We start from the raw sequence: 67471 nt of genomic DNA on the forward strand, positions 1-67471 counted from the left end.
CTCCCTCCCACCCCCCATCAACCCTCAGTTTGTTCTCAGTTTTTAACAGTCTCTTATGCTTTGGCTCTCTCCCACTCTAACCTCTTTTTTTTTTTCCTTCCCCTCCCCCATGGGTTCCTGTTAAGTTTCTCAGGATCCACATAAGAGTGAAACCATATGGTATCTGTCTTTCTCTGTATGGCTTATTTCACTTAGCATTACACTCTCCAGTTCCATCCACGTTGTTACAAAAGGCCATATTTCATTTTTTCTCATTGCCACATAGTATTCCATTGTGTATATATACCACAATTTCTTTATCCATTCATCAGTTGATGGACATTTAGGCTCTTTCCATAATTTGGCTATTGTTGAGTATAGATGCTGGAGAGGATGTGGAGAAACGGGAACCCTCTTGCACTGTTGGTGGGAATGCAAATTGGTGCAGCCGCTCTGGAAAGCAGTGTGGAGGTTCCTCAGAAAATTAAAAATAGACCTACCCTATGACCCAGCAATAGCACTGCTTGGAGAACTTCTTCTGACCCATTCCCTTGTCGACACTTGCTGTACTTGGTGGAAAACCGCTGTCTCGAGCCATCAAGCAGAAACAGCCTGCTTTGAGCTGTCTTCCTCACTTTCCTCCTGTTCATTTGCCCTCTCTCTGGCAAACGCATTTATCTCTAAGCAGGTTACATGAGGATTTTTGTGCATGATTTGGAGAGGGCTGCCAATAATCAAGGAAACAGCATTTTTCCTAATACAGGTTTTATATTTTACAAACTCAAGAGTGAGACTGGTAAACTGGGCCCCTCCTGGCCTGAGGGTCTAACCTCAAGGTGAAGAGCATAGAATAATGATTTCAAATCAGAATCTGGAGGGGCATCTGGCTGTCTCCGTTTGATCTCAGGGTAGTCAGCTCAAGCCCCACACTTGGGTATGGAGATTACTAAAAATAAATAAATAAACTTGAAGTAAGAATCTTTAGTAAATGTCCCATAGCTTTTACTAGAATATTCCAGATGTCCCCATATTGCAAGGCATTTCAGCATTCAACTTATTTTTAATAACTATTTTTTCTACAGGCAATGAGTTCTTAATATGCACCAGATACACTGAGCTTGCCTGCCTGCCCGGTCTCCTTTTCCACAGATGCCTCCTTTTGGAGCCAGAGAAGATGCCCACCTGTCATTACAGTTCTGGCATCAACTCTCAGATTCTCTGTGACAGCGACCTGATATCCAACAATTCAATTCAATTCAGTTCTGACAGTAAGTACCCAGAGTTAGTGGCAGAACCCCACAGGTTTAAGGATTTAGTTCCACATGACTACCCCCACTGCAGGTGCCAATTGCAAGTCCCGGAGGGGCCACCCATACTTCTGATGGAGCAGCTACAGATCAGGGGTCGTGTGACTCCCCTCTTCAGGTTCCATGCTTGGCTAGAATGACTTGTGGAACTCAGGAAAACACTTTACTTCTGTTTACTAGTTTATGGTAAAGGATACAATTCAGGAACAGGCAAATGGAAGAGATGTATACAAGGCAGGAATAGCCAGAAGGTATTTGGAGCTACTACAGAGCAACCTATCCTCTCCAGGCACACCTCCCCCCAGAACCTCACTGTGTTCATCCATCGGGAAGCTCTCTGAACCTGCCGCTTAGAGATTTTTGTAGGATTGTCATCACAAGGGCATGACTCATTAAATCACTGGCCATTGGTGATCAAATCCAATCTCCAGCCCCTCTCCCGCTCCCCACAGGTCAGGAGCTCTAAGCTCCGACCATCTAATTCTATGGCTGTTTCGGTACCCAGGATGCATCCTGAAGCCATCTAGGGACCCACCAAGGCCACCTTATTAGCATAAACTCAGATCTGGTTGAGAGAGGTTTATTACGAACAAAAGCGCTCTCGTAACTCTTATGTCCTACGATATACTACGGGCTTTAGGAGCTCTGAGCCAGAACGGGGGATGAAGATCAAATATATATTTATTACACCAAATGGTAATTAAGAGTTGCTAGTGTGTTTTTATTTGTTTTTTTTAAGTTTATTTATTTTGAAATACAAAGAGAGAGAGAGCACACGCACGAGTTTGAGCAAGGGAGGGGCAGAGAGAGAGGGAAAGAGAGAGAATTCCAAACAGGCTCCAGGATGTCAGCACAGAGATCAATGCGGGGGTCGACACGGGGCTCAATCCCATGAACTGTGAGATCATGACTTGAGCCGAAATCAAGAGTCGAATGCTCAACCGACTGAGCCACCCAGGTATTTTCCATTTTGATTTTCCACAGGGAAGGTTATCATGTTTCAGTAGAGTTTTCCACACCTCGCTCAGTCCTTGCTCACACTCTGTCTCTCTCTGTCTCTCAACAATAAACAAATGTTAAAAAAAAAATTTTTTTTAATGGTGACAATGAACCATTTTGTTATGTGTTTTTTGCCACAATTTTCATTTTTTAATTTTCTAAGATTTTGTTTTATTTTATTTTACTTTGTTTTATTCATTTTTAATTGTTTTTCAATGTTTATTTATTTTTGAGAGAGGGAGACAGAGCATGAGCAGGGGAGGGGCAGAAAGAGAGGGAGACACAGAATCCGAAGCAGGCTCCAGGCTCCAAGCTGTCTGCACAGAGCCCGACCCAGGACTTGAATTCACAAACCGCAAGATCATAACCTGAGCTGCAGTCAGATGCTCAACTGACTGAGCCAACCAGGTGCCCCTGAAACCAGTATATTGTTATTAAACAGAAATTAAAGTTAAAAAATCAAGTACCATTTTTATCACCTAAAAAAAAAAAACCTTTTCATTGAGTGAATTAATGAATTAACAAACAAGTACACGCTGAGGCCTATCTTCAGTCCTCTCCTTTGTCTCCGTTCAGGCTGCTGTAACAGAACCCCACAGACAGGGTCTTCAACAATAGATACTGATTTCTCACAGCTCTGGAGGCTGGGAGTCCAAGATCAAGGCACCAACAGATTCGCTGGTAAGGGTCTGTTCTTGGTTAATAAACACCCATCCTCTGGGGCACCTGGGTGGCTCAGTCAGTTAAGTGACTGATTTCAGCTCAGGTCATGATCTTGAGGTCTACGGGTTCAAGCCCCACATCAGGCTCTGTGTTGGCAGCTCAGAGCCTGGAGCCTGCTTCATATTCTCTCTCTCTCTCTCTCTCTCTCTCTCTCTCTCTGCCCCTCCCCTGCTCATGCTCTGTCTCTCTCAAAAATAAACATTAAAAAAAAATTTTTTTTGAATAAACACCTGTCTTCTGGCTGTGTCCTCACATGGTAGAAGGGGTGAGGGAGCCCTATGGGGTCCCTTTTATATGGACACTAATCCCATTTGTGGGGGCTCCACCCTCATGTCATAATCACTTCCATAAATATCACCTCCACAAAGGCCCCACTCCCAATACCATCACACATACGAATTTTGGTCTCAACATATGAATTTTGGGGGACACAAACATTCGATCTATGGTACGTCTATGGCAATAAAGGAATTCATGTAGTCTTTTTTTAAAACACTTCCTTAACAATTATTCAAAAGGCATTTAGTTAGGATATCTTGGGGTCATTTCCTTCCTTCTGCCAAGGTTACTGAAATATCTCACAAAAAGTGTCACTTCATAATGAGAATTTGGCAGAAATTTTCTGCTAGAGTAGTTGAAGTCTATGGGCCTTAATTATAAAGTTGGCTAATATAGCTCATTATAATACAGTAGTTTTAATGTAGGGGCCAGTACTAAGTTTCACATGGATAAAAGGGATTGACTTTCAGCCCAGGTGATTGGTGGGTTCCTTATGTTTTATTCTAGCCCCATCCCTCAATGTCTCACTCTTCTTGTTAAGAGCCTGGACCAGATCAGGTGACCTGTCACATGAGGGCACAATGGCCAACCCCTCAGATAGAAAGGAACAACAGCCAGGCTCCTGGAGCCTGCTACTTCTTTGCTATCTGTGGATGGAAATGCTGAGCTGGTAAAGAAGAATCAGTTTCCTTGAAGCTGCTAAAATAATATTCATGTCGCTTCATCAGTGAACTCTGTTTGGACTGTGAGAAACTATAACCTCTCTTAGGCTGGGGTACCCCCCCCTGCCCCCGCCATCACACACACTTCTTTCCCTCACTGGTTTCTAGCAACGGGAGGAAACATTACACATTGCTGTCTGTTACTTGTATTTTGTAAGCTTTCTCTTTATTTAAAAAAAGTTTTTTTAATGTTTATTTATTTTTGAAACAGAGACAGAGGGTGAGTGGGGGAGGGGCAGAGAGAGAGGGAGACACAGTATCCAAAGCAGACTCCAGAGCTGTCAGCACAGAGCCTGACGCAGGGCTCCACCTCACGAACCATGAGATCATGACCTGAGTCAAAGTCAGATGCTTAACCAACCGTGAGATCATGACCTGAGTCAAAGTCAGAAACCTAACCGACTGAGCCACCCAGGCGCCCCATGAGCATTCTCTTTAGAGGAAAAAGAAACTAATTCTGGCTCCACTCCTGGAGCTAAAAAGTTCCTCCTTGGGGCGCCTGAGTGGCTCAGTCAGTTGAGCGTCCAGCTTTGGCTCAGGTCATGATCTCGAGGTTTGTGAGTTCAAGCCCCACGTTGGGCTCTGTGCTGACAGCTCAGAGCCTGGAGCCTGCTTCAGATTCTGTGTCTCCCTTTCTCTCTGTCCCTCCCCCACTCATGCTCCGTCTCTGTCTCTCAAAAGTAATAAATAAACATTAAAAAAAAATTTTAAGTTACTTCTTAATGAGATTGTCACAAAAGTGGGTCAGAAAAACGGGTAGCTGCTTGCACAAAAATCTTCTGACTTACTGAGGGATCTTCCATTTTTGTTGACATGGAAGACGGGGCTCAGGTAACACAGGAGAATGTTTCTCTAATCTACTTATTCAGAGTAGAGGCATCTTGTCCACTGTTACTTGAATTGTCCCAGGGACTCTATAGTTTGTTCCTTTAATAGAAGATACAATTTATCACATGAGTCTGGGGTAGTTTTACCTGCAGGCATGGACTCTTTCAGAGGCTCAAACAATATAATCAGCGTGGTTCCTTTCCAGCTGCTCCAGGTCATGTGCTGCATAGTAGTAAGACACCCAGGGGCAGAGCCTGGAGAAAGGCATCCTGTGGCTCACGCCCAGCCCCTGTCTTTGGCCTGAGTTGTGTCACATGGTCATGCTTGAGCCATGTGCTAGGACAAGAAGGATGAGATGTTAGGCCTGAGTTCCATCCTGTCCATGCAGTGGAGAGTGAAGTCGAGCTGCCCTAAGTGCAGGCTGGGGAGGGGCAGAGCTGTGCCCCTGGGGGACCTCACATCACATCCTGCTCCTTGAGCTCCATCCAGGTGGGTGCATTTATCAGTAGTTTGTTCATTTTTACTACCAAGTAGTACTTCATGGTATGGACCTATCACAATTTATTTCCCCCACTGAAGGACATCTGGGCTGTCTATAGTTTTAGGCTGGCATGAATAAACAGGCTGTGGGCAATTGTGTCAGAGTTTTTGTGAAGACACAAATTTTCGTTTCTCTAGGAGAAATGTCCAGTGGTGTAGCCAGGCCATAGGGTTAGGAAACTGCCAAACTATTTCCAAAGTGGTTGTACCAGGTTACATTCCCAGCAGCGAAGTACAAGGCATCCAGTTCTCCCCACATCCTTGCCAGCATTTTGTATTACCGCTGCTTCTTACTTCAGTTGTCCTGGTAGATGTGTAAGAGCGTCTCAGTGTGGTCTTTACTTGCCTTAACGTAATGGCAAGTGATATTGAGCATCTTTTCACATGCCTGTTTTCCTTCCATCTATCCTTTCCAGTGAAATGTTTATTCATGCATTTTGCCCACTTTCTTTCTTTGTTAATTTTTTTTAATGTTTATTTCTGAGAGAGACAGAGCACAAGCAGGGGAGGGGCAGAGAGAGAGGGAGATGCAGAATCCGATGCAGGCTCCAGGCTCCAAGCTGTCAGCACAGAGCCTGATGAAGGGCTCAAACTCACGAACTGTGAGATCATGACCGGAGTTGAAGTCGGACGATCAACTGACCGAGCCACCCAGGCGCCCCACCATTTTCTAATTGGATTGAGAGTTCCTTATATTTCTAAAAATGAGTTCTTTACCAGATATGTGGTCTGCAAGTGTTTTCTCCCAATCTGTAGCTTGTGCTATTATTACCCTCTTAAGAGGGCATTTCACAGAGACAAAGGTTTCATGAAATCCAATTGATTGATATTTTTCTTTTATGGATAGTGTTTTTTGGTGTCATATCCACAACTTCACCAAGCCCCAGGTCCTGAGTGTTTTCTGCTGTTTTCTTCTAAACGTTTAATAGTTTTACACTTTATTTTTTTAAAAATTTTTTTCAACGTTTTTTATTTATTTTTGGGACAGAGAGAGACAGAGCATGAACGGGGGAGGGGCAGAGAGAGAGGGAGACACAGAATCGGAAACAGGCTCCAGGCTCCGAGCCATCAGCCCAGAGCCCGACGCGGGGCTCGAACTCACGGACCGCGAGATCGTGACCTGGCTGAAGTCGGACGCTTAACCGACTGCACCACCCAGGCGCCCCTACACTTTACTTTAAAACCCACGATCTTGGGCACCTGGATGGCTCAGTCTGTTAAGTGCCCAACTCTTGATTTTGTCTCAGGTCATGATCTCACAGTTCATGAGATCGAGCCCTGCATCGGGCTCTGGGCTGACAGGGTGGAGCCTGCTTAGGATTCTCTCTCTCCCTCTCTCTCTGCCCCTCCTCCAGTGCACACATGCATGCACACCCACTCTCTCTCTCAAAATAAAATAAAATAAAATAATTTATGATCCATTTTGGGGTGCCTGGGTGGCTTGGTCAGTTGAGTGTCCGAGTCTTAATTTCAGCTCAGATCATGATCCCAGGGTCCTGGGATCAAGCCCTGTGTCAGACTTTGCACTAAGTGTGGAATCTGCTTAATATTCTCTCTCTCTCCTTTTGCCCCTCTCCCCTGCTCACTCTCTCTAAAATAAAATAATAAAATAAAATTTAACTTAATTTAATTTAAAAATCTATGATCCATTTGAGCCAATTTTTGTGAAAGGTGTGGAGTTAAGCCTGGTTTTTGGGTTTTTCCCATGGATGTCTAATTACTCCAATGCCATTTGTTGAAAAGACTCTCTTTTCATTCACTGAACTGCTTTTTTATCTTTGTCAGAAGCCAGTTGGTTAGACTTGTGTTGACTATCACTTGGTTCTCTGTTCTGTGATCTATGCGTTTATCCCTCAGCCAATATTGCAGTCATGATTACTGTAGCTATATAAGGAAGCCATAATATCAGGTAGAGTGAGTCTTCCTACTTTTATTTTTTTCAAAATTCTTTGAGATATTCTAGTTCTTGTTTTTTCTATATGAATTTCAGAATAAACTTTTCTATGTCTACCCAATCCTTGGTAGAATTTTGATAGGAATTGCATTAGATGTGTAGATAGATCAATTTGTATAGAACCTTTATTATGTTCAGTCTTCCAATTCATGAACGCAGTATGTCCCTTCATTTTTTTTAGATATTTTTGTATTTCTTTCATTAGTAGTTTTCATTATACAACCCCTTACATATTTTGTTGGGTTTACACCTAAGTGTTTGGGGTTTTTTGAGCAATTGCAACTGGTATACACCTTTAATTTGAGCCTTCACATGTTTATTGCTAGGATATAGACATACAATAGATTTTTGTGTTTTAATCTTGTGTTCCATGGCTTTGCTAAGCTCACTTGTTAGTTCTAGGAGTTTTTTTTTTTTTGTAATTTTCTTGGGATATCCTATATAGACAATCATGTCATCTGCAAATGGGAACAGTTTTATTACTTTCCAATCTGTACTCCTTTGATTTATTTTTTCTTGCTGTGTTGCATTGGCTAGAACTTCTAGCATCATGTTGACTACATACTTCACTTTTATTTATTTATGTTTTTATGTTTATTTTTGAGAGGGAAAGAGAGCAAGCTTGAGCAGGGGAGGGGCGGGGGGTGTGGACAGAGGATCTGAAGTGGGCTCTGCGTTGACAGCAGCGAGCCTGATGCAGGGCTGAAACTCACGAACTGTGAGATCATGACCTGAACCAAAGTCGGACCCTCAACCAACTGAGCCACCCAGATGCCCCCATACTTCATTTTTATAAAGAGAATTTTAAAAATACTTAAAAAATTTTTTGCAAGTAATAAATTTTTTCTCCTAAATCATCTTCAGCATGTTTTTTAAGAAATTATCTGTAAACACTTATTGAGCATGTATTCCTAATAGAACATTAAGGGGGAAAAGGATGGTAGTCTTCAATTGCTTTCATGTTTCTATATCTGAGAGACTTAAAGTCATTATATCAAGAAAGTCCTTGTAACATTTGTAAGGTACTGACTCTTGGAATGTGTCCCACTGACCTCAGATAGGGCTAAGAAGAGAAAGTGTACCCGACCTTAGGCTCTTTCCTTCCCTTGGTGTATATCCAATTGCTGTACCTTTAGGAGTTAGACGTTTAGGAGCCCTAAGGTGCTAGACAATTCAAGGAGGGTGACAGCTTTCAGCATTCTTGGAAGAAGTTCCAGAGCTTCTAAGGTTTCAACCAGGACCCAAAAGAGTTGCAACTGGCATATTCTCGGGGCGGCGGGGGGTGGGGGGGGCAATCTTCTTGTTTTGGTGAAACCTTGACGTGACATCTGCAATGGTAGTTACCTATTGTTGCTCAGGACAAGCCTACCCTCTCAATTCCACTCTGAGATGCTGGGTCTGGGTGTCAGCAAACCACATTTCCCAGAACCCCTTGCCACCTGATTTCCTTTTAGGCTCTGCCTATGGGGGGCACTGGTGAAAAACTGGAAGGTGGGAGGAGATAAGAAGGGCATCTCTTCCTGTTTTCAGCTACTGTGGGACTCCTCCAGTAACTGCAGTTAGTTTCATCTCCCTGCTACTCTGGTTCTCAAAGCCCTCAGTTCAAGGGCACCCCTCAGAGGCCCGAGGCCCAGCTGCACAGTACCGTCTTAGAGGTCCCAGCACCAGAGAAGTTCTACAATGGTCTCTCAATCAAGCCAGCCTATCCTTCCAGTTCCTCCATTCTGGTAATGCTAAATCTTCCCTTGTGTTCTCTCACCCCTAGAGATGGTAGCTACTTCTTACAGTTGCTAATTTTGGGGTTACCTCAACATCAACTTTATTCTTTTAGACTTCTAGCATCTGTATAACCAATTCCTTGTATTAAGACCCTTTTGTCTGAAATGCCTAGTGTGGTTTATATTTCTTGGACCTTAGTCAATATGGTACTTGGTACCAGGATTATTTCCCACCTCCTGGAACACATGTGACTTTCTAATGCATCACAAGTACTTGCCATCTCTTCATCACGTCCATTCAGCAAAATGTCACCAATGTAATGGATCGGTGTGATGTCCTGTGGAATGTCAGGAAGACTAAGTTCTATTCAGGCAAGATTACGGCAGAGAGAAGGATAGGTGACATAACCCAAGGCTAGACAAGTGAGGATGTATTGCTATCTCTCAAATACCTCTTTCCTAACTGGATTCTGATGGATACAATAGCCACTTATAACCACTGCAATTCAAGGATGAACCACACTGAGGTTGCAAAAAACATGAGATCTTGTAGAAAGTCTTAAATTCCTAGACTCAGAGAAGGGAACAAGATTTTAAAAATAATAATAATGCTGGATAGACAAATTGTGACATATTCATTCAATATGTATTGAATGGCCCAACAGTCTATGCAGCAAAGAAAAAGAATGAACATACCTGCACCTAACCAGAGAGATGAATTTCTGTGACATAATGTTGAACAAAAAAACCCAGGCAAAAATGAATACATACTGTATGGGTCCATTTCTATGACATTCAAGAACAAACAAAACTATTTCTGGTGATATAAGTCAAAATAATGGTTGTCTTCTGAAGGGGGATTAGCACCTAAGTGAGGGCACATGGGAGATTTCTGGACTGCTGGATATTTCTACATCTTAATTTAGATGGTGATTACATGGATATATATTAATGTAAGAATCAGCCAATTTATACACTTAAGGTTTGTGCATTCTATATGTGCATGTTACATCTCAGTAAAAAAGTAATATAAAAGTTTCAGTACAGACTAGACATTAAGAGTATTTATAGAATAAATGGATATGTGACTTGAGCTTTCCAACTTGGTTTCATTTATTTCCACCAGTAATAACTAGTAGAAGTTTAGAAACTTTTTGAATTGTGTACCAAGTGACATCCAGTTTAAAAATACAATTTCTCAGAATAATATGGTTTAACTCTACCACAAACAAAATACTGTGGGTCTTGTCAGTTTATTTAAACTATTTTGTATTTCTAATACTCAACCCACATAGACATTTGTATACAAAGGTAAAGATTTTATTTTAATCAGATTAGTATTCACCACCCTTTTAAAGTGCCCAACTGGACTTATCCTGTGGAGGATACACAAGAGACAGGCACTATCTCCGAAGGAGTTACAGTCTCTCTGTGCCTGCCTTTTCTGGAGACCAGAGCACAGATTCAGACTCTGTATTTCCTACTAAGACCAGACCCATGTCAATCTGGAAAGTGGGACAGATAAAATCTGTGCAACCCATCAAGATCTCTTGTGAAAGCTTATTTCCTGACTACTGGTTGACAAATGCCTTTAGTGCACCGAAGCTGAGAGAATGTGTATGTCTGTTGTACAGGCCAATTTCATGTTTATCACTGCACCCTAATACTAATAAGGTTCACAGTTATTGATCATCTGTGACCTGCTAGTCCTATAATAGCTTCATATGTGTAAACTTATGTAAATCTCACAATAACCTCGAGTTACATAATGCTGCAATCCCCATTTTACAGATGATAGAACCAAGTCATTGACATTAACTTACTCTAGGTTCAAACGTATTCAGTGTCAGGGCTGGAATTTGAACACAGGCTGATTCCAGAATGCACTCTCTTAATCATTACCATGTACAATTTTTAAATTGAGATATAACTGTCATATAACATTGGGTAAGTTTAAATTGTACAATCTGTTAATTTGATACATTTATATGTTGCAATATGATTGCCACTACAGAGTTACATAACACCTCTACCATATCACATAATTATTTCTTGTTTGTGGTGGGAACAATTAAGGTCTAGTCTCTTATGTTACCATATATTTTTAGCCATCCAAGGTAAGAAATGATGGAAAGCTGTGCATCTGGAAGCAGGTGATTTGAGCTATTTTAATAGAGCAGTGCAGTTATATCACAGCAGACTAGGATGACATTTCAGGATCATGCAGAGAGCTTGAGCTACAGTTCCCTTTCCCAACTATATTACATTCCTGCTGCTTGCTGGATTGTTTCTTCACTTATTTAGGTTACAAATAATTAGTGCATGCCTCTTATGTACCAGGTTTTTGTATTTTGTGTGGGAAAAGAGAAAACAACTAAGACAGCCTCTTCCCTATTTCTGGCATATATTGCCCTCAGCTTCTTCTTCCTAGTCATAATTTCATTCTGCTTATCTTTGCATCAGTTTAAACTGTTGCTTACCGATGGGAAGTGACCCCAAAGTGACTTTTTAAGAGTCCTGACCTTTTGCCTTTTGGCATCCATTAACAATGGCCACATCCGAGTCCTAGCTCTCAGTAAAATGCCTTTTTTGACAGCTCAGTGCAAGGTTTGTTTTTGTTTTAATTTGGGAGTGCTTCAAATCCGACTTAGTTCCATCATTTACCTCCTGACAGCTTGATAACGAGGGAGCAATAACTCCCTTATCTGTGGGCTGTTTAATGACGATATAGTAGCGCCCTGGGAGCAATAGACTAAGGCCCTTTCCAGATGCCGTATTTTAAGACTTTCAGCTGGAAAAACCTTCACTATGTGAAATTTATTCGGATTATTTTAAGTCAGGATTTTGTCTTCTTATTTAGAAACAACAACAAAAAAATTGACCGCTGGCTTGCTGCCTCCTAGATTTCTGGCTGGGGGCCATATGATCATCTAATTTGTAGTTTCAGGCAGACAGAGGTTAGAAACAGGCAAAAGTGGCCTCAACAGCAGATAAATGTGTCAAGACTGTGACAGGAATTGTGAAGACTGCTATAGAAATGGCTTTTTTAAAGTCACCCCCTGTTCTACAAAGCATAGCTGTCTGTTCCTTTCCCCGTTGTCCTTCGCCAGGTTCCCTTCGACAGTTAGGTCCAAGAGACTGATACTCAGTTTCCTCGGTTTTTGTTGCCGACAGGTAATTATGCTAAAAGTCTGTAGTAGTAGATCTTATTATGCTTGAGTACATTATGCATTCTAGAGCAGAAGGTTTTTGCTGGAAAGCTTCACTGTCAGATATGATTTGCATTTTTTACTAGATGCTTTCTTTGCTCCTTGAGGACAAACATGTTAAGGATTCCTTTGTGCATAAACAGAATAGCAAAACACCAAACAGTCTATCTGTGGGCTCGAGTCTGTGTTCTTAACAAGACTGGCATTGCTTCAAAAGAGGGCATGCCTTTGCTGCAGGACCTAGATGCAGTTTGTGTTTGGAATGGTGAGGGTGAGGGAGCAGGACAGAAACTTCGTGCAACTCCATCTTAACTGAAAACAAAAATGCCAAGTCCTCAAATCAAACCAAATAGCAAGTATTGGAAACTAAAATCACTTACTTCTAATATTTTCTAAAAATGTTTTCTATTGGTCTTTTTGAGCCCCTTGCCCTGGTAAGTGCTGAGGAATATGCTTTTACTGTGCCTACGGAATAATCCTGTCCTGTGGGCAATTGCACTGAAGTCATCTCCAGCCTGGGAATTCAGGGATTCAAGACAGAGAGACGGACTCCTGACACCAAACGCTGGGTGTCGTTTGCCCTTCTCCGTCCATGAGGAGGCTGGCACCGAACCTGGAACATCTCCCGCGGCCCTGGCCTTGGTCAGGGGGTAGTCTTGATTTACGCTGCCCTGAGCTCCCCCTTCTTGGTTGCTTTTGAAGGCTGTGGCCGAATCGACTTGGGCGCTTGGGAAGAAAGGCTGTGGGAAGCTGGGTGTCTGTCCGCCTCTAACTCGGGCGAGGGTCGGGCACCTCAGGAAGGCCTCTGAGCGGACAATGCTGCCCGCCCGGGCCCGCACGAAATCTCCCGGCGCACTCCGCGTCCGCTCTGAGGCCCGGGCGGCCCGGCGTGCACTGCGCCGGCCGACTGTGCGGGTCTCCGAGCGGGCAGAGCGTGACGCCCGGTTACGAGGCCGGCCGGCGCCTTTGGATCCGCTCCGCGTCCTCTTTTTATTGCCAATTCCCTGGGACTCGGCCCCACGAATGGAAAGCAGCCCTGTAAATTCAACCCCGTAGAGTAGGCGCCAGCCAATAAACTGCGCAGACCCGGGCCACGTGACAGTAGCGGGGCGGTGCTCTGGCGGCTCCCTGATCTCTATGGTTTTCGCGGCTCGCTAGAGGGCGTGTGGTCCACTGGAGGACTCCCTACATTCTTCCTCCATTACCTCACTGCCTCCGGTGGCTGCTGGGATACTGGAGGACTCGGGTCCCGGCTCGACTCAGTCCTCCAGCTGCCCGGGGAATACCTCTAGCAGTTCTTCCCTGCCGCCACCGCCGCCCCGCCGCTTCCTCCTCCGCCCGCCCGCCGGCCTTCTTCGCCCCGCCCCGTCCGCGCCGCGCGTCCGGCCCGCCCGCGGGCCCGCTTCTCTCGGGAGCCCCCACCCAGGCGCATGGCTCCATGAAGCAGGAGGAGAAGGTAGAGCGCGAGAGGTCCCGTCCACCCCGGCTGCGTCTGGGCCAGGAGAAAAGGTGGGAAACTCGGGCTGCGCCGCGCCCTCCTCCTCCTCCTTCCCCGCTGGGCCCGGCCTCCCTCGGGCCTCAGCCGCCCTGCCCGCCGGGCCGCCTTACCCGGAGGCGAGTGGAGGGGCCCGGGACGGGGTCCCCGGGGTCAGGGGCCAGGGTCCCGGGGCAGCGTGGGGGAGGGGCTCCCTGGCGGCGGGGTAAGTGGGCGGGCAGGCGGGGCCTGCGGGCCTCGTGTCCGGGCCGGGGGCAGGGGGGTCGGGAGGCAATGCTGGTGAGGGGTGGGCGGCCGCCCCTGCCCTGGGCCGCGAGGTGAGGCGAGGCGAGGCGAGACTCCAGCTCCTTTCTGCACTCCCTCCAGGAAACAGTCTCGGGTCTGTGTAAAGTTTGGTGGTCTCCGGCGCCGCCTGGCGGCCCCCACCCACTGTCCCGCCGCCCCCTCCCCCGCCCGGCGTCTGGATTCCACCCCCGCGGCTCGGCCCTCGCTGTCCTACCCGTCGCCCCGGCATCTCCCCAACAACCCCCAGCGCCCCGTACTCTCCCTCCCCACCCCCTTTTTTTCTTACCTTTCACCTTTCTTTCTGCCTGCTGTGCCCCTCCCCGCTCCGGCCTCTCCTTTCTCCACTCTTTCTCGTCCTTTTCTTGCCTAACTCTTTTCACGCGCACGCTCTCTCCTGTTCCTCTTCTCCCTCTTCTCTTTTTTCCCAGCCCCACCCTCACTCCCTGCTTCCTTATCCATCCGTAGCCCCCATTTCCATTATCCCTCCACCTTACAATCTTTGGGTTTTAAGCTTCTCTCTCCTTCCCAAGCTGTGGATTTTGCCCTTCATTCCTTGTCCTCCTCCCTCCCCTGTCCTGATCTGAACTCCTCACTTTGCCACACTCCCTTACCCTTATCCCTCTGGGCCTATCCTCTTTCACTGCCCTCTCCTTGGATAGTGTGGGTGGGGCTTGGAGTCTCCTGTTTACATCTTTGGGAATAGCTTAATTTTGTACTGGGGGGGGGGGTGGGGGGGTGGGGAGAGTTGTTAAAGGATTGTGAAGAGATTTGTGCAAGACTAATAGTAAGGATGGATGACTCTTACCAACAATTATCATCTCCACCTGGGATGACAAGATGGCCTGTCCTCAGGACCTTGGCATGCTGTCCAGTAATTCTTCAACACCATCTTTGCAGAGAATTTGGGACTATGCTTGTATTCTGAAACCAGTGGAGAGCCTTGAAATGGTATATCTTGGCCTGAGAGCAAGTTTTGATCTAAATAAGTGGTGGAGGAAGTTTTAATGTGTGTCTCATGTTCAGGTTCAATAAAACCTTTGATCCCACTGTCCTCCCTTCTTGGTGATGACGCCAAGGATGAGGTGATTCAGTGCATGGGACTGCCATTGCTGCCTTATATTTAGATTTTGAAATGTTTTGAAGTAGGGAGAGCCTGTTCCCTAGCTGTTGTTTTCTTTTTTTGTTTTTGTTTTCTAGAAATTGCTCTAGGAGTTGTAATTTTTCACAAGCCTTATCTCACCTCTGGACTGACTTGATTTTGTTCATTCACTACCCCTGAATTTCTGTCTTAGGTACAGGAAGAAGGAATGGAATCGGAAGGAAGAAAATTCATTTCAGAGACAAAATAGCTCCCCTCCTCTGTTATAGCTGTACCCCTGGCAATAGAAACTGTCTGCTTTCAGTGAGTATTACCTTGGACATACTTAGAATATTTAGAATTTGTTGCTGTTAATTGGTTTTAGCCCTGTGCTAGGACATTAGGATGTAGACTTTTTCACTTGTATTTTTCTGCTTCCTTGAGGGGGTCCTAATGTTGATGGAGTTCCTTCCACTTGTCCTCTTAAAATAAATGTGTAAAGATGAACTTGTTTTCCATAATCCCATTAGAGTGACCTAGATGGTGGTATAGTAGTAGTACACTTATCCTTTATGTTTTTAGTACGTAAGTCTAGCTCCCACCCCTTCCCAAATTACTCATTTTTTTAAAACCACCAAACATCAACACTTAGAGGTTAATGCAGTTCCTGATCAAGGTCAATTATTGGGTCTCTTCTATACAGTTATAATCTTCAGAGAGTTTTGGAACATTTTGCCCTAAATCTGCTATGGTGATACTGTTTTCTGGAAAAATTTTTATTACTGCTGTGTCCCCTTGAGTGTATTAATTGTGATATGCATACACTTGTAAGATAGCGTTTTTCACAGTTCTTCACATCTTATTGGAGCCTCGTAATCCCTCCGTAAAGGAGGCAAAGGACAAATATTTTCATTTTATAAGTGAAAGAACCAAGGCCCAGAAAGATGTGGCACTTTGCCACAGATCACATAGTAAAGGAAGGGGAACTAAAAACAAAACTTTTGACCCCTGTGGGGTTTTTTTTAAGCTACGTTGAAATGAAAATCTATAGCCCTGTGCATTTTTGTAAATCTGTAAATTTTAAAATTTTAAATTTAAATTTTATGGGTAGATCTGTATTTTGCATGGAAAATTTTCACACAGCAAGTGTTTGGATATGTGTACGTGTGTATGTTGAGGTTTCAAAAATATAGAAGTGATTATTTGAAATGATTACCAGAATGTTTGTGGGTTTTTCATCTGACTGTTTCTTGGAATAGTTACATAAGTAGGCCAGAATTACAGTTCAGGTGCCATTTCCCTACTCAAACCACATAATTATTAAATTGAATTTCAGTTCAACTCTCTGTGTCACAAAGGAAACAACACCCATTCCTTTCTGTATAAAGCTTGATTTGAACAGACATTGGGACACTACATAATAACAACAACAAAAAGCAGGCACTCCTTTTTTCTTTGCCTCTTTCCTATCTCCCAGATCTGCTTTCTTTGTTATAAGGTCATGCTCCCCAGTAAGCTGTTTTGAGGCTTGTCTTCAAAAGGTGAATTCAGATTTTTTTTTTCCCCAGGCTTTTTTAGATATTTTAACTTGGTTTTTGTTCAAAATCTAACTACTTTGATGCAGTATTTCCATTAGTACTCAATATATATCAAGACTTTTACAATAATAGCATATTTAGCAAGTTTCATCTCCTTGCAGTGTATATCTGTAAGCTTAAAAGAGGACTCTCGTGGAATAGAACTATGTACAACTCTCAAACAGCCCAATATTCATACTTTATATTTTTTGGCACCTCACTGTGAACAGAACAGTGGATGATTTATTGGAAGCCATTGCTCTCCAAAGAGGAAGAGCATCAAGGTCATTAAAGTAATAATTTCATGTTAATAATAAGATCTTTTTTGACTACAAGGTAGTTCTTAATAGAATTTTATTATGAGGGCATTTATTTTCCTAGAAATTGTAAGAATTCTAAGCTATGTTATTTTTATAAGATACCCTACTTACATTAGGTAGTGGTAGTATTAATCATAGCAGACACTTGAATAAATAATAGTTAATGTGCCAAAGAATGTTAGATGCTTTTTCACGTGTTAGTTATTGAATGGTCACAAATAACCTTCTGTGGTATCAGGAACCTAAGTCCACAGACCTGTGACAACCTCCCTGAGTTTGCATAGCCAGTACGTGATAAGTCTGAGTTAGAATTTGAACCTAGACTGTAATCCCAAAGCCTAGGCTCTGCCCTCTGATGTTTGGAGCTGCTCTGTGAAGATGTCAGTGAACTTAAGGAGCCTTGGAAGGGGGGAGGGCTATTCTGTCCGCCAGCCAGATCAGTCAGGGTATCTTCACATCTTCCTCTCCATAGTGGTCTCTACACCTTTATAAACATCAGAAGTTTGGGGCATCTGGGTGGCTCAGTCAGTTGAGCATACAACTCTTGATTTTGGCTTTGGTCTTGATCCCAGGGTTGTGGGATCCAGCCCCACATTGGGCTCTGTGCTGAGTGGGGAGCCTGCTTGAGATGATTCTTTCTCTCTTTCTCTGTCTCAATCAATCAGTCCATCCTCTGCCCTTCTCCCCCTGCTTGTGCTTTGTCTAAAATAAGTAAAATGCAAAAATATATAAATAAATAGACATCAGCAGTTTATGAGACATCATTTGTATTTACTCCTGAAATGATAAATTGTTTCTCAAGCAAATAATGTTCCAGTGGGTAGCTCTTAAAGCACCCCGTCATTTAAAAACAAAAAAAAAAATTTCTCAGGTACAGTTTAGAAGCTAGGTATGGCCTGTTAAAGGAAAGCCTTGAATCATCTTAAAACTAAATACCTCCCAAGGCTAAGTCCAGGACTAACCAGTGACTGTTGTGTTTTAGCAAAGAAAACCGCTACAAGCATAAATCAAACCAAGAAGTTAATTTAAGAGATATTTGATCTAATTTGTGGAATGAATTGGACACATTGGCTATCCATTTAGCTGTGAATTAAACCATTCCTTGGTTTGGGCTGAATAGAGTTGACATTGTTGATAAGATTTGTAATTCAGCTGCCTTCAGCTTCTGACGCACTCCACAGTCAACACCTCACAGTGGAACCAAGGATCTAAAGATTAGTTTGTGCCATAAGCATTCTTTTTATAAAAAAGACAAACTTTGGGTGGCTCATTCAGTTGAGCATTTGACTCTTGATATCAGCTCAGGTCTTGATCTCAGGGTTGTGAGCCCTGTGTTGGGCTCCGCACTGGGCGTGAAGCCTGCTTAAAAAGAAAAGATGAACTTCAGTGAAATTACCAGATTTGTAGGTAAGACTGTTGGTGTGTATACTATATGCAGGGACTGTGTTAGGTGCCGTGAAAGAAAACACAAATGCCGCAGCCTCTGAGATGGAAGGCGATGACGAGCTCAGTGCTGGCTGGGACAGAAGCGTAAGCTCGCCAGCCCAGAGCAGCAAAGCACTGCTCCGCTTCCCCAGAGGGAGGAAGAGCTACCATCCAGCTTTTATTGTGGAACCTAATGACAGCAGATCCTTTGAGGGTTGTGTGTCAGGGAGGGCGTGGTGACTTTTTCAGCAACGAACATACTTCAGTGTATTTGATGCTTGTTAGGTTAGGAGATCTTGAAAGAAGAGGTAAAACCATGATTCTTGTTCACTTTTCCAGCTTTTTGTGGAAGTATAGTTATTGTCTCCATCTGGTGGAAATCCAGTTTTAACTTGTTCATTCTCGTTGACTGTTCTAAAATGGACAGGCAGTAGGAAAATGAGATCGGCGCTGCTGGCTTTTTAAGTGGCCCTTCAGGGGCACCTGGGTGGCTCAGTGGGTTGAGCATCCAACTCTTGATTACAGCTCAGGTCGTGATCTTACAGTTTCATGAGTTCTCGCTGGCCTCATGGAGCCTGCTTGGGGTTCTCTGTCTCCCTCTCTCTGTGCCCTCCCCTGCTAACACTGTCCTCTCTCAAAATAAAAAAAATTTTTTTAATTAAGTGGCCGGCCCTTCAGTTTAGCTTTGAAAGAGTAACCAGCTGAAGGCGTGGAACCGTCTCTGTGATGTATGTGTATACAAAGGTGGTTGATGAGCCCAGTGCTGACTGGATTTTGGGAGCATTGTAAGCCACCCAGCCCAGAGCAACTTTTTACACTCAATTCCAGTTATTTCAAATGAACCAACTTCATAGTATCCATTCAGGAATGTTTCTGCTCAAAGTACCATCATTGGTAGTTTTCATGAGATTTGGGAAAGGTTAAGAACAAATGCACACGCGGTTTTAGAAAAGATAGAGTATGCCATTAGGGGTATTTGGTTTTAGCTGGTTAGTCTGTTGTATTGAAATGCTGTTCTGAGATCTCTTAGGCTGTACTCTACAAAGCCAAACTATTGGGGAAATGAGTGACTCTTTGGTCATTGGAGGACAGTCCTGGGAGTGGAGTCTGAGACTGCTTAGTTGTGGTGAGATGGCCCACTTTATTGGAGTAGGATTAAAAGCATCTCAAAGAGGGGCGCCTGGGTGGCTCAATTGGTTGGTCGTCAGACTTCGGTTCAGGTCATGATCTCACGGTTTGTGGGTTTGAGCCCTGCTTCAGGCTCTGTGCTGGCAGCTCAACCTGGAGCCTGCTTCAGATTGTGTGTCTCTGTCTCTCTGCCCTCCGCCGCTTGTGTGCTATCTCTCTCTCTCTCTCTCTCTCTCACAAAATTAAATCTTAAAAAAAAAAAAGTCTCATAGAAAAAGTTTTGATGAGGGGTGCCTGGATGCTGGATGGCTCAGTCTGTTGGGCATCCAACTTCGGCTCAGGTCGTGATCTTGCGGTTTGTGAGTTCAAGCCCCGCGTCGGGCTCTTTGCTGATGGCTCAGAGCCTGGAGACTGCTTCAGATTCTGTGTCTCCCTCTCTCTGCCCCTACCCCACTTGTGCACTGTCTCTCTCTGTCTCTCAAAAATGAATAAATGTAAAAAAAAAAAAAAGAAAAAGTTTTGATGAAATTGATAAATAGGGTTGATGTTGTAAATATGTATTCACTCCCAGCACTTTGGTTTACTTTACATTCTTTACCTGTAATTCACTTGTTATTTGCCTTATGCTGACAGAATATGTAAAATATTGGCCCCCTTAAAAACATGTCTTTGTAATGATTCAGTAGGAGGGGAGATAGAGTGAGTAGGTAGACTATAGATGAAATAAGATTAGCCATATGTTAAAAATTACTAAAGCTGGTTATTTGGTTCATTACACTATCCTACTTTATGTTTGAAATTTTTTATAGATTGAAATTTATAGAACAAATTTTTGAAGAAATACCTTCTCATGTATTTTTGATGCAAAAAATCTAACTCCGCCTTTGGTCACTAATTGAGAATATCGATTGAATTGTTTCCTTAGTGGCCTCCAGAGAAATGCTTGGGCCTAAGGAGCCACAAGATTTGGGTTGGTTCTATTGATTTCAAATCGTAGTTTAGGTGTGGGGAGTTGTTGAATGTAATCACTTGGTATCGGTTGTGATCATGCTCCATGACAGAGCAGTGCTTGTACATGGTGGCACAGAGGCAGAATCTTCCTAGGCTTGAGTTCACCTGCCTGGTTTGAAAATCCTTTCTGTCGCTCCATTGTGGGGTGTTTCACCAGTCAGGTAGCAGATGACACCTGCTAAGGAACACCTGAGTTGCCACCATGTCATGACATTTCACTCTTTCTTCAGGTGTGCTTTGAGAATGAGGAAACGTACCTTTTTTTGACTTTTGTGTTTCATCCCTTCTCTTTGCCGCTTTGAACTTTGGGGCTTTCCGGACACCCTGTTAGAGCTCCAGCTCTTTAGAGGTAGTTCTGCTGCTTTATTCAACATGTATCTTAGCCCCCAGCCCACAGTGATACACAAGATAGAAAGGCAAGAGGCCAGTGACATCCACTGTGGAATCAAATGACAGTGACAGGGGCACTGGTAATTTTCAGGGTCATGGCTTGAGATCTTGGCTTTCGGCTTAGGTCAGTTTTTTTCCTGCTCCATTTTTATTTTTATTTCACTGAGTTTTATTTATTTATTTTTAGTAATTTCTGTTCCCAATGTGGGGCTTGGACCCATAGCCCTGAGATCGAGTCGCATGCACTTCCAACCGAGCCAGCCCGGTGCCTCTCCTGTTCCATTTTTGTTGGCAAGATCCTGTGAAGTATTAGGTTTGTTTTTAGTATACCCTTGAATGTAACTTGTTTTTTTTAATCATACCCTTAAGAAATGACTGAATCCAGTGGATATTATTGGCAGGCGTCATTCTTCTTTGTGGCTGGTGGAAGGACCCAGGCCTTGGAGTCTGACAGATAGACTGTGGTCCAAATCCTAACTCTGCCACTTAGCAGCATGCTATCTGGCTTTGGGCAGGTTATCTTGCTTATTAAGCCTGAGGTTCCTCATCTGTAAAATGATGGTTACGTTGCCTACCTTGCTGAGGATTTGAGGTTTTGAGTATTTAATGAAATCCTGTTTAAAGAGCACCTGTTCAGAGTAAGCACTCCTCTAAGTGCTGAGTGCCTAGCAGTCCTGGCCCTCTGGGAATTTCCATCCTAATGGGGCAGTTGAACAAAAACCCAAAGTGATAAGAGCAGCTAAATGTATTATCACCTAGTACATGGCAGGCACTGTTTCAAGTACTTTATTCGTATTAAGCTCATTTAATTCTCGTAAAACCCCATGAGGCAAGTATTATTGTTGTTCCCATACTGAAGAAACTGAGTCATGGGGACGTTGATCCTGGAGGAATCTGAATTTGAACCCAGGCCATTTGGCTCTGGAGGCACTATTTTTAAGAAAAATGTTCTCTTTTTGTTTTTAAATTTTTTTAATGTTTATTTATTTTGAGACAGGGACCAGGATCAGGGGAGGGTCATAGAGAGAAGGAGAATCCCAAGCAGGCTCCCTCTTAGGGCAGAGCCTGACATGAGGCTTGAACTCATGAACCATGAGATCATGACCTGAGCCGAAATCAAAAGTCAGATGCTTAACTGACTGAGTCACCCAGGTGCCCCTGTTTTTTGTTTTTTGTTTTTAATTAGAGAGTGTGCATGCATAAGTTGGGGAGAGGGGCAGTGGGAGAGACAGAATCCCAAGCAGCCTCCACGCTCAGTGCAGACCCTCACGTAGGGCTTGAACCCACGACCCTGGCATCATGACCTGAGCTGAAATTGAGGGTTGGACGCTCAACTGACTGAGCCACCCAGGCACCCCTCCCTCTTGTAACAGTCTAAACAAGACAGTGACATCCACGTTCAGAAACAAACTTGTCATTGGGGCTTTTATTGTATCAAGTACCTAAGGCTTTCTCAAAAAGAAGCTGTTTTCAAGTGAGACATTGAAGTGTACAAGCTATTATCCTCAGCTACAGACAACTTTCATCACACTAAGAATTGCCCTAAATACAAAAATCTGTATTTTGCTATGGATTAGCATATATCAAGAACATAAATAATACTTGTGAAATTTTTGTGTCTCAGCCTAAAGTGACGACTTGTTTGTGTAAAAATAATGGCATTGCAAATGGGCATGTAAATATCTAATTTGATTTAAAAGGTTGTAGAATTTACAACCAAAATACCGTATTATATAGAGCATTGCCTAAAAAGGCATATATCCAAATCACAGGAAAATTTAAGTATGCTTTTCTCAAGGCAGCAGAATTTTACAAACTTTGATATCATCACTATTGAAATAACTAGGATTAGGGCACCTGGGTCACTCAGTTGGTTAAGCGTACAACTCTTGATTTTGGCTCAAGTCATGATCTCACAGTTTGTGGGATCAAGCCCCATGTCAGGCTTTGTACTGGCAGTGTGGAGCCTGTTTGGGATTCATTCTCTCTCTCTCTCACTCTCACTCTCACTCTCTCTCTCTCTCTCTCTCTCTGCCCCTCCTCTGCATACATGAGTACTCTCACACAAAATAAATAGGTAAATAAACATTTTTTTAAAAAAAGAATTAGGATCTGTTTTCCTGATTCTGTTGAGTCAGAGAAAGGATCTTGGTCGTGTTATAACTATGCATTTTTGCCTCTGGCTGTTTAAGAAAAAAACTTAGTAAAAAACCCTTCCTTCCTTCCGTTCACATCATCAGATGGGATGTTCTGATTTTCTCGCTTGTCCACTGCCACATGTTGTTAGGCTGAGTGGCTTTGCCTGCATCTGCCTCGCTGTGACAGGGAGGAAATGGCTACCTCACAAAAGGCCTCTGAAGCTTAGGTCATTTCTGTGAATAAAGGTTCCTACTAAGTTGTAGCTTTTTTTGAATTGGAGTTTTGAAAGGATAGAGAGATGTGTAGAAATTGGAGTGAGTTCAGAGAACCAAAGAAAATGAGCAAGGCATTGGAGAGCTAGAGCTGTGAGGACAGAGGATTGGGAGCCTTGTGTTGGAAGGCGTGCTCTTCTCAGAATGGCAGCTTTTCATATTCACTAAGGTCTAGGGCCAAAATCACACAGATAGATTTAGGTTAGTGATGAGTAAAATGCTGAAGGGATGTGGTCAATGAGGAAAAAGCATGAAAGTCCTTCTGGGGCTCTTTAAAAATAGGGCGGTCTAATTTGGAGGTTCTAAAAAGGTAGAGAAGACAATGATGAAGAATCTGACAGGTCCAGTGCTGTCTTGCAGTCTTGAAATGTCCTCATCCTTCTTCATGATGGCTGCCATCCCATCCTTCTGCCCCTGGGAGTCCTGGGCAAGAGGGGCTGTAGTTGCCTGCCTCTGTGATGATCATAAGCTTTATGGAAAGTGAAAAATAGTTCTTCTTTAGGAAAAGGTTAGGAGTCCCTGGCCTGGAGATCAGGGTCTTCCAGTTGTGTTGGTCTGAAGCCTTTTGTGACCTGGTGACCTGGATGAGAAAGAGGATTTGATGACTCTTACCCTCTCCATGTAGACCCTGTCTTTTGGTTATTTTCTCCTTTTAACTAATCTTTTGAATTAATGCTTAATCTTTCTCTTGTTGTTAGGGTTCTGCAGCATTCCAGACCTCGAGCACTGAATCAGGATGGGAAAAAGACGTTGTGTTCCTCCACTTGAGCCCAAGTTGGCAGCAGGCTGTTGTGGGGTCAAGAAGCCCAAGTTATCTGGAAGTGGAACGCACAGTCACGGGAACCAGTCCACAACTGTCCCCGGCTCTAGTTCAGGACCTCTTCAAAACCACCAGCATGTGGATGGCAGCAGTGGTCGGGAAAATGTGTCGGACTTAACTCTAGGACCTGGAAATTCTCCCATTACACGAATGAATCCCGCATCGGGAGCGCTGAGCCCTCTCCCCCGGCCAAATGGAACTGCCAACACCACCAAGAACCTGGTGGTGACTGCAGAGATGTGCTGCTACTGCTTTGATGTCCTCTACTGTCACCTCTATGGCTTCCCACAGCCACGACTTCCTAGATTCACCAATGACCCCTAGTGAGTAAATCAGGTACAGGGGACAGTGAGAAAGGCGTGACGACGTCTTTCTTGGGTTGTTCTCTTGAGATCCTGTACTTATACAAAGCTTTGGCATCATTTGGGCAGAGGGTAACAGGATTAGGACGATGAGAAATGTCCAGGCATAGCTAAAACGGTATCTGGATTCAGGAGTGGAAGAGGTCTATATTATGCTTGGAGGAGGTATAGGCTTGTTTTTAAGGTCATGTTGTAGAAATCAGGAGGATTTCGTTCTTGGTTCTTCTGTTGGTTTGTTGGTTCATATTGCAGTGGGTAGGAAGCCACACCATCACATCATTGTGGACCTGGATGTTGAAGTTCAGGTGAATTGGATGTGTCTGAGGGCCAGGCTGGAGACTAGGAGCTGTGATGCTCTTAAGGAAGGTCCCCTCACTTTGTTGGTAATCCCACATGGCTGCTGGTACCCCGCCAAGAGTGTCAGAATCTGCTTTACTGTTTTCAGTTCAAGACTCTGTTATTTGTCCCAAGCTGTCTCAAGGTGTCAATGACTTAGATGAAGAATATGCAGGAGCGCCTGGGTGGTTTGGTTGGTTAAGCGTTCTGACTCTGGATTTTAGCTCAGGTCACGATACCACGGTTCATGAGTTTGAGCCCCACATCGGGCTCTGGGTTGACAGTGTGGAGCCTGCTTGGGATTCTCTCTCCCTCTACCCCTCCCCTGTTAGTGCCCACACATACTCCTTCTCTCTCTCTCAAAATAAATAAAAATAAAAGGGAATATGTATAATGTGAAGAAATTTCATGCTGCTGTTTTCTTCCTTCTCAGAATTGGAAGCAGGTCTGAGGTGGCTTTAGTTTTTTTTCCTTTTTTTTTTTTTTTTTTTTGCCTTAATGTTTATTTTTGAGAGACAGAGCATGAGCAGGGGAGGGGCAGAGAGAGAGGGAGACACAGAATCTGAAACAGGCTCCAGGCTCTGAGCTGTCAGCACAGAGCCCCACGTGGAGCTTGAACCCACAAACTGTGAGATCATGAGCTGAGCCAAAGTCAGATGCTCAGCCAACTGAGCCACCCAGGCGCCCCTCTGAGGTGGCTTTAAAAGCACTGAAGAGATGCTTTTGGAGCATTCATTGACCTAAGATCATTCATTCCTCAACTGTTAATGCCATATTGGGGCAATGCATAGCCCCGCTGGGCAGGGAGTGGAGAGGTATAAAGAAAAAATCCTCCCTCTTGGGAGACTTACTGAGTTGGCAGATCACACACACAAAGCTAAATAGTGTGTATGGCACACTGGGCAGAAAGAGAGGGGAGGTTATACCTGTGTGATTGTGTCAGAGGAGAGCAAGTATAGAGGAAAATGTTCTAACTTTTTAGGGAAGTATTGCCATGGGATACCATGGTCAGAAAATTCCTAACTGAACATGTGGAGATTCTGAGCTTTGATCCTAGTGGGATCAAATGTGTCCCTAGCAGGAGACAGACATAGATTTGGAAGAGTGGGTAGTGGCTGCAGCGCTGTAAGGTATGGGCTGTTGTATTCAGGGGCTGATCTTTCCATCCTGCAGACAGTGGAATTTTTGAGGGGTTTTGAGTAGGTTTTGGGACAGGAACTTCGGCTGCTGCTGTTCAGGTGTTTACTGGAGGAAAAAGATAGGTGGCAGATCTGCTTCATAACGGTGATCAGAGTAGACAGCTTTAAAAATTTAAGTTGCTTTTAGAAGTATTTTGCTCAATCTAAGAACTAAGGGCATAGACATAGAGAAGAATCTCAGGAAGAAGAGACAGCCCTGTAACCTGTTGGTAAAATATCTGTTCCCATCAATCTAGTGTAGCCTGATAAAGCAGGACTTGGCCTAAAAGCAGAAAGTGGCAACTTCCACTAATAATAAGCTTTCTTAAGGATACATAGTTTTTCTTTTCCAAACATTTATGAGCAGGACCAGGGGCAGAAATAATTAGGAGAACAGTGTGGGGTTGTGGGGAATGGAGAGGACATATGCAGGTTGTGTCTTCATGAAGGATGTAACTGGGAAACATGGACACTTCTAAGAATAATTAAGAGGAGAAAGATATGGAAAATAAGAAGAAATTGAGTCCTGGGCAGAGGAAAAGGAAAATACCCCAAACGTGTCAAAGTGAACTGAACCATAGGCAAGGAGCACAGGAAGGGCAGAGAGCGCCTCCCTTCAGGCTGCCGTGCTGTAGTGTCCTCCCGTCTCCATCTGCATGGTTCCCAGGAAGCCAGAGTCCTTCAGGTAGCTGCAGTTCAGGAAACAGTCCTTTTTGGGGAATAACCGAAATGAACAGGGCAAAAGCAAAGCTTTGTTCTTATCCATAATTGATTTGGGGCTGGAGAATGTTTTTTGTTTTGCTTTTTTAGTCCGCTCTTTGTGACATGGAAGACAGGGCGGGACAAGCGGCTTCGTGGCTGCATTGGGACCTTCTCAGCCATGAATCTTCATTCAGGACTCAGGGAATACACGTTAACCAGGTAATGACACCAGACGTAAGCTGTGCAGATAAATTGGCTAGAATTGAAAAGAACTACCTGACTTTATTTCTTCTAAGTGGTAAAAGTTTGAGTGTTCTTCTTTTGGTAATTAGGAATTGTGGGGCCTTAATCTGGTGAGTCACTAATCAGTTCAAGTGTAGACAGTTAATAGCATCATGTTATTTTTAGCACGTTAGTACAGATGGGTAATCAATATTCTCTGCATAGCTCAGGGTTCATAAGTATTTGGGCATATAATGTTGGCTCCTAACTCCAGAGCAGCCTCACTTCTGTTTTCTGTCCCCTCCAGTGCACTTAAGGACAGCCGATTCCCCCCCCTGACCCGAGAGGAGCTGCCCAAACTTTTCTGCTCTGTCTCCCTCCTTACTAACTTTGAGGATGCCAGTGATTACCTGGACTGGGAGGTGAGAACAGCCGCATTTGGAACTCTGCATCTCTCGTTGCATTTGGGTTCGGGTTAGTACATGGTAATGTATCTCCTTCATTGAGAGAGGGTATAAGAATGTAAAAGCTGAGTTTAGAAGCAATTGGGGGCCATATAGGGGATAGGAAAGGTGCTGTGATCTTAGAATTAGGGAAGAAATGTGAAGTCTTTCTTTTCTTGTGTCTTCCCAGTCCATTCTTTTCCCTATCCTTCTCCCACTCCTAATAGAAACTGATATTGGGGATAAAAGAGAGCATTTCAGATCCCTCTTGGCCAGCCCTTGAGTAAAAAAAGTTGTTGTTCGGAGCCATATGTGAGGAGTCATGAGCCTAAATCAAAACCCTGTGGTATGTTTAATGGAATAGATTAAAAGTGGAATATTTAAGATTATTGGATGAGCTATTGAAAGAATGTATTTCTGCAGCCCTCATACTCGAGAGAGGTGGCTACAGGTAGACTCACAGCTTCCCTCAAGCTGAAGTTACTTCAGCTTCAATACCTGAGGAAAGAGTTAATCATGAAGAGTAGCAGGTTCTCCTTTTCTCAGACCTGGATTGAGCTGGTCAGGGGACAATGTCAATTAAGTGTGGATGACTGCAGTTCCATTAGAATAAGTAAATGCCATTTATTGGTTATTTTTTCTGTAGGTAGGGGTCCATGGGATTCGAATTGAATTCATCAATGAAAAAGGCGTCAAACGTACAGCCACATACTTACCTGAGGTTGCTAAGGAACAAGGTGAGTTGGACAAATGGAATTTCAGTGAAGGATACTATTCACACAATTACCATGTAAAGGCAGGAAAGTGGAGTGTTGTCTTTCAGCCCAACTGCAACTACAAATGAGTGCCTTTCTTCCTCTTACCATCTATCAAGTCTTAGGGAATGAGAAATAAACTCCCAAAAAGATGCAGGAGCTGAGGGTTTCCTTTGTGGCACAGTCGGTTAAGCATGACTCTTGGTCTCGGCCCAGGTCACGGTTTCACAGTTAGTGAGTTTGAGCCATGCGTTGGACTCTGCTGATGGTGTGGAGCCTACTTGGCTCTCCCCCTCTCTGCCCCTCCTCCATGAGAGCGTGCATGCGCACGCCCACGCACGCGGTCTCTCTAAATAAATAAACTTTTTAAAAATTCATAAGAAATAATTTTTTAAAAAGATGTAGGAGCTGAGAAAGAAGAGAGGTTAAGACTTCCCTTACTCACCCCCTAGTTTCATTTCTTGGTGAAAAATTTTGTTTTTTGGCCCCAAAAACGAGTAGTATTTGTAGCAGAATTCCAGTAATCAACTGGATGATTTTATGGAGCTCATTGTAAAGTGAAGTTGCCTGTATCACTGGGTTTTGAACTTTTGGTCATTAATTATTGAACAATGTTATACCTGGATAAAGGGAAAACATAATCTTCCCTCTTCCACTCGCTTGCTCTCTCTCTCTTTAAGAACTTAGTAAGTTCTTATAATGAGACAATAAAGGTAGGAAGTGGGTTAGATAGGTTTTCTCTTTAAAAGAATATTTAGAATACCTTTCAATGTTGCCTCTGTGTTCTGTGATACATAATTCATTTTTCTTTTGGGACATCTGGGTTGCTCAGTTGGTTAAATGTCCAACTCTTGATTTCCGTTCAGGTCATGATCTCATGGTTTGCGAGATCGAGCCCCGTATCAGGCTCTGCGCTGATAGCAGGGAGCCTGCTTGAGATTCTGTCTGCCTCTCTGCCCCTCCCCCTACTCTCAAAATAAATAGACTTTAAAAAACGTATTAAACATAATTTACTTTTCTTTCTCTCTTCTCTTTGTCCCTTTCTTCTTTCTTGTCTGTTTTTGAAAATAATATGTAAAACACAACAGTATTTGTTGGATGTGAACCTGGAATAGAGAAAAATAGCCATTTCAGTGTATTGATGAACTAATTATGTGGAGAGTGATTCCCTTATTGGTTTACATCATGGTTGTGTTTAAACTTTTTCAAAAGCATTGTGGATGTAGCATAAAAAGGAAGCCTTTTAGCTACCTTAAGGTCATAAGTCTAACATTTCTGTATAAGGAGGCACACCATAAATACTTCCTAACAGTGAGATGTGGTGACAGTATAGGTAAATAATGAAATTACTTGTGCCGTTTGAAAATTGGTTGACATAATTTAAAAATTGGGGGTAATTTTAGGGGTTTCTCTTTGGTTTCCAATTTTGATACATTGGACTTTATCTATTAAAAATGTACAGAAACAACATAATATATGTGTGAAAAATTTTCCTGTCCTTCATGAAGGAATAGCTTCCCTCCTGCTATCCGTTCTCTGTACTAGAAAACAGGACTTCTAGAAATGATCAAAATAAAGGAAGGGCCACACAAAGGAGTATAGGCGACAGAATTTGAATTCTCTCCTCCCACAGAACAGTCTTAGTTACCAGCACTAGTCCAGCAGGCAGGTCTTAAGTTGACACTATGTTTGTTGCTAGGTAATTATGCTGGGATCATATCTGACAGGAAAGACACACAGCAGAGGGCCTAGGGACAGCCGTTGTGTGTGTTGGGTTTATCATCTCACATCTCAGGTTCTACTTGGACTGTCAGTGAGGCAGATGGGGCTCTAGGGATGTGGGGCCAGTATCCAGGGCTCCCTTTGACCGTAGCAGACTTGGCGGCTTCTCTTCTCTTGCCGTGTTAGAACATGCCCTACTCTTGTGTCATCAAGCACTGACCTCATTGTGCCTCTCTTCTCAGACTGGGATCAGATCCAGACAATAGACTCATTGCTCAGGAAAGGCGGCTTTAAGGCTCCGATTACCAGTGAATTCAGAAAAACGATCAAACTCACCAGGTAAACCCACTGTTTCATTTTCTTTGTCACTTTAATTTAGTTGGGGTTGGATGGAGGATACTTGTGATGGAAAGGGTTAGAAAAGATTTTCTCTGCTAATGTCCCTAAAGAAGTGTGGGTCAGGTTTAAGCTGGGAGGAAGCAGTGGCAGCAGAAGCAAAGACTCCCCAGTGTCTTGGGCATCTCTGCAGCTGAAGTGATGGCAGAGCTGGAGCAGAGTTTAGGCCACGATCAGGTGGTGGGTGTCTTTGCCAGACCCAATGGTTGGGAGGCTAAGAGGGCAGACTGAGGCCAGGAACAAAGGCTCTCAGCATAGAGTTCCAGGGTCAGTTGAAGTCACATGCAGTCAGGTGGCAGGGGATACAGGTGGTGTGTTAACAGGATAGTCAGTGCTTTTTACAGAGGGTTCCAAGAAAGGCCGCACCTGTTGGGGGAGGTTGCCTCATGTGATAGAATGCACATGGACTTGGAGTCTGAACCCCAGCTCACCGCTGCCTAGCCATGACCTGAGCCGGTTACTTACTCTGCCTCTTTGAGGGGGAGGGGGACTTTGCTGTATGTAAGAAGTGAATTATAATTCCTTGGGGTTGTATTAGATGTGGTAAGGTAATGTATGAAGAATTTCTAGCACAGGGCCAGGCAATAATTGTAGGTGGTCAGTAGATGTCGGTTCTCTTGCCATCCCTACTGAAATCGGAAACACTGAGAGGTTTAGCTTCTGTGGGCTTCTGTGGGCCTCTGTTGGCCCCTTCATCTGTAAAATACTGAAAATCATATACTAACCTCACAGGTCTATTTGGAAGATAACCCAGTGTTTTTGAAATGCTTTGGATTCCAAAAAAAAGAAAAACTTCAAATACAAAGCATTATTATTATTATTATTATTATAATTTATTTGAACAGCCATTTCCCTGTCAAAATTCAGGAATAATCACCTTGCAGTGGAGGAGTGATTACAGTGGGAAAGAGATGGCTCTGGGTAAGGATTGTCACACCCAGCTCCTGTGGTCTGTAGTAGGCTCCATAGGTTTGTAACACCCCATGCTTCGCATCCTGACTCATGGCTCTTTCCAGAGCAAAGCCAAAGTGCTATGAACTCTGTTCTGATGACCCTGTGATATGATATGGCATATTCATCTGGGAATTGAGACCCGTCCTATATAGCCCCAGGATCCTTTAACCTGCTGCATCAGAATTTGACCCAGAATAGGTATCTGTGCCCCTTTTAGTTACCAGTAACTTGTTTGTTGCTTTTCTGCAAATTGAGGTTGCATTTCTGTCAAATTTATCACATTTTATGCAGTAGATATGCAGTTTGCACTGGGCATTGGTATAGCCATCTTCCAATCTGCCACCCGCGTAATTTGACCTTGACATTCTTCATCCAGACCCCAGTAGCAGATTGCTTAAGAGCAGCCTGACGATAAGCATATGTAGTGTTTAAAGGTGGGATGTGCAGAAAATACATTCTCAGGGGTGAATTGTGATTGTGCTTTTTCATCTTGTTCATTTGTAATAACAACATTGTTTTCTTGTGCTGTCTTTCATTTTCTGTAAGTAAGATTGCTCTTGGTCTTCCATCTTATTCTTTCAAAATGTGGAATAAGCTTTTGGTTTTCTCTGCTGAGTGACTTTACAAAATGAAGGGTTTGAGGTTCCTAATACCCTTTCCTGTTTCCTTATACAGGTACCGAAGTGAGAAGGTGACAATCAGTTATGCAGAGTATATTGCTTCTCGACAACACTGTTTCCAGAATGGCACTCTTCATGCCCCGCCCCTCTACAATCATTACTCCTGACACAAGGCTGCATGACCAGTCCCACCCCCCTGTGGCCACCAATGGCTATGACATCATTGGAGCAGATGCCTCCTCTTCCTGGTCCAGTTACTTCTATTACTGCACCATTTTATGATGCTAGCTTCCGTTGCCAAGTCTGCCTCCAGCTGACTGAGGGGGGGGGCAGGGTTATACTGAATGAAACAGAACTTGAGGGGCCCAAGCCTTATCTCAGCCTTTCCTCAATATGGGGTTCCGTTGGATTGGGGCTCCTCCGTGACTAGTGAGAATTACCGTGTGGGTTCAGAAGACCCTTGGCATGCAGGTGCCACTGGTGATTTGCCGCCTGTGTGTTGGCCACACAGTGGAAGCTGGAATTGGTGGTCCATGAAGGCTTACCCCACACGCACCCCTACAGCCTCCCCAGATCAAGTAGGTGTATTCCCCTGGCAGTCTGGGCAACGGAGACCAACAAGAAACATTTTTAGGTTGTTTTAAATTCCTTTTTTAAACTTCCAGTTTATTGCGTACCAAGAGTTGATCACAACCTCCATGCTTCATAAGTGGACGCCATGTTAGGGTTGAGCGTGGGCACCATGAGTCCTCTAAGGCTCTTGGACAGAGACCCACATCAAGATCGGAAGCCCTTTGGATGGCGTTGCAGATCTCATTGCTCAATTAGCCTCGAAGGTTTTAATTCTCATCCCACTCTCAGTTGGATTTTCTGGCACTCTTCCTGCATCGAGTCTCCTGGTATTGAACAAAGCTCTGTGGTGTAGCCTGCTGAGGACTGGACTGGGATGCCCGTGGGAGGTCCCGAAATCATCGCTGCATGCAGTGAGAAAGGAGAGACCTCTTCCTTACCACCCGGCTACCTCACTCCTCTACTGGTAGCAGTGCCTATAGCTGGATCTAGGTTCTCAGAAGGCATAGGTGTTCAAACAAGCACTTGGGTCGGGCTTCTAGAAGGACACGTTGTCATAGGAAAGAATCCAGGGTCTCCACGCTGTTTTCTTTTCAGGCAGACATCCTGAGGGACCTTTAAGCAGAGGAGTTCCTTGTCTAGTTTGCCTGTAGAAGTGGGAAGACTGTTGCTGTTTCAGTCCTTTCCAGGACTTTAGAACAAAGCTGTGTAATTAACAAGATGAATCTTTATCTTGCCTAACATGCTGGGACTCTTCGCCCCACCATGGTAAAGTTCCAAATAGCTCATTTTATTCTAGGTCATTCAAACTTTCATGTGGCATATTTATCCCTTCCCCATTGTTGCTGATTCCAAATAGCTGTCAGCAAGTTTCTCCTCCCTCTTGCCTGTTCTTCACTCATTTGGTGGCAGAGTTCATTGAAGCTGGGGACTTGGAAGATGCTTTGGAAACATTGTCACAGAGGCACTGCTGAACGGATTCACAGGAAGAGGTGGCCAGTTGGAAGAAAGGACCCGGAGGGTGATACACTGGTTTTCAACAACATGCTCAGAGAACTCTTGAAGTGAATTGGGTGTCAATCCGGTGAACACAATTGTTTTGATTTAATTTATTTTTAAAGTTTATGTGGTGATGGTGTGGCTTTCCAAAATGGGCAAATATCCAAATCAAAAGAAATTTTGAGTTTTCTTCTGCCAGGAATGGGGGAGGGGGAGCAGGGACATAATCCAAGAAATGACACACATGCCATTCTAGGCATTGCTGTCTTGTTTCCTGGAAGAAATGGATGAGGGTGAGCAGATTGGCTCGGTACCATCCTCTGCTGTTCGCGAGGATCTAGAACGTGCAAGGGAAGCGGGCGGACGGCGGGGTGGCCAGGTCAGGCCACACCACCCCACCTTACTGTTGTGCTGCGTTCTCGCATCCTGCCACTTGTCCCTTGCGAGGTTAATGAAAAAAAGCTTTTGAAGATGAAGGGATTGTTTCGTGATTTCCTGCTGCTGAAAATAAATGTTTTGTTACAAACAAACGTGATGATAGTTACTCTTAGGTGCCATGGATTGATGTCAGGGTGGTCAGCTCTGGACTAAACCACCCACCTCCAATTTGTACAACAGTATTGATACATAGGGCTACACTCATTACTGTTCAAGTGTTCTATGTTAAAAGTTGTGTTGAATTTCTAAAGATTAAAAAAAGCAAAAAAATTGGTGCTAAACTTTCATCCCTGAGCACGCTCAGTGAGACTGGTCATGCAAGCATTTACTACAGTGCCATGCTCTTCAAGCCTGTTTTTCTTGTGGAAATGTTGCCCTATTTGTCTTCCCCAGTGTATAGTATGTTTTTTATTTTGTTTTACTGAGGGTGGGGTAGGATACCTGCCATTTATGAAAATGAACAGAAAACTTAAAAACCCACGAAATGGGGAAAAAATCAGTGCACAAGAATTGGGCTGGGTACGCCCAGCACCACACTGAAGTGGGCTCAGTGGTTTTGGAGTGAAGAAGCCTTACTCCCTGCACATTCCCTCATGCTCCCATACAAGTCCAGCAGTGGAGATGCTCGAGTCCCTCTGGCCTTGTCAGGGGGACTCAACGAGTCGACCAAGGAAAACTATTTGGCCCCATAAGAAATGCCACTGTCAGTGTCTGTCCTGAATGGGGCCTAGTCAGGAAGCAGTCTGGAAGTGTACAGTCACAGTCACTTCATGAAGATGTGTGGCAGGTGGCTCTCAGGAAAAATACTAAGTCTGGATCATCCATGTGGCAGCTTTGCATGGGGAGATGACGGCTCTGAACTCGAACTGAACTACCTTCCACACGCTTGACCAAAGCGGTGGTGAGGGTGGCCAGTACGTATGGTGTGAGTGGCAGGTGTAAAGAGAAGGGAATGTTTTCTGCTTGGTGTTGTTCACTTTGTCTTCGGGCTGCTCAAGCTGAACAGTAGGTAACCGCTGTGAAGGAACCAGCCCACCTTGGCCGGTTTGGTTCAGAGTTCGTTTTACCCCTAGCTGTGAGTGCCTTTTGGTCTGGAAAGTTGGCTTGTCTCATAATACCCACAGCTAGGACATTCTCTCTGTAATTATGAGTCGTCCTTGTTTTATGTTAACTAAGAGAATGTCTTTGATCACTAGGATTTGTCAGTGTTGGATTGTTTCCACTGTGAGGTTCTTAAACTTTTTTGCTTCATAATATTAAAGCAACTCATGTTAGAGACCCTTTCAACATGAAAGGTTTGTAGTTGAGACATTACATATATTTTATTGTTTATAATAAAAATCATCTATACAGAAGTCCTGGGTGTTAATTTTAATATTTGCACAAGACCTGTTTTCCATGATGTGTTAACACCTACACTTTCACTAACTGTTGATGCTCTTTTCTATCGAGATTCTGGAGCCTAGGGAGCTATGTGTTCGTTTTGTTTATTTTGATTCTTAACTTCCCTGAAGCAAGAGACTTTGTATGGCCTTCAGTGCAAAGACTTCAGACCAATTCTTTGTATTACACTTGGTTGCCTCTTGGCTATATAACTTCTGAGTGCAAATCATTGAACTCTTTAACGAAGTATTGTAGAGAATAAATCATAATGGGTAAAAACTGTTCTTTGTCCTGCCTTTTTTTTTTTTTTTCAGAATAGTAGTAACATTCATCTTTTTAAGTTTATTAGTGTATTTAAGTAATTTCTGCAACCAACATGGAGCCCCAACTCACCATCCCGAGACCAAGATTCACACATTCTTTGGACTGAGCCAGCAGACGGTGTTCAGTCAGCCAGCACGGTTGCATGGTGTCCATGATGATCCTCATTGTATTTTTTTATTTACACTTGCATTTTTTTGTGGGGCTGGTAGCAGTGCCACTGGCTTTTTAGAACCAAATTTCCTGAACTGAGGTTCATGAACCTTTTAAAATTTGGATTTTTCTAGAAAGAAGGTTCATAGTTTTCATCAGATTTTCTTTTATAACTGATATTATCAAAAAAGCTAAAAGCAAGGGGTCAGGGCAGTAATGCTCTAACTGAAGGTATCATTGGGTGACCTTAATCCAAGCAAAAGCCCTGGGACATATTGGTGTGGTCTAACGTTGTTGTGTTTGTTTGTTTGTTTTTAAGTTTGTTTATCTTGAGAGAGCATGAACCAGTGAGGGGCAGAGAGAGGAAAAGCAAGAGAACCCCAAGCAGGCTCCACATTGTCAGCACAGAGTCTGACGTGGGGCTCTGAGGTCGTGACCTGAGTCAAAACCAAGAGTTGAATGCTTAACTGAGTCACCCAGGTGCCTCTTGGTGTTGTCTAACCTTAAAGGGAAACATTCATTACTTTTGGACGGCCCAGAAAAGAGGCGAAGTGTTTGAAGAAAATGGCCCAGAACAGTTTTTCAAACATACAAATACACATGTGTTTGGACTGTCTGTCTTAAGTTTAAATCTTTATTTGCAAAGATGGTTTTTTGTTTGTTTTGTTTTTAAGATACCCAGTTCTGCGGCCCTTACCCTTAGCAGAACTCATAAGCCTGTGGCTACAGCTATAACGTGCTGTCAGGGCTGGATAATTTGGAAATAGACTACAAGCAACTGGTTAAACACAGAAATTGGTAGTAACACTGCAGGGTGTGAAAGGGATTCTCTGTTTCTTAAAGAGAAATTCTGGTTCTAGAAATTGCTGTGTGTTATACTATCGCCTGCAGTTAAACAGCATGGGATGCCACATCATTGTGGGTTTTTGGGATTGGGGGGTGGGTGGTAGGTGGTGGTAGTTAAACGTGCATAACCCAACATTTGCTATTTTAGCCGTCCCTATAGTCTTGAAATGTGAACTAAGCCACCTGATCAGAGATTGGCAGGGCTATTTCTTGTGGGAATGGAGGTGGGGTAAGTGCTCTAAAGCTTCTTCCAGATCACTCTGGGTCTGACCTCGATTGAAGACCTGGCTTTGAGATACTTGAAGGACTTGACTCTGAACCAACACTGCACAAAGAACCATAGTAGTGTCCTGAGGAATGTAATGCAAGTGCTGTCTCTTCTGAGTGTTTTCCTCATTCTGAAATGAAGCTCTGACAAGGATTTTAGGATCTCTTCCCTCTGCTTACTTTGTTTCCATGAGGTTCTGTATGCTAGAGCAAATTAAAAAATAAGTGACCCCTCCAGTTTCAAGACTGTACCTATTGCTAGGGGAACCAAACAGCAGAGAGAGGTTTCAAATTCATCCTGTCAGCCACTCAGGTTCCTGCTGCGAATCCAGCCTCCCACCTGCCACCCCCAGTACGGCCATTCCTTCTTTGATCCCACCCTGGTTTCTGACCAAATAAGTAACCAAGAATGCTGATACTGGAATCTTTAGGCTGGCAGTCTGCTAGGCCTGAGCTCAAATCTTGGTTCTGCCATTTATGAGCCAGACAGCTAGTTACTACTCTGAGCCAAATGTTCTGCTTTGTGACAGGGCTGTGAACCTCCAAGGTAACCTGCCAGGAAGGCTTTGCCCAGGCCCCAGTGTACTGTTGCAATGGCTGGATGACTATCTGGACTGTCATCCAATGTCAGATGTAGATGGGGACCACTGGGCAAGTATCAAAACCTCTGGGACCCCTAAGCTACTCTGGACATGTGGGAGGAGGAAGCATAACTATGCTCAGACCTTCAGGTCAGGACAGGCTTTCTGAAAGGGGTGGGTGCTGAAGTAAGCCCAGCTTGACCTCAAGCCCTCAAGAGGGCTTTTCAGAGAGAGTCTTAACAGTTCCAACACAGGGCACACTGCCCAGACGGGCTTTAGAATCCAAGAGTGGGACTCTCAGGGCAGCCTCCAGGAAGTTGTACCTGGAAGGCAAGGGTGGTTTGCACAGTTACATAACCTCCCCACATCCCCACATCCCCATTCCGTTGTATCTCTAGAGATTGTATTAATACAAAGGGAAAGGGAGGGGGTCACATGTTTATTCCTTTGGTTTCCTTTGTACACTTACCAGGCGACTTCCAGCAGCGGGTGCTAAGATTTTTTTTTTTTTAATTTTTGAGAGAATAGATGAAATTGGGAGATTCTTAACATTAACTTTGAATATAGGGAGAAGTGGGAAACATATCAGCATACTATATTTAATGGCAGAATACCTGGGTCCAGGAAAGACATTAGTGATTCAGTCTACAAGAGATTCTTTGAGAAGCAGACCAAAAGGTTACAAAAGTAAATTACTATTTTGGTTGAAAAAAATGTAGAGCAACATTAATAAAATATGTATTACAGCAAACGTGTTTGCGTAAGTTCTGTATAATTAGTGTTTTCCTTCATTTCCCAAGAATTATATGATGAAAATGACATTTAAGGAAATTGAAATATGAATTTACCTCAGAGTGAATATTCCTCTTATGTACCTGATAATTTCATTCATGTTACTACCCCCCATCTGTTTTGACTAAATGTTAAAGAACAGTTCCAGTGCCCACCCCTGCTCCTCAGATCTCTTGTGACTCACCTACCCCCAACCACAAGTAACTTTTTTCTCTATGTATCTTAAAAAAAATTTTTTTTTAATGTTTTTATTTTTGAGACAAAGACAGAGCATGAGCAGGGGAGGGGCAGAGAGCAAGGGAGACACAAAATCTGAAGCAGGCTCCAGGCTCTTAGCTGTCAGCACAGAGTCAGATGCGGGGCTTGAACTCACAGACTGTGAGATCATGACCTGAGCTGAAGTCAGACGCCTAACCGACTGAGCCACCCAGGCGCCGCACTATGAATCTTTCTATAGCATTTTCTTTCACTTTCTTTTCTCTGACCACTTGCCATTTTCTGTCTTTTATTATGGAAAATAAGTCCAGATTTTGCATCAGCTGCTTTTGGTCATCTTGTGGGGACATATTTATGACTGAATCATCTTTTTAACCCCAGGGCTTTCCACATGAGTGTTTATAAAGGTTTCCTGAATGAAAATGTTGTAGACCATCCACCTTGCAAACATCACAGTGTGCATTAATTCTCTCCTTACTTTCTTCACCTGTTCACTTCTTTCCTGCTGTGTGTATATAGAAGATACCAAGTGTTGGGTATCCAGCTTGATGTTGGGCCAGCACATGGTAAGGTCCAGTAGGTATTTGGTGCTCTTAATGGCCTGTTGGTTGGACAGATGGAAGAAAAAGGCCTATACTGAGTTCCAGGCCCATTTCCCACACCCAGCTGCTACATGTCCCCAGACTCCTCATCAGGACATTTGTCCTGCGCATCCAATGAACCATGTAGGAAAACATTTTCAAACAGTCTGCCTATGCTATGTAACCTACTATTATTTTACCCAGTAATTTTCTTCTGGAAATACAGATATACAGCAAATTAATTTTGTAAAAATTACTATATTTATAAATCAAAAGAACACAGATTACATACTGTCAAGTAATATATATATTTTTAATGTTGATTTATTTTTGTGTGTGAGAGAGAGAGCACGTGTGATCAGGGGAGGGGCAGAGAGAGAGAGGGACAGAGGGTCCCAAGCAGGCTCTGCTCTGACAGCAGAGAGCCAGATGTGGGGCTGGAACCCATGAACTGGGAGATCATGACCTGTGAAGTCTTAGGCTTAACCGACTGAGCCACCCAAGGCGCCCCTTAATTCATCATTTGTAAACACAGTTTAAAGGACAACTAAACACTGTTCACCACAGAGACAAATAATGCACTAATTCCTTCCTTTGTTGTACAATCTTCTATTTTCTCTCAAGCCGAAAACAGCATTGTTTTTCATTTGCTTACATTTCTGTGTATCATCCAAATGTTCCAACAGATGTATTAAAGGTCTCTCAGTATCACTTCCCACGTGCTCAGAAGTATCAGAATAATTCACTACAAATCGATCACATTTTTTAAAATACTTAAGCGTTCAAAGAAATTCCACTGTGTTTTCGGCGTCACTAACCCAGCTTTCCATCAAGAGGAGTTCCTAGGGTCAGTCAATTAGCGCGTTCCCGCGTTTCATCTAATCCTTCCTCCGGCTCTAGGAAGCAGGCCTTACGAAAGGCGAGGAAGCTGAGGCTCAGAAAGGTCAGTTGACCAGTCCGAGGACGCGCGACAAAGGGACCCTCGGCTCCCCAAAAAGCTCCGGGACTCCGTCGCCCATGTCCGCCTGGGCATCCCAGAGAGCCGCGCCACCCTCACCAGCTTCCTGGTGGAAGCCCACCCCATCCTCTGCGACCACGCCCCTTCCGTGGCCGGGACCCGCGCTTCCGCTTCCGGCGGTGTGAGTGGGACGCGCGGCGTGGTGTGGCGTTTCGTGGCGATGGCGGCCGGAGGTAGCGATCCGCGGGCCGGCGACGTAGAGGAGGATGCCTCACAGCTTATCTTTCCCAAAGGTGGGGCTGGGGCTGCGCGACTGCCCCCGCTGTCCCGCGTGGTCGCCGCAAACCTGGCGTCGCCCCGTGCCTCGCCCGAGGCCGCGGCGGACAGCTGGGCGGGTTCCCGGCTAGGAGACTGGCAGGGAGGATGGGGGATGCGGCCGTGGGAGGGGCCTGGGCCCGCACGGCCACTGTACCTCTAGAGGGGCCAGTCGGATTCCACGCCTGCTGCCTTGGAACCGTGGGCGCCCCGCTCCACGCCACCCCTGAGCAGCCTCTTGCTACTCGTTTAAGTAATTTACCCGATAAACTGCGAAGTGCTGCAGGAATGTGGCAAGGATGAATAAAGCGACACTAGTTAAAGTGGTAAGGACATCATCATTAATCATTAATGTGCCATTCCAAGGGCGCTTGGCTGGCTCAGCCAGTAGAGCATGCGACTCTTGATCTCAGGGTCATGCGTTCAAGCCCCACATTGGGCAAGGAGCCTATTAAAAAAAAAAAGGTAATGTAAGGTTGCAAAAGGAAAAAGAGACTAGCGTGGACTGAACTTCCGATGTGTGCAGAGTGACTGGGCCTTTTATAGGCAGAATAAAGAAATGGGGAGGAGGTGAGTGGGGTCTCCATAGGATCAGGGAAGTGAAAAATTACAAAAACCGGGAAGGGGGGGTTGGTCGATTTGAAATCCATTTGGTTTTGTTAACTGGCGCTTGCAAGAGTTAGACTTCTCCTCTCCCACAGCTCTTACTGTGAACTGACGGAGGCCCTACCTTCAGGTGTTGGCTGGGACAAACAGTAAATTTCTTGGGCAGACTTGGTTTTCAGAGGCAGGAGCTTTAAAGGGGCTAAGGTCATCCTAGGAACATGGCCTTGAGCTGTTAGAAATTATGTTAGTGTTTTGTTAAAGTCTTTCTGGGCCAAGGTTGAGTCCCAAAAGGAGGACTCAGGAGCCTGGCCTGGCTAGAGTTTGGGTCAAGGAGAGCCTTTGTCAGAGGACTATCTATAAGTACAGCACATTTTACTGTCAGGGAACTTCCTTTGTGCAGTGTGATGTATTTTATTTGTAATCCCCCCCCCCTTTTTTTTTTTAACTTTAGTTTTTTAATTTACATCCAAGTTAGTTAGGTTATAGTACAACAATGATTTCAGGAGTAGAATCCTTAATGCCTCTTACTCATTTAACCCATTCCCCCTCCCACAACCCCTCCAGTAACCCTCTGTTTGTTCTCCATATTTAAGAGTCTCTTGTGTTTTGTCCCCCTCCCTGTTTTTATATTATTTTTGCTTTCCTTCCCTTGTGTTCATCTGTTTTGTGTCTTAAAGTCCTCATATGAGTGAAGTCATATGATTTTTGTCTTTGACTAATTTCGCTTAGCATGATACCTCCAGTTCCATCCACGTAGTTGCAAATGGCAAGATTTCATTGGTTTAGATTGCCGGGTAATACCCCATTGTATACATATACCACATCTTCTTTATCCATTCATCTGCTGATGGACGTTTGGGCTCTTTCCATACTTTGGCTATTGTTGATAGTGCTGCTATAAACATCGGGGTGCATGTGTCCCTTCGGAACAGCACACCTGTATCCCTTGGATAAATACTTAGTAGTGCAATTGCTGGGTCGTAGGGTAGTTCTATTTTTAATTTTTTGTAGAACCTCCATACTGTTGTCCAGAGTGGCTGCACCAGTTTGCATTCCCATGAGCTGTGCAAAAGAGATCCTCTTTCTCCACATTGTCGCCAACATCTGTTGCCTGAGTTGTTAATGTTAGCTGATGTACTTTATTTGTAATTTAGAAGCCAAAAATAGGCAAGAAGCTTAAGATTTTAAAATAACCATATTTTACAGATAGTGGAAAATGCAAACTAAATCTTCACAGTATCCACCTTAACAATAACCTTAAAATTACCCAATAATTTTAAAATTGTTATATCCACGATAAAAACTGAAACTCTACACCCTTTTCACCCAGAGGAAACTACTGTAAACAATTTAGTGCTTATCCTTCCAGACTAATTTTATGTTTATTAATATATACATACACTATTTTTCTTTGTAAAAATGAGATTATACAAAAGAAGTGCTACAGCCTTTAAAAATTTTGACGGTAGGGGTGCCTGGGTGACCCAGTCAGTTAAGCGTCCGACTTTGGTTCAGGTCATGATCTCACAGTTCATGAGTTCCAGCCCCAAGTCAGGCTCTGTGCTGACAGCTCAGAGCCTGGAGCCTGCTTCAGGTTCTGTGTCTCCCTCTCTCTCTGCTCCTCCCCCGCTCGTGCTCTGTCTCTTTCTTTCAAAAATAAATAGACATTAAAAAAAAATTTCTTTATTAAAAGAAATTTTTTGACAATATATTGTGTAGAACTTTTTTGTTTTTGTTTTGTTTTTAAACTCCAGGCCCATCGTGGGGCTTGAACTCATGGCCTGGAGGTCAAGAGTTGCTTGGTCTGCTGACTCAGCCAGCCAGGCACTCCTGTCTTATTCTCTTAAAGGGCCAGATATACTTAGTGGTTTACCATAATACTATTTATCTGTTGATAAGCATATAGGTGGCTTCCAGTTTTTTATTTCATAGGCTCAAGGTCAAATTTCCATAGGATAGCTTCATAGAAGTTTTTGGCAGAATAGAAGTGTGTGTGTGTGTGTGTGTGTGTGTGTGTTTAAGTGTAATAACTGAGACAGAGATGCTTTCTTAATGTATGATAAAGCTTATTGTACTTGGGTTTTATCTAGGTACTTTTTATTTTTTGCACTCTGAAAATATTTGTTTTGATAAAGGCAGGTAGCATCTGGTACACATGAAAATTTTATTGAATTTGGTATAATTAGATCTTAGATTCTGTCAAGTAATGGTATGTCAGAGTTCTGAATATCTCTTATCTTTAACTTCTCGCTCATATGTGGGGGGGGGGGAACACAGTGTTTATTATGTAGTTTAGAACATGTGAAGATGCTGGCACCTGGTTTGCTCAGCCAGTAGAACATTTGACTCTATGTCGGGGGTTGTGAATTCAAGCCCTATTTTGGGGGTAGACTTGACTTAAAAAAAAATGTGAAGATACATAGAAACAACAGTAAGTACTTAAAAGTTTAGGAAAGCCTTTGCTGTAGATAGCAAGAAAACAAATGTGTGCTAATTCATTGTAGGACAGAAAGAATGCATGAGGCAACTGAAAGCATCTGAGAGTTTGTAGTGGTAGTTTTCACAGCATGTTTGCCTGAAAATACAATTTGTCCTTTATCCATGTGATATAATTAACAGCAATTCTACTGAAAAAACTAGTAAGTAAGCCATTTTTCCAAAAATGTTTGTATGATCCCAGTCCCTCCCTCCCTCAATTAAAGAAATCCCCTAGAATATTTTGTACTAGAGAGAAAATTTTGTAGTAGAAGACCATCTGAAATTGCTACCTTTATCATAATGTTTGTAATGAAGCGTCCTCAAAATTCCCAGTGTTGGGGCCCCTGGGTGGCTCAGTTAAGTGTCCAGCTTCAGCTCAGGTCATGATATCATGGTTTGTGAGTTCGAGTCCTTCATCAGGCTCTGTGCTGACAGCTCAGAGCCTGGAGCCTGCTTCGGATTCTGTATCTCCCTCTCTGCCCCTACCCTGCTTGTGCATGCGTGCGCACTCGCTCTCTCTCGCTCTCTCTCAAGAATAAACATACATTAATTTTTTTTTTTTTAATAAAAAAGAAAATTCCCAGTTGAGGTACTGGTCAAGGAATATTTTTCCTTCTTATAGGAAGGAATTGATAAATAATTTGGATGAATTGATAAATAATTTGGATTAATAAATTGTGGCTATGGTTCTTAAAAGATCAGTACAGAGGAAGAGTAACATGCATAGTTTGGCTGCTTTGACCTTTCATTGTTTGAAAGGAGTGAAAGTGATGTATAAATAGTACTTGGACATTACCCTCAGTAAAGAATGGGAACAGGTGACTTCCTGGTGTTCTGACAGTTCTGTTCTGTTACATTTAACAGGTAAATTTTGCTTGGTATGGAAAGGGAGGCATATCTTACTTGGCCAATTTTCCAGGAGGCTTAAAAGCAGCAATAGCTGTAACAAACATGGAGATGGTTCTTACTAGTAATTCTTGTTTAGCCTATTGGTTTCCATTTTCTTTTTTTTTTTTCTTTAAGTTTGTTTATTTTGAGAGAGCTTGCCCACAAGTGGGGGAGGCTCAGAGAGAGGGAATGAGAGAATCCCAAACAGGCTCTGCAGTGTCAGCATGGACTGGAACTTAGAAACCGTGAGATCATGACCTGAGCTGAAACCAAGAGTCAGATGGTTAACTAACTGAGCCACCCAGATGCCCCTGATTTCCATTTTCTGAGTCTGTATCAATGCAGCAGCCTCAGAAGTTGAGATTAACCCACTTTTTAGCTGCTGCTGCTTTTTTTTTCTCTTATGTCACTTGTGACTGTCACTTCAGAGATGTGGAGTCCTACGCTCCTAATATTTACTGTTGTCTCAGCTCATTGCTTTGAAAGCAGTAGTTTCTTCACTTGTACATCACTTCACCAGTGAGTAACAGGCAGTGACCTGGGCTGGACAGGAATTGGCTCTGAGTTCCTCTTGTTCAAATTCTGCTGACCTCGAGTAGAAAATAGCTTTTTGGTGCCTTTTAGATTCAGAAGTAATGAGAACCTTGCAAGTAAAAATACTGTTTCCTCCTGCTGCCACCCTCCCCCAGCACAGACTGTTGTGGAAGCAGAGTGGAGCTCTTGTCACCTGGCCCGAGAGAGGGGGGCCACCCCTCTGATAGTGGTATTAGTGATTTCCCGAGAGTAAACATACCCAGATCCCATGGAAATGCTAAATTGCACGTAATTTTGGGTTTTCCTCATTAGTCTTCATCAGTGTGGGATTAGAAACATGAATCCATGTTTATGAATGGTTCCTACTCTGGAGGAACTCCCTGATAAAGAAAAGGCAGAAACCAGCTCTAATACTTTATAATAATTATTAGGAATGTATGTTCCTGTGGGATGCAAAGGAGACACTGGTTTCCCAAGGAGATAATGTTATTCTGAAAATACAGGGAAAGTTTACCATATATTATGGAAAAACCTAGTTTTTTTATTTATTTCTTTTAAAACTAGTTTTTATTTATTTATTTTTTTTTTAAATTTTTTTTTTTCAACATTTATTTATTTTTGGGACAGAGAGAGAGAGACAGAGCATGAACGGGGGAGGGGCAGAGAGAGGGAGACACAGAATCGGAAACAGGCTCCAGGCTCCGAGCCATCAGCCCAGAGCCTGACGCGGGGCTCGAACTCACGGACCGCGAGATCGTGACCTGGCTGAAGTCGGACGCTTAACTGACTGCGCCACCCAGGCGCCCCTAAAACTAGTTTTTAAAGACTGCTTACTGGTATTCTTACTGTTCATGAGGATTATTATAATTTTTTTTAAGTTTGTTTTCAGAAAGAGGGCACAAGCAGGGGAAGGGCAGAGAGAAAGAGAGAATCCCAAGCAGGCTCCATGCTGCCAGTGTAGACTCCAGTGTGGGACTTGAACTCACAAACCTTGAGATTATGACCTGAGCCAAAATCTAGAGTTGTACATTTAACTGATTGAGCTACCCACGTGCTCCAAGAGGATTTTTTTTAATGTTTATTTTTTATTTTTGAGAGCAAGTGTGGCAAGGGCAGAGAGAGAGGGGACAGAGGGTCTGAAGCAGGCTCTGCGCTGTCAGGCTGATACCAGTGAGCCCCATGCAGGGCTTGAACTCATGAACCGTGAGATTATATATAACCTGAGCCAAAGTCAAATGCTCAACCGACAGGATTATTTAAAAAAATTTTTTTAAATGTTTATTTATTTTTGAGAGACAGAGACATGGCACGAGTGGGGGAGGGGCAGAGAGAGAGGGAGAGACAGAATCTGAAGCAGGCTCCAGGCTCTGAGCTGTCAGCACAGAGCCCAACGTGGGGCTCGAACTCATGAGCCATGAGATCATGACCTGAGCCTAAGTCAGATGCTCAGCAGACTGAGCCACCCAGGCGCCCTGACTGAGGATTATTTTAAATGAGCGAGCCCAAATGTCCATCACATGATGAATAGATAAAAATGTGGCATGTGCATATATATATATAATATATATGTGTGCATACACACTTGTACACACTCAGTGGAATATTACTCAGCCATAAAAAGAATGAAATCTTGGCTATTTACAATGACATGGATGGAGCTAGAGAGTATAATGCTAAGTGCCATAAGAGAAAGACACTGATTTCACTCATATGTGGAATTTAAGAAACAAAACAGATGTACATAGGGGAAAAGAAAAAAAGAGGGGCAAATCAGAAAACAGACTCTTTTTTTTTTTTTTAAATTTTTTTTTTTTCAACGTTTATTTATTTTTGGGACAGAGAGAGACAGAGCATGAACGGGGGAGGGGCAGAGAGAGAGGGAGACACAGAATCGGAAACAGGCTCCAGGCTCCGAGCCATCAGCCCAGAGCCCGACGCGGGGCTCGAACTCACGGACCGCGAGATCGTGACCTGGCTGAAGTCGGACGCTTAACCGACTGCGCCACCCAGGCGCCCCGGAAAACAGACTCTTTACAGGAAAAAAAAAACAAGGTTGCTGGAGGGGAAGTGGGACCGGGGGGATGAGTTAAATGGGTGATGGGTATTAAGGAGGGCACTTGTAATGAGCACTGGGTGTCATGTATAAGTGATGAATCCCTAAATTATATACTTGAAACTAGTATTACACTGTATGTTAACTCACTAGAACTTAAGAAACTTGAAACTAAAAAAATAAATAGGTATCAAGGGCAGGAGATTTGTGTGATGGTAAATATTTGAAATAGGTTTAGTTGGTAAACTACATAAGACTATGAAACCTGGAAGGTAGGGAGTAGGGACTTCTGGCCTCAGGCCCAATGCCAAGTACGTGATCTGGGTGAATGAGTAGATAATAGATTCATTCAGCTACTAAAATAGAATTGGGGGTGCATTATTGTGTGTTTCCAAACCCTTGGCCCTCCCTAATGTGTAATAATTATTAAAATTGAGGGTATAGTATTAGTATTATGGAACTACATTAGGAGCTCATGCAAGCTAAAGAGAAATAATTGTTGGTTATGCTCCCTTTTGGAATCAGTAACTGGCCTAATTAGGATAATGACATGTCATTATTTAATAGCACGTCCAGGTCAGGTTCTTTGATGTTAGAAACTGGCCCCACTGAACTAAATTTTAGTCTCATGAACTCTTCTGTGCCTTGTGGTAGGCAGGTCTGGCTGAAGGTGAAGCTGTGGGATATGAGGCCTCTGGCTTTATGCAGGGACGCAAACTTGCTGTTAATCTCGAAAGCAAAATGAACATTTAGAAGCTGTCTTTTGAAGGAATATTTTCAGCTGACATTTGTGCTTCTCACAAATAGAGTTTGAAACAGCGGAGACACTACTAAATTCAGAAGTTCACATGCTTCTGGAGCATCGAAAGCAACAGAATGAGAGTGCAGAGGATGAACAGGAACTTTCTGAGGTCTTCATGAAAACTTTAAATTACACAGCCCGTTTCAGTCGTTTCAAAAACAGAGAGACTATTGCCAGTGTCCGCAGGTGAGTGCTAAAGGAAAGTTTTTATTAATCCAAATTCGTGGATGTCTGAGCGTAAAATACTTTTGCCTCCAGCACCACCAGCACCAGCACCCAATGGGCATCATCTATACCATGAATGTAAGAAAAATAATGTCTTTGTCAGAAATTTAAAAACGGCTCTTTGATCACCAAAATGCTCTTTGATCACCTTTTCCGGTACCTGAAATCCCCGTGGTCATCCTGTAGAGTAACCACTATTGGCAGTTTGTTGTTATTCTTCCAGATCTTTTCCATGCATTCACATACCTATATACACCTATAAACAACACACAAGTGATTTGTGATGGTGGTTGTTTTAATAAAATGGGCTTATTTATTTATTATTCACCTGAAATGTCTTCAAGATCTTTTTTTTTGTATTTTAATTTTAATTGTTTTTAATGTTTATTTATTTTTGAGAGAAAGAGACAGAGCATGAGGGGGAGGGGTAGAGAGAGAGAGGGAGACACGGAATCTGAAGCAGGCTCCAGGCTCCAGCTGTCAGCACAGGGCCAGACGCAGGGCTCAAGCCCATGATCCACGGGATCATGACCTGAGCCATGCAAGCTCCCCTCAAGATCTTTATATGTTTGTAAATATAAATCAGGAGCTGTACCTTTCAGAAGATGGATTTTAGCATTTTTTCCCAAGGCATTGCTTCTCAAATTGAGTTGGATGTAACCTGGGAAACAGTGATGCTCTGGGGCATATAGCAGGCCACAGGAGAAACATCTTCCTCAGGTAGCAGTTTAATTTAATGGTAGGTGATTTTAAAACATTTCTACATTAAAACAAACAGATACCAGCATACTGTGGAGTAAAACAAAAACTGTGTATAAATTCTTGAATTAAATTACAAGACTTAAAACCCTACTTGTAGATGCAGAAAGTCATTTGAGCCCATGCGCCCAGGTTGCCTAGGGGTACTTGTTTGCTCTGTTCCAGAGAAAATGTTTGAGAAGTACTGTCCTTAGGAAAAGCAAGTGTACAAAAAAGATGTATATACACATACTTTTCAGGGAGATATTTCTAATAGCCAATGGTAAAAAGAAAAAAAAGAAAAGCAACCTAAACATTCAATAGTAATTAAATAAAGTAGTAAATCATTTGGTGAACTACTATATTGTTATTAAAATTGTGGTAGTGGGGCACCTGGGTGGCTCAGTCGGTTAAGTGTCCGATTTCGGCTCAGGTCGTGATCTCGCAGTCCGTGAGTTCGAGCCCCGCATTGGGCTCTGTGCTGACAGCTCAGAGCCTGGAGCCTGTTTCGGATTCTGTGTCTCCCTCTCTCTGACCCTCCCCCATTCATGCTCTGTCTCTCTCTGTCTCAAAAATAAATAAAGGTTAAAAAAAAATTTTTTAAAAATTGTAGCAAATGAAAGATGTTGACATGTTAAGTGTGCAGAAAATGAAGGTGATAAAATTGTATCTGAAGTATACAGTCTGTTCTAGAAGGTGTGGGTGTACACACTGAGGAAAGATGGGAGGGGAGTGTGCAGTGTTGGGCCTGTGAGGTGACCTGAGTAGATGAAGGTAGGCTTATACCTTTGTGAATAAATGGTCTCAGGATTGTAAACATGTTGGTTCTCCCCAAATTACTGTATATATTTAGTGCCATTCTGCAACCTCAAGGAAATGGCGGGGGGGGGGGCTAATAAAATGATCTTAATATTGTAAGAATTGTCAGAAAAAATTTTCTAAGAAAAATGAAGAAGAATTTGTCGTAAATGACAACAAATTCAAATACAATTCTATCATATTTTGTGTGAGTCCAGTATATGGCATTGTAGGTTAGTGGGGAAATACTTTAAAACAAAGTTTGAACACTATATCACATTTTTAAAGTTTATTTATTTTGAGTTGGGGAGGGGCAGAGAAATATTCCTTAGCAGGCCCTATGCTGTCAGCACAGAGCCTGACATGGGGCTCTGTCCCTCAAACTGAGATCATGACCCAAGCTGATATCAAGAGTCAGACATTTAACCGAATGAGCCACCCAGGCACATACCCCCTCCCCCTTTTTTAAGGTTTATTTATTTATTTTGAGAGAGAGTGTGGGAGGGGCAGAGAAGAGAGGGAGAGAGAGATTGCCAGGCAGCCTCTGCCCTGTCAGCACACAGCCTGTCTCAGGGCTCAAACTCACAAACTGTGAGATATGACCTGAGCCGAAACCAAGAGTTGGACACTTAACTGACTGAGCCACCCAGGCACCCCTGAACACTGTATCTTACACCGAATTTAATTCCTCAGGAATTAAGGATTGGAATATAAACCATGGCGAATAAAAGTGTTATGTGACAATGTGAGTGAATATATGTATTATTTTGGCTGTGGTTAGTAGGACTTCAAATGTGGGGAAACTTGAGTGATTTCAGTTGAATATAAGCTTTGTGAGGGCAGGAACTTGGTCGTATTCATCACTGTCAGACTCATTGTGGGCACTAAATAAATACTGAATAAACAAAAGAATTTGTATAAATATCTTTAAACTCCCCTACATCAAATAAAATGCCGTATGCAAAATATAAGTATAAACAGGGAAAGAATTGGTATCCTTAATATTCTCTTAATATTGAAAACTCCCAGCAAATAATTAAGAAAGAGGTGACACCAGTTTTTGAAAATGGACACCGTCTCCAATTAGAGGCTTGATTTGAATCAGAACTTTAAATGGCTAGCTAATTCACATGAAATTATGCTCATCTTCAAGGAAATCAAAAAATGGTAAAAGAGCTAAGTAGATTTGAAAAGATTAGAAAAAGGGGCTCCTGGGTGACTCGGTTAAGCGATGGACTCTTGAATTCGGCTCAGGTCACGATCTCGCAGTTCCTGAGTTCAAGCCTCATACTGGGCTCTCTGCTGTCAGCGTAGAACCCACTTCTCGGATCTTCTGTTCCCCTCTCTCTCTGCCCCTCCCCTGCTTGTTCTCTCTCTCTATCCCTTTCACCCTTCCTCCCTCTCTCTCTCAAAATAAATAAACTTAAAATAAAGACATTCATATCCTCTGGATAATTTGACTTCCAGGAATTTATCTTTAAAACATACAGTAATTGGGGCACTTGGCTGGCTCAGTTGGTGGAGCAGCCAACCTTCTATGTCAGGGTTGTAAGTTCAAGCCCCATGTTGGGCATAGAACTTAAAAATTAAATCTTTAAAAAAAATACACAGTAATCAAAACTAAATCACACAGTAATCGATCAAATACACAAAGAAGTACACATAATGTTCAAAAAGCGTTACTTAAAATGAATAATTGAAACAGTTGAAATGTTCAACAGCAGGAAATTTGATATATAAATTATGGCACAGCCTTTTAGTGGAGTGCCATGTTCAGGGTGCTGTTATGTGTGTACTAATAGGAAAACAGCTGTGTTGTTGATTGGAAAAAGGCCAATCACAGAATGACATTTGTTATGACTCATTTGTTTTAAAAAAGAAATTACAGAGGAGGGGAAGGTGATCTCCATGGAAAAGTTAATACTAGTTATTTCTGGGTAGGATTTCAGGTTATCTTCACCTTTTTGATATCTTTTGTATTGTTTATGAGTATATGTTCATTTTACAACAAACCCCTCCACACACATACCTACACTACACTTCTTTAGAAACCTCTTCCCAAGTAACTAAGTTTACAATATTTTCTTTAGAAAATGGATATAGCTTTTTAAGTGACAAAAAGTGATGAATGTATGAGTGAATATTCTAAAACAGAAAAGTGTTTGGAATGATACGCTAAGATAATAACATTGATTTTGTTTAGGTAGTGATATGGGTAGCTTTTATTTATCTGTCATGTATTTTCTAAATTCTGTGTGATAACTAATATGCTTGTAATAGAATGATACGCACAGTAAATGTTTTGTTTCCGAACAGATGTTTAAGGTGTTCTCTGAAACCAAATCCACCATGGATGAGCTCTCTTTTAAGAGCTATATGTGTGAAAAACCAAGATAGGATTTGACAGTGTTTTATACAATTTGAATTAGAACTGTGCATTTAAAATAAGATGCTGTTTGCACACATATTTGTACAAAGTAAGGTTTGCCTATATTTATTTTGTAGATAAGTTTAAAAGAGAATTTCCTCCTTGTCACAATATCCAAACAAGGGAGGAGAGAACAACAAAATAAATTCCTGAGGAAAAGGTTGTGTAGTCCTTAAGGTGTATATGGTGGTTTTTCAAAAGTTAAAATGACACGGCTTCTCTTGCCCTGTGTGCTCTGCTCACTTTTGTGGCCTCTGTCTGATTTCACTGTAATTTCCTGTTCTCCAGGAACAGAACAGGAAATGATCTGAAAGTGTGATTTGGCAGCCAAGCAAACTATATGAAAGATTGCAAGTGCTTTACTTGCTTACCTTTCTTGCTAAGTACCTTTGGGTTCTCTTTTTCCTAGTCATCATTCTTTGATTTTTGTTTGTTTTGATTCTTTACTCCGTGATCAGCTTGTTGCTCCAGAAGAAGCTTCATAAGTTTGAGTTGGCCTGTTTGGCCAACCTTTGCCCAGAGACTGCTGAGGAGTCGAAGGCTCTGATCCCAAGGTTAGTACCGGCTGTGCTGAGTTCTGTATGTTGGATAGATTCCTACAAGTAGAATTAGTGTGTCTAAATGGTGTGTGCATTTAAAATATGGACTGATATCATCAGCATTGAATGGAGTGCCTTTTTTAACAGGGTATGAAAATGATGGTTTTATAGCACACCAACTGTTAGCAAAAATGTGGAACAGCTGAATCTTTCATACACTGATGGTAGGAGTGCAAATTAGTACAGTCACTCACTTTGGAGAACAATTTAGCTACATCTAGTAAAGTTAAAGATGATTATACACTGACCCAAAAACCATTCCTGGGTACATGCCCTGAAAGCAGCTCATACAGTTCATAAGAAGGCATATTCTAGTGCTCATTACTGCATTATTCGTGGTAACAGAACTTGATAATCTGTCAAACATGGGCATGAATAAAAAAATCATTTATATAGCAATGAAAACATTAATGAACTGGAATAACATCCAATACCAAAATGAATTTGGAGTGAAGAAAATTGTAGAAGGATATATACAGAATGATGCCATTTCTTATAAAGTGTAAAAACAGTGCTGCATATGACTTGAGAGAGATAGATAATAGGTATAAAATAAGTATAGAAATGATAAATACCAAATTTAGCATAATGGCTAATTCTGGGGAAGGTATTTTGATAGGGAGCATACACAGAGCCATTCATTAATTTGTTCTGTTGTGTTTATCAAAGAAATCTAAATCAAGTAGGAGTAACTATTAAGGTTACCTTATTTTCTATACTTTTTTAAATCTTTGAAACACTTCATAATGTTTCTAAAAGGAATGGCATGCAGGAAGTACAGCTGAAAGGGTAAAGGTGTCAGCATTTAGAGGTAAATGGAGAAGTGGGCACAGCGGTGCTCAAAGATCAGTGTGTTAAAAAGAGATCGGGAACATTGTCAGTTGCTGAGACACTTAGTTCTTTTGGTTTTCTTCTCGTAGCCTGGAGGGGCGGTTTGAAGATGAGGAGCTGCAGCAGATTCTTGATGATATCCAGACCAAGCGCAGCTTTCAGTATTAATCTCCAGATACCATTCTGCTGCTGAGGGCACGACACCCCAGCCCAGCATCACTGTCCCGGTCTCTGGAGCTGACTTACACAGAAATTGTATGGCAGAAGACACTTGGTGTAGGTTGCTGTGTTGGACTTGACTAGTGGACCTTGATAACCTGACCTTGCCTCTCAGAAGGGTGAGATGGGGTGCTGTGCTCATATGCTACACTGTTGACTACCTCATACCACAGTTTTGGTCCCGGTGGTATTTCTAAAAATTTTTTAAGTCATCTCTACTCCCAGCATGGGACTTTAACTCATGACCCCAGGATCAATTGACGCATGCTCTACCAACTGATGCAGCCAGGTGCCCCCTTTTTAAGATTTTATCTTTTTTAGCTCCTGTGTTATTTTTGATTCCTAAGATTTCGTGTTTAATAATTTCAATCTGTTTTTAGTTCTTAAAACTAATAGAATGTATAAAACTGGTATAGGAAGCAATAGTCTTATCTCAATGTGAAAGGAAGAATTAAGGGGGGCCCCTGGCTGGCTCGGTCAGTATAGCATACAATTCTTGATCCCAGGGCCATGAGTTCAAGCCCCATGTTGGGCATGGAGCCCACTTAAAAAAACAAAACAAACAAAAAAGCCCAAACAGGGGTCCCCAAATATAAATGCAAAAGGAAGAATTAAACCAGATCTGTATCGTCATTTAAAATTCCTAAAGAAAGGAAGATAGTCATGACTGTGAGACAGCATTGGCATCGTGCTTAACCTGGAAGTCCAGGAAGAAGCTTGCTAGAAAGCAGTTACACCTGAGGATAACTGCCAAGCATCATGGAGCCCATAGCCCTGAGGTAGATGGGTACTTGGCCTTTTTTCTTGGACTGTTGCAGAATGTAGGTTTGGAGGCAGTGGTCCTTAAGCACTGTTTTCTCACTCCCAAATTAAGATTTTTTTCCTTCATAGGCCAAACTTGAAGGTTTGAACACTTTGAAGAGTCTTTGAATGGGACATTCCAGTCCAAACCTCTGGCTTGCTACTCAGTAGGTGTTCTCTGATGAGGGTGACTTGGAAGGAGGGAGCCTGCCTCTTCGGGAGCCACTACAGTGCAGTCACTCGATGTGAAGCTAGTTGGGGGAATCTCTTTAATAGCTAAACATTCTAGCTGGGTATACTGCAGTATCATACCCAATGAGGTTTAGCCACGGCACAGATACTGGTCACTGAAGAAAAAAAAAAGCTAAACATTCTAGCTTTGATATTTCTGAAGGAAATATGCCTGTTTTCTTCACAATTTGGAGATTTTTCTTTAGAGCACTTGTTGGCTCCAGATGAATGTATGATCCAAAAAAAGGTTGGAGAGACAACAAAGTTTGTTTTGTTTTGTTTTAAATAGGTTCCACATCCATTGTAGGACTTGAACTCCTGACTCGGAGATCAAGAGTCTTATGCTCTACTGACTGAGCTTGCCAGAGGCCCCAACAAAGTTAGTTTTTAAAAGGTAAGATAATTTGGAGTGCCTCATTGGCTCAGTCAGTAGAGCGTATGATTCTTGATCTTGGGGTCATGAGTTCAAGCCTCATGTTTGGTGTAGAGTTTACTTAAAAAATAAAATAGTTTGATATGTGCTGGCTAAGGCAAAAATAAACTTTATAAATTCTTTCATTTTCTGAAATGACAGTTTATAAGTCACTGATATTTAGTATTTGAAGGAAATCATCTTTTCATCCTTGGCAACTTCCCTTCTTTGAAACACATCAGTGTTCTGGGTTATAAAATGTAGATGCTAATAGTATGTATTCCATAGATAATTTTGAGAAGATTGCTAAAAAGAGCCTAATTAGTGTCTGACATCTATTATGCCCCAATAAACGTTAGCTCGTATTAGCATCTCGGTCAGATGAGCAAGTAGACATAGGTAGTTAGCTTGCTTCATAGAAATTAGTGTAGGAATTTGGTAGCATGCCACTGGTACTGGTATCAGGCTATGAAAGCCAAATTACTTGGATCCGTAGAATTGTTTTTATTTTTTTTTAATTTTTTTTTAATGTTTATTTATTTTTTTTGAGACAGAGAGAGACAGAGCATGAACGGGGGAGGGTCAGAGAGAGGGAGACACAGAATCGGAAATAGGCTCCAGGCTCTGAGCTGTCAGCACAGTGCCTGACGCGGGGCTTGAACTCACGGACCGCGAGATCATGACCTGAGCTGCAGTCGGCCGCTTAACCGATGGAGCCACCCAGGCGCCCCCGTAGAATTGTTTTTAAAGAGAGGCAGTAACACATGTGGCTTGGCACCAACTAGTGGCACAGAAAGAAGAGACCTAAAAGCAGACCTAAGGGACAGTCTAGGCCTGTGTGCTATATGGCAAGGGAGCAGTGCATTGCTGCCCACGTGCCATTAGTCCGTGAGCCGCCTGAGCATGTCAAAGTAATGGGCCCAGCATAGAGTTAGGCACTGATGAATGGTAGTAAGATGATCAGAAGTACTAGGGAAAAAAGAACAACATATCCGGGAACTATTTGTAAAAGCGATGTCATGCTATGTTACAGATTCAGTCTGGCTAATGTTCTGCTGGACATTGTTTTCTGCAGTGCGGTCCCAGACCACGTCTTACAGAATCATTAGGAGACCCTGCATAATCTTTAATCATCTGTGACACATGGTGAGGCTCACTGTACTGTTGTTTGCAAAAGCTGAAACAAAACCTACTGAGCTTTAAAACAGGGATGTCATGTTGTCAAGCCATCATCAGAAAGCTAAGTTAACTGGAAGAAACTTTTCTGAAGATTGTAGTCATTCTGGTTTTATTAAACTTTATTAAACTTAAGGTTTGAAAAACAGCCTTCCTGAATGGAGCCTGAACAGCACAAGCTGTTCTTATCAAGCATTAATGTTTTAAGTTTATTTACAGAACCACTGCTGCCCACATGAAGACCTGCACGTGAATGGTGGTTACAGTGTTACTCATAATAGCCCAAACCTGGAAACAATCTGAATGCCCACCAACTGATGAATAAACAAAATCTATATCCAAATGGCAGAATACTATTTAGCAATAAAAAGGAACAAACGTACAAAAAGCACAAAATTACTGAAGCCCACAGGATATGCCAGTGGTGTGACATTTTTTCTACTTTTTGTTATGAAAAGTTTAAACAGAGAAGCTCAAAGACCGTACATTGATCACCTATCATCACCTACATGTAACGTAACGTTTGTAATATTTGCTTCATCTCTATTTTTGCTAGGAAGCAGTTGAAAGTAGCTTGACGCTTCATTGAAATTACTTAAGCTTGCACTTTTAAAAACACTTTATTGGGGCACCTGTGTGGCTCAGTCAGTTGAGCGTCAACTTCAGCTCAGGTCATGATCTTTTGGTTCACAAGTTTGAGCCCCGCATGGGGCTCTGTGTTAATGGCTCAGAGCCTGGAGCCTGCTTTGTGGATTCTTTGTCTCCCTCTCTGTCTGCCCTCCCCCACTCGTTCTCTCTCTCTCTCTCTCTCTCTCTCTGTCTCTGTCTCTCTCTCTCTCAAACATTAAAAAAATTAAAAATAAAGCACTTTGTTCTGGAGGTGCCTGGGTGGCCTAGGGTTAAGCGTCTGACTTCAGGTCATGATCTCATGGTTTGTGGGTTCAAGCCGCACATCAGGCTCCGTGGTGACAGTGCAGGGCCTGCTTGGGATTCCTTCTCTCTCTGTCTCTTTGCCCCTCCCCACCTCAAAATGAATAAACAAAACTTTTAAAGTTTGGGTAAACTTTAAAAAAATAATATTTTGTAAGTAGCATTTTTGCACTTGGGAAAGTCGACCAGAATTTCCTGGTATTTAATACTCAGTTCATAATTCCAATTTTTGGGGGGAAGAGTTCTGAGCCAAGGTCAGACCCAGTGTTGGTATAATTTAGTATTCTATGAAAGCAGTTACGATTAAGGGTTTAAACTGACACTTGTGAAAAATATACATGTGATTACTGCCATTAAGTCACCACAAGGAACCCTGACGAATACTTCTATGCAGCCCTGGATGAAGATCGAAACTGGGTAGATCTGGGTCCCAAGTAGCACTTGCTAATAATGTGTCTGCAGTCTTCCTTCCGGTTAGCAGGAGGGCGCTTTGGGACTAGAGGCAGAGCCAGGTGAATGGTGACAGTGAAGGCAGGTCTGTAAGCCACCAAACCTGGAGTAACATTCAGATTTCAGTCATGTGTGACTCCTTTCCCCATTGCATGGCACTGAGTAGGTACTTAGTAAATGTTAAATACACATCCCCCATTTTGAGAAAGGTTAGTGTGGAGCTGCAGGGAGAAGCGAGAATGCACCTGAAGTAGTAAAATAAGGGCAGCAGTTCCATGAGATAAGGTGGAAGGGCCGGACAAATAGTCCGGAAGACACCTGGGAATCTGGAATGACAAGTCAAAGCTGTCCAACGAAACTGCAAGACTGGAATATTCCATGCCCTGTCCACCACGGTAGTTACCAGCCACAAGTAGCAATTGAGCACTTGAGGCTAGTGTGACTGAGGAGCCAAATTTTAAATTTTACTTAGTTTTAATTTTAAGAAAACAGTCACCAGTGGCTAGTGGTTACTGTGTTGAACAGCACAACTCTTGGCTCCCAACACCAATGTCCTACAGGCCATTGAAATGAAGATTTCAGCAAGATTAACTCAACAAAAGCAGTAGTGATAATCGGGCCATTAATCAAAATTTGGTCTCCAAATTTCTGGGGTTTGAAGATGTATATCATTTTCTATACACCCCTGAGTTTTGTGTTTTTTTTTTTTTTTAATATTTGTTTTAGAGAGAGCAAGCGGGGGAGAGGCAAGGAAAGAGAGACACGGAGTCCGAAGCAGGCTCCAGGCTCTGAGCTGTCAGCACAGAGCCCAGTGCAGGGCTCGAACTCATGAACTTCGAGATCATGACCTGAGCCAAAGTGGGACGCTCAACCAAGCTGCCCAGGTGCCCCTGAGTTTCTGTATAAGTTCTGTTTTTAAAAATCTGCCTCTACTAGCGGGGCATCTGGGTGGCTCAGTTGAGCGTCCAACTTCGGCTCAGGTTATGATCTCACAGTTCATGTATTCAAGCTGCGCTTGGGGCTCTTCTGCTGTCAGCATAGAACCCTCTTCAGATCCTCTGTCCCCCTCTTGCTCTGCCCCTCCCCCGCTTGTGTTCTCTCTCTCTCTCTCTCTCTCTCTCTCTCTCTCAAAAATAAACATTTGGGTGCCTGGGTGGCTCAGTCAGTTAAGCGTCTGATTCTTGATTTTGGCTCAGGTCATGATCTCAGTTGGTGAGTTTGAGCCCTGCGTTGGGCTCTGCACGAACGGTGCAGAGCCTGCTTGGGATTCTCTCTCCACCTCTCCCTTTCTGCCCCTCCCCTGCTTGCTTGCTCTCTCTCTCAAAATAGATTAACTACTTTAAAAAAATATACAAAAGACAAATCCCCCATGTTATCACTTAATGAGCAACTTCCTTGCATTAAGTGCTGTCCTGTAATGATCTAGCAGTAAGACAGGATGCCAGCTCTCCAAGTCTGCAGCCTCAGTGAGACATAAGGAGATGTATTTCCTGCTTGCCATGCTTTTCTGTGTCAACCTGCCTGGTATTGGAGTGAGTGTTACAGCCCTGCCTTCATCTTCCTTGGAAAGTTGTACCTTCTATATATTTTTTAGGTAGTCACCCTTAAAACTGAATACTTCCAATTGTCTTACTAAAGTCTTAGCTCTCCTAAGTTACACAAGGACAATGGAACGCTTCAGTTCTAATCACATTATCAGCTCCTGAGTTCCAACCCCCTTCCCTTTCAGGCTATTTTTGTCCAGGACTTCAGCTTGACCCTATTTTTACCAGGGATGCACACATCTACATACATACATATTAGTTGTTACTTTACAGTTGATGCATGGATTTACTCACATTTTTATCAGCTTATTTGCTTATTCTCTCCCTCCCTTCCTCCTGGTTTGTTCTCTTTTTCACAAAGATCCTTCTTTGAATCAGTGTGAGGGTAAATGCTCTCAGCCTGACTTTGGCCAAACATGTCTTTTAATGTCATTCTGAATAGTAGTTACAGGAGTCCATATTCTATATAGACATTAACTTTCCAGGGAGCTTTTATTTCTTTTAATTCACTTATTTTGAGAGAGAGAGAGAGTGAACAAGCGTGAGTGGGGGGGGGGGACGGGGAGAGAAAGAGGAAGAGAGAGATCCCAAGCAGGCTCTGTGCTGTCAGCACAGAGCCCGATGTGGGGCTCAAACTCATGAACCATGAGATCATGACCTGAGCCATAATCAACAGTCTGACGCTTAACCAACTGAGCCACACAGAGGCCCTCCAGGGTACTTTAAAGATCATGTTAGTCCACTGTTGTATGACCTCTTTGTTGCCAGTAAGAAATCTGACAGTCCTGGGGCGCCTGGGTGGTGCAGTCGGTTGAGCGTCCGACTTCAGCCAGGTCACGATCTCGAGGTCCGTGAGTTCGAGCCCCGCGTCAGGCTCTGGGCTGATGGCTCGGAGCCTGGAGCCTGTTTCCAATTCTGTGTCTCCTTCTCTCTCTGCCCCTCCCCCGTTCATACTCTGTCTCTCTCTGTCCCAAAAATAAATAAACGTTGAAAAAAAAAAAAAAAGAAATCTGACAGTCCTAATGTTGGTAAATAATGTTTCTAGTTGCTTTTTTGATTTTCTTGTTTGTTGTGTTTTACAACCTCACTACAAGATATCTGGGTATGGATTCATTTTTATTTATCCTCTTAGGGGTTACCATGCTTCTGTGAGTGGATTCATGTCTTTTATGATTTGGGACAAGTTCTTAGTTTTTGTCGCTTTAACTGCAGCTTCTTTTCCATTCTCCCTTTTCTCTCCTTGACTTTTATTAGATCTAGATTTGGTTTTCTGATTTTCTGTATCTTGACTTCTCTTTTACATTTCTCATTTATTTATACCTTGATGCTATATTTTGAATGATTTCTACAAATCTATTTTTTCAATCACTAATTCTCTCTAGGTATGCCTAATTTGCTCTTTAATGTGTCCATTGAGGTTTTTTAAACAACTTTATTGAAATAAACTTGTGTACCATAAAGTTCACTCATTCAATATGTACAGATTAAAAATCTTTAGTATATTTACAGTGTTGTACAACCATCAAAACAGTCTTTAAGTTTAGAACATTCCATCACTCCACATAGAAGCCTTGTATCCATTAAGTCACTTCCCATCACTCTCCACCATTCCCACACTCCTCAACGCTAACCCAAATTGCTTATTTCAATAATTACAGTTTTCTACTTCATGATTTTTAATTTGGTGTCTTCCAAATCAGCCTGTTTTTTTAATAGTGTCTTATTTTTGCATCATGGTTTCTATCGTTTCTTTTGAATATATTTTAAATATATATTTTTTTCAGACTCTTTGGTTATCTCAAGTTCTTGGTGTATATTCATTTGTTTTGTATTAACTTGATCTTTAATTGTGGAAACATGCCTGCACTGTAGGACTGTTTGTGTGCATGTCTCCAGGCCTGTAGCATCAATGGCCTGGGCACATTTCTGACAATCATTTCTCAGCTGAGGCATTCCTACACCATATGGGCAGTGTCAGTTTGAATACAAATCCACATGTGGCACATGTGCCAGGTTTTGATTTCTCAGGGAGACTTTTTTAAACCCAGGGCCAGGAAGACAAGGACGCTTGTCACTATCCATGGATACCAGTATCCAGTATCATGGATAGTGACAAGCGTCCTTGTCTTCCTGGCCCTGTGGCCAGAGCCCACCTTTCACTGAGAGGACAGCCCTTCAAATTCCTGGGGGTCTCTGTGCTAATTTCCCAGCTCTGAGAGCTAACCTGGAGAGTAAACTGAAGGAAGCTGCTAGCCAGTCAGGCTGATACCACCTCACTGACCCGAACCAAAGTTGCTGCAGCATCAGTTTGAACTTGAAACTGGAAGCTCAATTGTACATTGTTCGTTCTTTCTTTCTTTCTTTCTTTCTCTCTCTCTCTCTTTTTCTCTTTCTCTCTTTCTTTCTTGGGTGGTCATGGCAGGCATGTTCAATTAAAGTATTTCTAGGATTTTGTGTCTTTAGGAGTTTAGCATGCTGTGATGCTCAAGATCACATGCGTGTGAACATGTACAAAGTGAGATGACTTCACACCCTACCTGCAGTTCAGCCACAATGAACTTCTCAAGGGTCCAGGAACCAACCAGGTTGCCTGTCTTGAGCATAGCATGCTGCTCCCTCTGTTTAGAATGTCCATCCCCTTCCTCTCCACTTGACAGTTGATTTCTAGCCTGGCAGGACTCCGCTCAGCCTTTCTCTGAAGACTTTAAAACTCCTTGCAGACTCAGTTGCTTATTTTTTCCACCTGCGTCTCAGCTACATCCCACATGGCTTTCATTAGTTGGAAAGTGTGTGCTGAACACCTGTTACCTCTCTCAGACACTGTCCCAGTATCCAAGGATACAGGGATGATAAGGCCAACAAGATCTTTTCTTTCGGGAAGCTTGCAGTGTAGTAAGAAGAGATACTGAGTGATTACCAGCAGTGATAAATGCATGAAGAACACAGGTAACAATGGAGTGACTTCTTGGGGGCCTACTTGAGGTTGGTCGGTCAGAGGCTCCTCCTAGGAGGACAGAAGTCTGGAGACAGAACCTGCAGGGCAGAATGAATACAAAGTGCAATGATCCTCAGGTGGGAATGAGCTTAGAAGAAACAAAAAGATAGTGGCCCTGAGGTCAGTGTGTAGCTATGTGGGGAAGGGTTGTGTGAAGGGAACAGCTTTGGAGAGAGAACTGGCAGGGGAAATGGGGAGTCAAGAGAGGATCGGAGACGGAAGATGCTTTGTGCATGTTTATCTGTTGATAGGAATGACCCAGGGGCTGACAAATTTACTACTTGGGATGGAAGGCAACTGCAAGAGCAAAGCCCACATAGAGGAAAGAAGAAATTGGGTCTAGTGCCTAAGTAGAGGAGAGGTACGATAAGAACAGAGATGGTTTATCTATTTTCATAGGAAAGAACATGGAGAATGTGAACATACAAAGCATGCATGTAGGCTGTAGGCTAGTAGATTTGGTCATGTGAAGACAAGTGTCACTAAGTTCATTAACTACAGATATTCCCCAAGGAACCATATGATTGGAGGGGGGGAGGGAGGTGGAGGTGGTTCACGGCAGGTAGTATAGACAAAAGCCCACCAATATAGATCAAGTACCATAAAAATGTTCATGCTCTGACCTAGTGATTCTATTTCTGGAAATTGTATATCAAATATCTGGAATACAGAAAAAGCTCTGTCAAGAGCTGATTTCTTTTTCTTTTATTATTAAAAAAACTCTGGGGGGGTGGTGCCTTGGTGGCTCAGTTAAGCGTCCGACTTCAGCTCAGGTCATGACCTTGTGGTTCATGGGTTTGAGCACTGTGACGGGCTCTGTCTGACAGCTCAGAGCCTGGAACCTGCTTCGAATTCTGTGTCTCCCTCTCTGCCCCTCCCCCCACTGGAGCGCTCTCTCTCTCTCTCTCTCTCTCTCTCTCTCTCTCATAAATATAAAAAAATTTTTAACGTTTATTTTTGACAGAGACAGATCATGAGCAGAGGAGGGGCAGAGAAAGGGAGATACAGAATCTGAAGCAGGCTCCAGGCTGAGCTCTCAGCACAGAGACCAATGTGGGGCTCAAACCCATGAACTGTGTGAGATCATGACCTGAGCCGAAGTCAGATGCTTAACTGACTGAGCCACCCAGGTGCCCCTCTTTTCTTTTTTTAAAAATAATTTCCCCGTAGGCTCTGTGCCGACAGCTTAGAGCCTGGAGCCTTCTTCGGATTCTGTGTCTCCTCTCTCTGCTCCTCCCCTGCTCGTGCTCGGTCTCTGTCTCAGAAATAAATAAACATTAAAAAAATTTTTTTTAAGACATAAATAAATAAAATAATTTCCCTCTATCCTTCTGAGGGGTTTTTGGTGTCGTTGTTGTTGTTTTAATGTTTTACTTGTTTTTTGAGAGAGAGTGTGAGCAAGGGAGGGGCAGAAAGAGAGGGGGACAGGGGATCCGAAGCAGGCTCTGCGGTGACGGCAGTGAGCCCAATGCAGGTCTCATGAGATCATGACCTGAACCAAAGTTGGATGCTCAACCAACTGAGCCACCCAAGCACCCCAACTGATTTCTTATTCCGATAGAGAAATGGTGTGGTATGTTGTGATCAGTTGTTAATGAAATATTTCTCACCTACTAAACAGGTGAACTTTTTTCAGGAACTAAATGGCTTACAACCCAAGTATTTTGTATTTTGTATTTGATGGACATTTAAGGACATTATGCTATGTGAAATGTCAGAGGAAGACAAATATCCTATAATCTCACTTATATGTGGAATCTAAAAAACGCAAACTCAAACAGAACAGATTGGTTTGTCAAAAGTTGGTGTGTGTGTGTGAAATGAGTGAAGGTGGTCAAAAGGTACAGATTTCCAGTTATAAGATAAATAAGTCCTGGGGACATAATACCCAGCATGGTGACTATAGTTAATAATACTGTATTGTATGTTTGAAAGTTGCTAAGAGTGGATCTTAAAAGTTGTCACCACTGGAAAAAAAAATTGTAACTATGTGAGGTCATGGATGTTAAGTAAATTTATTGTGGTGATCATCTTACTAGATATATATAATGATTAATACAATGTTATATGTCAGTTACCTCAATAAGGCTAGAATATATATATGTGTGTTTGTATATACATATACACAAAACATATTTTTTATAAATATATGTGTACACACACACACCTTTAAAAAATTTTTTTATTTTGGGACACCTGGCTGGCTCAGTGGGAATAGCATGTGACTCTTGATCTCCAGGTTGTGAGTTGGAGCTCCACGTTGGGCATGGAGCCTACTTTAAAAAAAGGTTTTTTTTTTTTTTTTTTTTTTTATTTGACTTAAAGTTAAAACTAGATACTTGAGTAAACACACAAAAGAGGTAAACATTTGTACTTCCAAAAGGGATGTTTGAGAACTGAACTTGCCTTCTCATCCAGGTCAGTTTACTTCAGAGTAGACAGGAAGTGCCAACTGTTTAGCCCCCCTTCCCCTTATGGATGTGGGAGCTCTGGATCTCATGCCTGCTGACCCCTGCTAAGCCTGCACTCACTTGGATAGACAGGAGCGAAGGCCTCAGCTACCTGCCGTGATACCAAACTGGCTTGGGCTCTCTGAACAGCACAAATTGACAAGAGTCCAAAGGAGAGTTCCAGACAAGCCTTTACTGGGGCTTGTGCTCCAGCACAGGAGAGACAACACAAAGGAGAGTCTTCAGGCTGGCTTCCAGAGGAGAAGTCTCCCAGAGAGCCTGATAGAGACTTAGGTGGGAAAAGGGTAATGTCTAAACATGTAGGAGCAAGGATTGTTTGTTTTTTCCACTTAAAGGTCATGCTGCTTCTTGCCTCGCACGTCTAATTAGCCTGTGAAATCTCCACTCCTGGGCATGATTTTTATATTGTAATGGCGGACAAAGTCGGTGAAAGGTCAGCGTTGGCATCTATCTTAGTGCAGACTGGTTTGTTCCTGTTCTGCCAGCAAGCTTCCATTTTAGGTGACTGTCCCCTCCTGAGCTCTGTTACTCAGGGGTTGGTTGGCTCAGCTCTTCTGCAGACCTAGCAGCAGAACACTGGATTCTGTGGTTAGGGGTGAGGGGGCCCGATTCCAGTTCCTGCCTTGCCTCACCAGGGCCCCTGAGAAGGCTTCAGCAGTTTCAGTGCCTCCTTTTATGGTGCCAGCCTGCTGTTGTCCCTCCTAGTCACCAACTTCCCGTGGACTGCAAACTCACAGCTGGGTGAACTGCAGCTCTGCATCTGGTATCACAGCTTTTGACATCTCTGTTTGCATTTCAGGATCGGATGAAGAGGCTGCCAGTTGTATATGCCTCTTTAAAGTGGAAAAACAAAACCGTTAGCTGTATGTCCTGTTCTTGGTGGATAAAAATGGGCTGGTTTAAATCATAATCATAGCTTGCTTCTCTATGTAAGATTGCACAGAGGTAGCTCTGGGATTCTAACTAGGATCTGATCAGAACTCACCTTTTCAGAAACTTGGCTTCTGCCAGTTCCTAATTTTCAACGAGCAGGGGTGGTTTTCAAAATGTTTAACAACTTAGGGGCCATTGACCTTAGTGCTGTCAGACATTAAGCCTCTAATGCCAGATCAGGGTAAGGTCCTGGGGAGATGGGGAGTGGTCAGAGGTTACTTATGAAAGTATTTTGATATTTTAGTAATTGGTATAGCCCTGGGGTACTACTCAGCTGAATCTCCTCTTTCTGTCTCTTTCATACATGTACACACACAGGTCTTGTAACTCCCGGATTTATTTGCATTCAAAATAGAGAAAGGATCTGGGAATGCAAGCTGGTGCAGCCACTCTGGGAAACAGTATGGAGGTTCCTCAAAAAACTAAAAATAGAGGGGTGCCTGGGTGGCTCAGTCGGTTAAGCATCCGACTTCGGCTCAGGTCATGATCTCACAATCCGTTGAGTTACAGCCCCGCGTCGGGCTCTGTACTGACAGCTCGGAGCCTGGAGCCTGTTTCACATTCTGTGTCTCCCTCTCTCTCTCTGCCCCTCCCCTACTCATGCTCTGTCTCTCTTCGTCTCAAAAATAAATAAAAACATTAAAAAAAAAAAAAGTAAAAATAGACTACCCTATGACCCAGCAATTGCACTACTAGGCATTTATCCATGGGATACAGGTGTGCTGTTTCGAAGGGACACATGCACCCCCATGTTTATAGCAGCACTATCAACAGTAGCCAAAGTATGGAAAGAGCCCAAATGTCCATCGATGGATGACATATATATATATATATATATATATATATACATATATATGTGTGTATATATATGTATATATATATACAATGGAGTATTACTCTGCAATCAAAAAGAATGAAATCTTGCCATTTGCAACTACGTGGATGGAACTGGAGGGTATTATGCGAAGTGAAATCAGAGAAAGACAAAAATCATATGACTTCACTCATATGAGGACTTTGATGAACATAAGGGAAGCAAAACAAAAATAATATAAAAACAGGGAGGAGGACAAAACAGAAGACACTCATAAATATGGAGAACAAACTGAGGGTTACAGGAAGGGTTGTGGGAGGAGGGATGGGATAAATGGGGAAGGGGCACTAAGGAATCTACTCCCGAAATCATTGTTGCACTATATGCTAACTAATTTGGATGTAAATTAAAAAAAATAAAAAAAAATAGAGAAGGATCAAGGGCAGCCTGCCTGTGAGCCCAGGTGTTTGTGGCTAGGCACTGTTAAGTGTTTTCTATATCTTACTGAAACTTCACACAACACTTGGGGAATTTTTAAAACACTCTAACGCACTTAATGCTTTTATGCTCTCTAATGCTTTTACAATCTTTACATCGGGTCTTTCATTTAACATGTTTTATTATGTGCCCACCATATGAGGCTGGGATTAAAGAAGGAGACCAAGATAGGAAGGTTCCAGCTATGCTGGAGCCTTCATGCTAGTGGGGAGAGACAGACAAGAAAAAAAAAACCCAACTATGTAGATTAGCCTGGGAACAAATGCTACATTAGATATAGTGCTTGGGGGTGGCCTTTTTGAGAAGATGCTATTTGATCTGCCAAAGATAGAAAAATCGGTGAGAGGGGGGCGGCAGGGAGAGTTCCAGATCAGGAGAGAGAATGCTAAGAGCGAAGACATGAATGGGGGTAGGGGTACTGATGCAGAGAAAACAAGCTGAAATGGCTGGCGCTTTGTAAGTCAGGGAGAAACTCAAGAGTTGAGTTTGAGCCCCCACACTGGGGTGGGGGGGTGGTGGTGGTGGAGATTACTTAAATAAATAAACAAAAAATATAAGAATACATAATATATAAAAATATAATATATATAAAAATATATATGTAAATACATATATATATATGTATATATATATATATATATATAAAGTTACCTAAGTGCTATCAATAGAGCAGAGCACTCATTACATGATTGTTCAGAGGTGCCTGGCT

At 42.9% G+C, this 67471-nt stretch overlaps 2 protein-coding genes across 2 annotated transcripts; both read left to right on the forward strand.

Moving 5' to 3' along the window:
* The first annotated feature begins 13470 nt into the window (after positions 1–13470).
* AMMECR1L (AMMECR1 like) lies at positions 13471–35560 on the forward strand. The gene is made up of 8 exons (XM_030325112.1): positions 13471–13767; positions 15331–15440; positions 24077–24521; positions 26885–26995; positions 27306–27420; positions 28088–28178; positions 30161–30257; positions 31944–35560. Exons 3-8 carry the CDS (start codon positions 24115–24117, stop codon positions 32053–32055), a joined length of 933 nt encoding a protein of 310 aa, XP_030180972.1. The 5' UTR covers positions 13471–13767; positions 15331–15440; positions 24077–24114; the 3' UTR covers positions 32056–35560.
* Positions 35561–40162: 4602 nt separating this feature from the next.
* On the forward strand, positions 40163–55492 carry POLR2D (RNA polymerase II subunit D). The gene is made up of 4 exons (XM_030324765.2): positions 40163–40286; positions 47675–47855; positions 52317–52412; positions 53378–55492. The coding sequence occupies exons 1-4, from the start codon at positions 40214–40216 to the stop codon at positions 53454–53456; spliced, it is 429 nt and encodes a 142-aa protein (XP_030180625.1). The 5' UTR covers positions 40163–40213; the 3' UTR covers positions 53457–55492.
* The last annotated feature ends 11979 nt before the right edge of the window (positions 55493–67471 follow it).

The sequence above is a fragment of the Lynx canadensis genome, chromosome C1 (assembly GCF_007474595.2).
Source record: "Lynx canadensis isolate LIC74 chromosome C1, mLynCan4.pri.v2, whole genome shotgun sequence".
NCBI classification, from domain to species: domain Eukaryota; kingdom Metazoa; phylum Chordata; class Mammalia; order Carnivora; family Felidae; genus Lynx; species Lynx canadensis.

What these genes read in the sequence shown, in the direction of transcription:
- AMMECR1L (XM_030325112.1), top strand. Translation starts at nt 24,115, where the DNA reads ATGGGAAAAAGACGTTGTGTTCCTCCACTTGAGCCCAAGTTGGCAGCA. An exon ending in AGATTCACCAATGACCCCTA is followed by an intron (nt 24,522 to 26,884) that starts GTGAGTAAATCA and finishes TTGCTTTTTTAG; the next exon opens with TCCGCTCTTTGTGACATGGA. An exon ending in GTGATTACCTGGACTGGGAG is followed by an intron (nt 27,421 to 28,087) that starts GTGAGAACAGCC and finishes TTTTTTCTGTAG; the next exon opens with GTAGGGGTCCATGGGATTCG.
- POLR2D (XM_030324765.2), top strand. Translation starts at nt 40,214, where the DNA reads ATGGCGGCCGGAGGTAGCGATCCGCGGGCCGGCGACGTAGAGGAGGAT. An exon ending in ACAGCTTATCTTTCCCAAAG is followed by an intron (nt 40,287 to 47,674) that starts GTGGGGCTGGGG and finishes TCTCACAAATAG; the next exon opens with AGTTTGAAACAGCGGAGACA. An exon ending in ACTATTGCCAGTGTCCGCAG is followed by an intron (nt 47,856 to 52,316) that starts GTGAGTGCTAAA and finishes CTCCGTGATCAG; the next exon opens with CTTGTTGCTCCAGAAGAAGC.